Below are 72,089 nucleotides of genomic sequence, written 5' to 3' on the forward strand. Positions count from 1 at the left end.
CCTTATTGTAGCAATAATAATGGCCCCTGTTGGAGTCGGCTCCCTTGTGCACCAGCACCGAGTACAGGGAGTAGATTGCGGGCTCGCCCTGAGACGTTGAGGTGAAGGGTTGCATGTCCAGGTGCTCCGGGTAGGTGATGTTCTACAGGCAGCGCACAGAGACAAACGTTAGAAGAGGAAACGGCAGGGGTGGTGGGGTGGGCAGCAGAGATGGGCACCATCTAAGTTACACGTCAACGTGATGACGTGATGTCTCGCTCATTTGAGCGTTGAAGACGGTGCTCATCTCCTGTTTATAGCCCTGAGCAAGTGGTGGAAATTCTACAGTCATATGACGGGGGGCAAGTCTTTCCGTAGCACTTATTCCAACATGGAGAGGCATTTTGTCCAGCGTTGAACTGACAATGGCTGTAATAAAATAAATTCATTAGAGCGACGTGGAGGGGCAGAATCGTTACCCGGTTGATCTTGACGCCGTAGAGGTTGTACCGCTTGATGGAGACGGTGAGGACGTTGGGCAGGCGGTGGAGAGCCATCGTCTTCGTCGCTTCCCCCTTGCAACAGCACCTGCACGACAACAACGCCAGCCATCGCACGTGTTCCCCAACTTTTAAACAATAAGTCTACTCACTTTTTGTTGTTCGTTATTTTTTATTCATTTCTTAACGTAAAAATTGTTACTTATTTACGTTATATATTGGACGTTATTTTTTATGTATTACTTATATTTTTATTACTATCTTTTATTAGAATTTGGTTCAATCATCAGACTTTTGAAGCTACAAATGATTCCAGGGTGTCACCACACGATGCCCACTCACATTCTGCAGGTGTATTCGTCCAGCGTCTCCTTGTTAAAAAACTCCTCAAACGCCTCCACAAGATCTGATGAGTTCTGTTGGCCGACAGAGTGAAAGGCAAATGAGGACTCTAATAAGCATTCCATGAACATCTGCAGAATTATATTGTGATGGCAATTCGGAAAACCCGCATTTCGTATGAAATTGTACAACCGCAAAAAAAGAGATCACGCACGCTACTGGCAGTGTGTTTGGATGTTAAGTGGCTGATTTATGTATGTGTGTGTGTTATGTATGTTTATCACAGCAGGGGGCACAGGTGGTGCATCGGCCAGTCATCTCAGTCAACCCATGGTCTGTCCCGTGACCTGCCAGCGGGCGTTCGACACTACACGTGGCCTTAAAAGGCACTCAGGCTGGCACAAGCACCGTGGTGACGTCACCACCACTTAGTGGCGAATGGCGGTTGTTGTTCATGTATGTGATGTATGTACATTTAACGTATTCCGCACCGTACGTAGATGTATAACTGTTAAGCGATGGCTTTCTCATTGCTTACATTAATATGGAGTGCAATGTCCAGGCACGTGTCGTAGGTGTCGGAGTGGTTGCAGCACTGCATGCACTCCACTGCAACACACAAGCACACATTAGGAAGGGACGTCACATGTTACTTAGTAAACTAAATGCACGCTTCCCACTGACATAGGAAATTGGTACTTTTCACCAACTGGTAAAAGGTTATTCCGTGTGGCACGTGCGTGAGAGTGTGTAAACGCTGCAACGCGAGCGCGTCTACACTGTGATGATGCGCTTGCTGCTCGCGGTTAACAAGCTTGTAGAGGAGTGCGCACAACTCACCACGTGATCGAAGGTAACCCCCGAAGATCTGGTAAATGAGGGTGGTAGCTTCCGTGTATCTGTCCAGCCTGCCACGTCACAGAGAACGACACCACACGGTGGTTACAGCGGCAGTAGCAGTAGCACCTTTACCGGATGCACACGCGTGTGTGGCAGTTACACCATTGCCCGAGCTGTCGATTCACTCTTTCCCTTCAGCACTGCAACGCGTGCTCTGTAGCAACCAAACGTGGTAGCGTCTGCACAGGGCAGCCACATTCACGGCACAGCCACAGAGCTGGGGGCAAGCTGGCAGCCGACACGCGGTGCTGTTGCCCGGCAGTTTTGTTATGCCCAGCGTGCCACGTGCCGCCCGTCAACACGAGCAATGATGTCACGGGGCCACGGACGTCGAGACATCGACCCCCCGGTATTTATCGGCAACGTGAAATGCACAAACAAAAGACGGCCCACGTCAGGGCCAAGGTGAAAGAACCGTGGTGCCAGCAGGTCCGGTCCTCTGCATCTCCCAGGTGTTCACACAAAAGTGTGAGTAGATTCTCACAGACGTCGAAGGACAATCGTGCAGAAAACCAAGAGGGAGCCGTGAGGTACCGAACTGCAGAACGACCGCCGCAAGTTGACTGGCGCGCGGTACTCACTCGCTGTGGCCATGGAGGCATGAGGCTTGCATGCCATCTACCACGTATCGCAGAAACTCGTGGGCATATTCCTGCCTCCCAATGCGCAGGTGTTTGGCGATGCCTGCAGAGAAATGGACATGGGGACAAAGTGACAGGTACAGGATCTGATGACATCCTTCAAGAGCTCCCCAACATGTCAAAAGGAGCAGTGCAAAGGACTTGGAACACAGATGGCGAAAGATCGCGGGGATAACTTCTCCTCCGAGTGCAAGTGTGAACGTAGTTGTGGGACTCACGCGTGATGTTTTTAGTGATGGCCTTGGGTGTCAGCACTCTCTTTGAGTTGTTGAACGTGCTGACAATGTGACGCTCCATGACACACATCAGGCAAAAGTCGCTCTGTTGGCCTGCGAACGAGGGCACAATACAAAAAACGATAAGAGTACAAAGTATTGGTAAGGTAAACAAATCACTTTAAAAAAAATCGACAATTAAAACTAAACTTTTTTTTTTTACCAGATAAAGCCCACTGAGCTATTAGCTTCTTCAGAAGCGACCTGAACCACAAAGATAGCTCAACGAAGTGGCTTATCAAGTGTGAAATTCATAGCAGCCAAATTAACCGTGACAATAACCTAGCCCATGGGTAAACGAGAGTGCCAGGGGGGTACTTACAGGTGCTGCAGTGCTCTTGCAGCAGCAGGTAGTTCACGAGCGGCGGCGTGTAGGCGAGGCACTGCAGCGTGGCGTTGAGGAAGCAGGTGTTCCCCAGGTTGCGCAGGCCGGCACCCTTGCCCACGTCGTTCTCCCACCTGAGGTTCAGCCGCTCCGGCGCAAACAGCGAGAGCCGTGCCGCCGGAATGCCGTCGTCCTCCTCTGCACAAAGGGAACGGTGGTGGCGGAAGCCGGCGTCATCGCAGAGCGCTGCACTGCCGATGGGGCTGGCGTGGATATTCAGTGGCCCCAGCCAGCACCCGTGCTGCTACTCTTAACCACAAAGATTTTGCTCCACATTTCAGTGTTAGGCTCAAGTTCGCGACAAAACATGATTCGCCTGCCACGTGGGCTGCTGGGTGTTTTGAGCTCTCCGTGTTACTCGTGAAGGGCAACATCAGTGGCTCCAAAGCGGCCCTTGCGTTGGTGGCTGTCACCCTAACGAGAGGTCACGAGGTCGCGTGACCGCACACTCACCTTGGGGTGCAGGCAGCACAGACACGCCGATGTTCTTTGTGGCTGGCACCGGGGAGGGTTCCGGCCGGCCATGGGGAAGGCAGCTGGGTTGCGTGCAGAGCCACTCGTCGGCCGCCACCAGCACCTCGTCGGACGAGGTGGGGGCCAAGACCGTGAGGTCTTTACCGGACGAGGTGCCCTCTCCTCCACACGCCACAGTCGTGGTTGGTTCCTGCCACAGCAACGCAATCAACACATACACGATTACTCCTCCCATCTGGACTGGGATCTCAACACACGTGGGACTGTTTTATTACCAAAAGAAATACAATTTTAGTCCATGAACCGATGGGCAATAAAATGTCTCAGAAGTCAATATATACAGTATTTTTAAAGGAACCCCAATCTCACTTTAACTCGTAAAATACTCTATGATGAACGGCCATTGACAAAAGATGAACGAGTTCAATTTGTTGTCATGCATGCTACAGAGAAGGCATCTGTAGTTTCAAAGAATTCCTAAATGCATTTCAGAAGAGAAATCGTGCATTCAGGTTAATCGAATTCATTTTTAACATTTGTTAAAATTAAACGAAATAACCCTCCGTTATTTGTTCAAATAAACACAATAACCCGATGTGTCCTGATTTTTCGGCCACCCTCTTACAAACGACGTCATGATGTGATGTGCCCTGAAGAAAGCCCCTTGCCTGAAACGTCGATTTTATATCTTTCATCATACAGTATATATTTAATAAACATAATTATACAGGTTGGCCCAAAAGTTAAGACAGGGTTATTTCATTTATATTAACCCTCATAACGTTTTCATTATTTATTTTTAAAGTCAACTTTATATTTATAGTTTTGATGATCTGTGCCGAACGCCTGACACACACTGCGGGTAACGCTGGCTTGGCTACGTGGATTCCCATGCAATTCTTTTGATTTTCACGAAAGGCTTAGATTAAACATGTAACTAATTATTAGTTTGTTGTTACCACAACGATACATTTTCTCCAAAAATATACCAGCGCCTCTTATGATAAGATCCACGTCTGCCCTCTGTTTTTGTATTTTATCTTTGCGTTTTGTGCACCATTATTAGTAAGTAATAATAAATAACCCATTCAGTTAATTTGTGCGTGATAATATTTATTTTTTGAACGTCGAATAGAAATAAAGAAGCAGAATCCGCTTTTAATTTGAACTCAGTGCAGTTTCACTTTGATGGCTTTTGCTCGCACTTACGGTGAACATTTGTGACAATTGGTGAACACCGACATCTCCCCTTGCGATCAATAATGAACGGTCACTATTTTTTAATTCACATCAAATCAGAATCCAGTAAGTTATTGTAACTAAACAGGGGCGGACATCCGTCCATGTAGGTGAACGAGGCGGTCGCCTGGGGCGCCACCAATTCGAGGAAAAAATATACAAATAAAATAACGACGATGTCATTTTGATTCCCGTACAACGTACAGAGGATCTATGAATTATAATTCATTTCTCAACATTCCTGAGAATGTATTGGTTGGACAGACGGACGGACAGACAAACCGAATAATTTTGCCTCTGTTTAAAAAAATACGCTTAATTAAACATTAAATGTAAAATCGTGGCAAAATGTTTCCCAGTTTACCAGAAACCTCAGCCTGGATCTGCCCTTGGGGTTTGGGGGTGGCGGCGCCCATTGCGATGTTGGCCGAGGGCGCTGCCAGTTGCTGGCAGCAGCTGGTCTAGGGCCACCCCTCTCACCGAGTTCAAATTCATTTTGGTAAAAGCGACTTTCTGCTCACGTTTTGAGCGAAAATTGGTGAACACACCGACGCGTCCTTCCGGTTTATAAATAGTTATTTTTTTAGTATTCACATTAATAGGGAATCCAGTAAGTCGATACTTAGCACGAAATCATTCCTACAACATTTAGTTTACTTTCTTACCGACAGAAAGGCAACTCAAACAGCTGCTAGAACGATGAAGGTGATTTACAATTGTCATTCTTTATTTACAGATTTGTTATATATTACTCTCAGAAGAGAAAATTACATTCGGTACGTCACATTCCGTAACTTTAGTTCATTCAGATGAAGCCAGAAGAGTCGCAGACGAAAGAAGACGTCGATTAAACGGAGGAAGGCGGCAGAGATGGCGTCATCGACATGGTCACGACACACTGGATCGTTTACGACGTGAAAATACCCGTCACGAGACGGGCAATTACGCAACTTTTATACGTTATTATTAATTTCTATTTTGCTTTTTCAGGTGACATTCTTCAAAAATGGAAAGGTAATTGACCAAAGACGAACGAGTTCGATTGTCATTTGTATGTGTGGTGGGTAATTGTTGGGCGTAATACGCCGCCACCACTTTGGTTGAGCAGGTACTTCCAGTCAGGGGGCAATAGCGAGTCCGGCCTGTGCTAAGCAGGACTCGTGGGTCAGGCATCCCGGGGGGGGGGACGGTTGGGAACCGGAGGGGGACACCCCAGGTCCCCGGGTGGGGGGCTGGGGAGGATTGCGCAACAATCCATGTCCCTTGAGAAGGTTCCAGATGGTGGGCGTGACCAGGGGCGGGGTGACCCTGGGAGCCCCATAAAAGCCGGACCCCAGTGCGGCTGAGGCAGTTCGCCTCAAGCCGAAGACCCAGAAGCCCACCTGAAGATAGGACCCTGGACCCCAAGCCCCGCCGTCCTTATAAGGGCCGGGGCTCAGTGAGGCCAGTGATCAATAGGCTAGGACCCTGAGGATCCCCCGACCCGACGCCCTTCTCAGGGCCGGGTCTGTGTGGGCCAGCGGTCGAGACCCGAGGACCTTGGCTGGGTCGGGTCAGCCTCCCCTAGGTCCCGCTAGCCGGAGGGCTAAGGAGTGGTTAGCCCCAGTAGTTAGGGCACGTTAGCCCGGAGGCCGTACCTCCTTAGGTGGTGGGTAGAAGGGGCCATTACCCCTCCGTGTTAGGGACCTAAGTGTTACTGTTATTGTTGTCATAAATAAATACGTGTTGCCTCCTGCGAAGACTCAGTCTCCATACAAACCCACTACATATGCAAAAGAAGGCAGCTGTGATTGATTTTTTTAAAGGCCTAAATTAATTTGAAAAAATAATAAATTCTTCCATCGTGCATTAATGTTAATAGATGTAAGTTTTAACGTTTATTAAACAAATCAAATAAAGCTCTGTTATCTGTTGAAATAAACATGATAGCTCTATGTGGCATGACTTGTGGGCCACGCTTTATAGGCGACGTTATGAAGAGCCAACTGTGATGTGCTCTGAGGAAGGGGTATTGACTGAAACGTCGTTTTTCTATATTTAATAATACTTTATATATGTATTGCACGTTATTATCAGAGTCAGAATTTTTATACTGGAGGAATCCGATGAGCTATAAAGCTTTTTTTTCACATGTCCAATTGGCACGGGTCAGAACGTTACAACAACGAACAACACAAACATAATAGGAGTGCAATTTAACTTAATACTGAAATTACACCGTTCTCATTATTCTTAAAGTTAACAATTTAACTCTTATCATTATTAATATCGATAACAAATCCTCTGTGACTTGTTCAAACAAATACGATACCTGTGTTCTGGCTTTTGGGCAACCTTCTATAGGCGACGTTATGAAAATGGAAAAAACTGATGTACTCTGCAGAAGGGACATTGCCTGAAACGTCGCCTATCATTTTCCTGTAACAATTCCCCCACCCCCGTGCGCTCCTAGAGTTGTGATTGGCTGAGCGGCACCAGCAGGCCCCGCCCGCCACCCGGGGCTCCTCCCCCTCACCTGAGGATCCGCCGTCAGACGCGGCCCCGCTATCGCCGCCTGCGCGGCTCCCGTCAGCTCCGGCACGGCGACCCGCGCCGTGCCTCGGGCTTCATCCGGGGAGGGGGTCCCGGGCACAGCCCCGCGGGACCCCTCGGGCGGGTCGCCAACTGCAACAAGAAGCACAGCGATCACATTTTACACTGCGGATAAACACACGGCTCTACATTTCCCATTGTAGATAAACATGGCACTGGATTCAGTGGCCCCATCCAGCACCCGTGCTGCTACTCTTAACCAGACATTTTGCCCCACATTGAAGTGCAAGACTCAAGTTAGCGACAAATGTGATGTGCCTGTCACGCTGGCCGCTGGGTGTTTTGAGCTCCCCGTGTTACTCATGAAGAGCAACAGCAGTGGCTCCAACGCGGCCCTTGCGGTGGTGGCTGCCACCCTAACGAGAGGTCACGAGGTCACGTGGTCGCACGCTCACCTTGGGGTGCAGGCAGCACAGACACGCCGATGTTCTCGCGTGCTGTGGCTGTCACCGGGGAGGGTTCAGGCCGGCCATGGGGAAGGCAGCTGGGTTGGGTGCAATGCCTCTCGTCGGCCGCCACCGGCACCTCGTTGGACGAGGTGGGGGCCAAGACCGTGAGGTCGTTACCGGACGAGGTGCCCTCCGCTCCAGCTGCCACAGTCGTGGTTGGGTCCTGCCACAGCAACGCAGTCAACACATCCACAATTACTCCTCCCATCCGGACTGGGATCCCAACACACGTGGGACTGTTTTATCACCAAAAGAAATACAAATTTAGTCCATGAACCGATAATCAATCTGCATAAAATGTCTCAGAAATATATATAGACTATTGATTTTTAGAGGAACCCACAACTCACAAAATATTCTAAGAACGGGCCATTGACTAAAGACGAACGAGTTCAGAACGTTGTTATGCATGCAGAAAAAGGTAGCTGTAATTTAAAAAAGGTGCTAAATGCATTTCAAAAGAGTCACGGATATCAGTTTTAACATTTGTTAAAATTAAACTAAATAACCCTTTGTGATTACTTAAGAAACATACAATAACTTTGCGTGTCCTGACTTTTAGGCCACCCTCTGTAGTCCACGTTATAAAAGGGTCTAACAACTGTTGACGTGCTCTGCACAAGGAACATTGCCCGAAACGTCGCCGATCATGATCCAATAACAATTTCCCCACACAGGTGCATTCCCAGCGTTGTGAATTGCGCCAGCGGGCCCCGCCCCGCCCGCCACCCGGGGCTCCTCCCCCTCACCTGAGGCTCCGCCCTCAGACGCGGCCCCACCGCCTCCTGCGCGGCTCCCGTCAGCTCCGGCATGGCGACCCGCGCCGTGCCTCGGGCTTCATCCGGGGAGGGGGTCCCGGGCACAGCCCCGCGGGATCCCTCGGGGGGGTCGCCAACTGCAAAAGAAGGAGGAACACAGCGATCACATTTTACACTGCGGACAAACACACGGCTCTACATTTCCCACTGTAGACAGACATGGGCCTGTCTATCGCTTCTGAAGAACTCAATAGCTCAGTGGGCTTCATCTGGTTTAATAAAAAAAAGTGTAATTAATTTCGTTTTCGGGATTTGCTTACCTCTCTTATACTTTTCACGTGTATCGCCTGCAGCTCACTGCAGGCGGTTTTTTCTCTCCTCCGCGTGGATGTTCACCTCGAGTCCCACTTGTCTCTCCTGGTCACTCAACAACGGCAATAATCGTCAGAGGCCTTCTTTGGGGCCGTCCATAAATGACGTCACGCGATTTTGGACGATTTTTGACCCCCCCCCCTCGTCACACGGCGTCACAAAAAGTCAGACCCCCCCCTCAAATATGACGTCACAAAGCTCTGCCCCCCCCCCCCCCCAAAAAACGTGCTTCAAATCGCTTTAAACTATTGTCATTGTAGTGCGTATTTAATGTGCCGCTGCACTCTGATGTTGTAGGAGAAAACAATTATTGAAAAGTCTATTTAATTAAGTAGAACGTGTTGTCGATATTTATTTAAAGTTGCGCATTTTGATGTGACGTCACATTTCTCAACCCCCCCCCCCTCGTCACACACCGTCACAAATGTCTGACCCCCCCCCCCCCCACCAGGTGCGTGACGTCATATATGGACGGCCCCTTTAAACAGCTCCACTGCTGTTTGACTCCAGCTTCTGAACTCCTGAAGCTCCCTCTGTAGCTTGTCGCTCTCAACGTATGAGAGCTGTGTTAGACCACCTACTCCTCTTCTGCTGCTTCTCCACTCCACGTTCACTGGTGGCTCTTCATCTTGATGGCGTAAGGCCCGGCTCTCGTGGCGATGGGGCCGGCTTCCCAATGGCACGAGCTATCGTGCTCGTGCCCACGTGGACCACACAATGCCGAAGCCACTGGGGCCGTGCACTTTTACATCTACATTGAAAACTCATTCTTCTTTAGAACTTGCTATTTGTATTATGGTTGTTGCCCTTTCCACCGCACCTCCAATTAGCACGGTTGGCTACACAGGGTGCGAAAGAAGTTCAACTTACATAATGCACCGTTGGTCTGCCCACAGTTTAGCGGTGGCATGTGTGGATACACTCACATCATGAATTGACCAACGCATCCACATTTTTTTCCTGCCATTTATTATCTGGCCCTTCTCATGGGAGAGAAGCGCCACTCTCTCTTGTGAGGCAATGAAAAGCGTGCCAATGTAATTGGAACCTCTACAGCTTGGCCACCAATCTGTCCTCCTTTTGTGCAGGTAAAGGTTACTGAAGCTTGTTCTCGCGTTGTGCGCTTGATGCGGCCCAGCTGATTAGTGTCATGAGGATCTGGAGTCAGGGATGTCTCCGGCACATTGTGAGCCAACCTCAACGCCTTCCTACAGGGTTCTCATTGTTCCATTGCTCTCAATTCAAATTAGACTCATGTCTGTGGAGAACAGTTCCTTTCAATTAACACACTTATATATAACAATCAACACGTTATGTATGCTGAACTTCTTTCACACCGTCCATAGCCAACCATGTTAATCAGAGGTGCAACCATATCCAATGCATTATTATACTCGACCAACGTTCAATGGTATACCCACAACAGCGTGCAACTGTGTACAGCCAGACCTCGCTTATCGCTCGAGATTGGTTCTTGGAATAGTGAGCGCTAATCGAATCAGCGCTAAGAGGGGTCATTATACCATTGCATGAATGGGGATGTGTTCCTGACAGCGTTATTTTTTTAGTATGAGGAACATATGAGGGCTTCGAGTATAGCGCTAATAATACAGGTGGTAGATATAATGTAATAAATAAAACATTCTAATTTATTACAACTTCATCATTATGTGCTGTACTCAGCAGCGGGAGGAAGACGAGGTTGGAGCTGCTCCCAGTCCGGGTCTTCGCGATGCTGCCCTCACTCAAAATGTCCGTGGTGAGGTTTCTTCCAGGTGGAGCCTGGGACTCTCTCCCGGTCTCATGAGAACTCGCCCGGCTAAACACTGTCATCATATTTGGGGGCACGTTTTATTATTATTATTTTTTATTTGACAACGAATGGTGGTAATTGAATCGTGGGGGGTGGGGTTTGGTTAGCTCAGCATATGCCACTCTCATTGGCTGAGCAAATAATTGTGGCAGGTCCGTTTCTTCAGCCAGCACCGCCGCCTGTTCTCACCTGAAAGCACGGGACAAAGAACGCGAGAACGAGTCCGCGTTTTATGGGGTCGCGCTAAGCATTGATATTCGGTGCTTTTTCTGGAAGACTTTGCTGCTTCTTCCTGGATTTATATCTGTTGCGCGTAGTCACTTTAAGATGTTTTCTTGTTCATGTTTTTGTTTGTTGTGGTTGCACCCGATTCAAGAGCCGAATGGCTCACAGGGCTATACCAAATAAATGAAACTGAAAACTGAAACTGTCTGTGTCGTCACGTGTAACAGCATTCGCCGAATACATTGTCGGTCTACACATGGAGTTACCACGACTGTCAAAGCATTAGGTGCCATTTTTAAGTCGATGGACTCACAATTTGAATCTCATGGTTATAGTAGTGATTTTTATTTATTGTAATTGTACTTTTGTCCCATTTCGCTACATAACGAATTGGTGTATTTTCTACAACGGCGATAATTCATGCTTCGTGTTGTGTTATATGGTAAACTATTTCTACTGATTTAAAAGTTATTGTCGAACTCGCTGTTTTCCCCGTCGCCGCGTGCATAGACATACACAAAACAAAGATGCCCCGTATAGCGTGAACAAACTGTTAGGGCAAGTGCTGTTAGCGAGCATCTATGAAGGCTGGCACGGCACACAAGGGGGTGGGTGGCCAACACCACGCCCGACCGCCTTTGTTTCCCTAGTGGCAATATTTTACACACCGCACCAGGTAGTCATTTGAGGCTGAGTCGGCCTAGGAGAGGCCCAGGACCGGTTGAGATCATCGTCACTGGTGGTGGCCGTGAGCGGGAATCGAACTCGGGTCACCAAGTTCGTAGCGCAGCGCGCAAACCGCTACACTACTGCTCCCCATAGGCAAACACAGATCATAACACCACACACAAACTGATACCCATGAATGTGTTTATTTTAAAATAGTTTTGGTCAGCCTGGCACGTCAACGTTCACTAAAAAATACAGCATTGAGTGAAATGTAAAGGTGGCCCCGTACACAACCAATGGGCATTGCATAACTATGATTTAAAATGACACCTCAACAAAAGCCAAATGAAATACGATATTATGAATCAGACTACAGCTTGAATAGAGCTAGGGTTGTTTAAAGTCTTTTGTGTTGCAGGTAACCGCTTTAAAAAGCAGTAAAAAATATTTGGTAAACTGGTTCACTACACATATAGAATGTCCAGCAACACAAAAGTTTCACCTTTAGAGCAGAAAATTAAAAGAAGCTGCTGTGGTGTAACGGTTACCACAGTGAACTTGTAACCCAGAGGTCTCCAATTTCATTTCCCAGCGCGGCATTTGAAGCAACGGGGCCAGTTTCTTACATCGCACGTGGCTTATCACGTGGAAATTTATAGCGGCCAAATGACTCGAAAAGCATGTTTCTAAATTTTAAGGGAAAAAACCTGAGGACCCGGAAAAAAAATCCACGCGACCACGGGGAGAACATGCAAACTCCAAATATACAGCAGGTGTTACGGTCGGGATCAAACCCACGACCTCCTGCATACCAGGCGAGGTAGTAAACATCTCCTAGCCACCGTGGCACCCTCTCACCACAGTGGCGCCTCTACAATGGGTCCACAATGGGCAGATCACCTTTGATGGGATCAAGTTGGGGCGTGCCCACCGCTTCCAAAACTATCTGCAAGAGTTGAGCAAAAATACCCTCCAGAGCTCTCTCAGTGGAGGCCCTGTCGTCAGCAGCGGCCGAGTAAGCGAGCAAGTGCAGGGCCGCCGCACCTTTACCTGTTCACCGAAACATTTGACAAATGCACCTCGAGGTGACTTTGGTCCACCACCGTTCCGTTTTGTACGGTCACATGTACCACATGTACCACGTGTACTACACGTACGTTCACATGTACCACATGTACGTTCACATGTACCACATGTACGTTCACATGTACCACATGTACCACATGTACCACGCGTACATTCACATGCACCACATGCACCACATGTACGTTCACATGTACCACATGTACCACATGTACGTTCACATGTACCAAACGGAGCGTTCCCTGTGAATATGCCACTGGAATCAATTCATGGCTCCTGACTTTTGGAAGTGGTAATTGATTCTGACAGCATTTACCGCTTTACCGGTTACCATTCAACAACCTTATAAAGGAGTATGTATCAAACTGAGATGACTGGTATTTATACTATAACTCACACGTTTTTCACATTGCTATATTACAACCTTTATGCAATGTGTATGCAGCAAGTATGAATGGGCATCATATCATGGCAGTTAATAACAACCCTGCAGCATTTACATTAGCCCTATCAGAGTTTACCTCGTACAAGTACTGTATTAATACACAATCATTCTACAGGCACGTTGAAGCACAATAAACATACATAATACGGAACCATATTGGAGTGTTAGTACACAGTAAACCCATAGCAGTGTTAATCCTATCAGTGGTAATATGTAATGTCCTACCAAAATCAAAGTTCATCTATCTATAGCATTAGCGCACAATAATATCCATACATGACCCATGCAGTATCAGTCCATTACAGTTGCAGTAGCGTTACATAGCGTCAATGTCCTACACAATTGCTGGGGCTTAGCAACAGGAAATCATCAACAACCGTGGCCTCTTAAACCGTCCCCTAAATAATGTCAAGACAAATAATAAGACAAAGATGCCTCCTTTCCATATCTGTACCTCCACATGAGGTTTTTTTTTACATCCCATCAGTCGCACAGCCTTCTGGGATTGCATGTATTTCAGCAGGATTGGTTTCAACGCACGCAAAACTCTGCACTGATTTCCACGTTCAGTCTCTCATTACCAGTCACGCTTGCATATAAACATATGGCAGATCCTCAGCATTGCTTCGAGCAAGCCCGACTCTGCCGATGAGACGTTCAATGTAAAACCGGTCCAAAATGTGCTTACATTAAATCCAATGCTGCAATGAAATACAATCCCAGAAGGGCGTGTAGTTCATGGATTGTGTAATTACTTTGATGCTTTCACGTGGAGGGAGAGATGGAAGCTCCAGGTCTTCTCGGCCAGTTATTCCCTCCCTTCTCTAGAATTGAAAAGCATGAAGCCCTATTAAAGGAACATCTACGCCAGTTTGATATATTTAGGCTGACCTGTCTATGTTTAAACAGAGATTGGATTGTGTGAGGAGCTCCCAGATCCTTGAAATATCTGGACATTTCCACCAGTGAGCTCTTTTGGCTGGGTCATGTAGCCTGCATGCCCAGCCACCACAAGCCAAATAAACTTTTATGCGTCTGGATAGAGGGGCAGAATGGGCGAGGCAGGGGTTAGAGAAGAGATGGACTGATGCGGTACAGAAAGATCGGCCTCTTTTGGGGGCAACTCGTGAAGGACGCTCCTGAGCAATTGGAGGCAGCCACCCTCCAAGAAGAACGGAGCACAGAGCAGTGACCCTCACAACAACGAGCCAAGTGCCGGGCGACTAAAATGCAGCAAGTTGACAAGTGGGGAGCGCAGGTGTTGCATCTTCCAGTCTCCCCAGTCAGTCAACCTATGACACCTGGGTCTGACCCCTGACCTCCTGTTAGCAAGCTTTCGACAATTCACAAGGCCTCACAAGGCCTCAAATGTTACTGTCACTTATTGGCGAACGACGGTCGTTATCGATGTTAGAGTTGGTCGGTGTTGGTGCGTGTGTACCTCTTTACCGTGAGTGTGCACACGTGTGCATTAGAGGCACGGAGCTCTAGCATATAGCGCCACCCCGTGGTCACGTTGTGTAACTGAACACAACTGTCAACGAATACGCGGTGGGGTCAAAGGAAACAACTGAACCGGCTTTAGAGTGAGAAGGCGAGTGTTTGAACTCGAGCGAGGTCAAGTAGATACACAAGTGCAGCCGCCAGGGGGGGCAAGCCGAGTCCAGCGCTGGCACGTACCACCAGATGCTGTGGCACCAATAACGAACCCCCAGGGGGCTTCGAATGTATGTTGAACTTATTTCGCGGCGTACGTAGCCAACAAAGTAAACACAAAAAGGAGTTCTAAAGAAATTAGTTTTGTCATCTAGATTTAAAAGTACATAGCTCCCAGTGGCTTCCTAGAGCGTTCCAGACGGCCACAGAAGCGCATCTGAAACCGCGCGATGCGGTGACCGTCTTTGTTCGATGGCTCAGCCAAAAGCCGCTGCTGCGAGGATGGTCCGAGTTCGCGTGATTGTTTATGCTCCTTGACGAGATCAGCAAGGCATTATGGTTCATTTGTGGCAGGCCCTTTGTTGTATATATAGGTGTTATGAAAATTGTTGAAAATAATGAAAATTAAATGAAATTTGCATAATCTATCCGAAATTATGTTAATTGATGTAATTATGCACATAAATTATGCTGATTCGAGAGATAATCGTATTAATTTATGCGAGTGGGCGTGGTTATGATAATCCCGGTCGTTATGGATTATGTGGTCGAGCCTTGGCGACGAGGTTTGGTTATTAATTGGAACAACGCGATTAATCGTATGCAGTGACGCAGGCGTTGTGAGCGTAAATGAGAGAGAGTCGATTCGACTCTGCTCTTTAATTCCGTATTATTGATAAGGATACGATTACTCTCGATTGAACATTATGAATTATGTGTGTTATGGAGTATGTGTGGTGATAGGTCCCCTCAAGGTTCAGATCTCATACGCAGAACAATATTACGCAGAATTTCAGGAAAAATCACACACAAACCTTCTGCTTTAATCAATTTTATTTTCTAGCTAACTTTAATTTTTGGATAATATGAAAACTCAATCTCGAGATTTTGGAATTTCAACACAGCGTTAACATGATACCATCACTATTGCGTTGTTTCACTTTGATAACGGCACCTGTGGTTAATTCCCGACGCGTAACGCAATCGATCGGTTGTTGAGAGAGAGATTAAAAACATGCGAACTATTCTATCAAAACCTTAACCTTACAATATGCAAACTCGTATACTTGAATTGTTACACAACACGGCACTCGGTCTTTGATTCGTATCCAATCCTTAACACATTCTGATATGCGAAGTTATTACGCTTGAAATCGTCAACACAGTACCACGTCGATGTTCGTTCATTGATTCATAACGATTATGCAATTAAAGCGTTCGACTGAAATACTTCTAATTGCCTTATCAACACCACTCAATAGCAGCAATGTTTTCGTCACTTGAATTGTCACACAACACAGCATTCGGTCATTGATCATGCGCGGGCCTTAATGCAATTATTGTCACGTTGTTAATAGGATGACTGATTATTATGCAACGCTACTCGTTGAAAGGGCACTCCAACCAGTATTATTCTTGAAGGCACAAATATGCGTTTGAATTCGTTATTTCATTCATGGATACCAGCAAGATTATGCAGAAAGAAAAATATTAACGAACGACTCAAGTATTTCTAATCGACTTCCTCAACGCAACTCAATAGGTGGCGATGTTTCCCTTTGATATCCTTATCTCGGGCCAATCTTTTAATTAATTGTGGCCAGACCCCTGACAGGGAACCGGTTGAACACGCTCTTCACCCCCTACGAGCGGCGCTCCGTGGTGAGGTGCCAAGAATTAATCCTTATTAATGGGTCAGTTGGTAATTTATGCGGTTAGAAGTACAGCCCCAACACAATATTAAAGAGGAAAATTATAAACTCTCTTAAAAACGACGGATTATTCACTCGGTCGTTGCGATGTTTCCACAATCACGGATGGTTCAATGGCTTGAGGTTTTAGGCTTTGGTTAATGACCTGTGTGTGTGTTGAATGGTATGAATGGTGAAAGAGTAGGCCAATGTTCGGAATCGATTCTTTGCGTCAGGCAGACGTCTGGTTTGTCGTGTAGTGGGGGGCAGTGTATCATACGTATCAGTTGATTCTTCTTTCAGTAGTTGGTTCGGACTCGGCGGACGTTGGTGAACGAGTTGATACGTTGTTGTAGTTGCGATGACAGTCCGGTAGATGGCGGTAGAAGCACGCCCGCAGCGGCACGGTTTTACGCGGACGGTTTGGTAATGCGCGCAGTGCGTTTGCGTGCAGCTGGCACGCTTGGTGCTCCGTCGTCGGCGGTTGTAGATTGCAGGCTCACGATTCGCTCGTGGTGGCGCTGGCCGCTAACAGCGGCAGCGGGTCGCCAATCGGCGACACTCGCCAATTCGGCGAGTTTGTAGAGGCGTCTCCGGCGTCGGTGATGGCTGGTCTTCTGTTGAGACGAGTTGAGCGGGTCTTCTGCTGAGATGAGTTGAGATGAGTCTTCTTCTGTTGAGCTGGCCCCGAGGGCTGATGAGTTGAATTCAATGCTGAAACGGCTCCTTTTTATGCCAAAAATCTCTCTCCTTCTTGGCTCCTCCTCCCGAGGCGGAGCTATCTTTGATCTGACCGTGTGTCGGTGGGGGGGGGGGGGGGGGGTTTGTGTGTCAGTGGTGGGGGGGTTCGTGTGTCAGTGTGTATGTTTGTGTGTCAGTGGTGGGGGGTTGGTGTGTCAGTGTGTATGTTTGTGTGTGTGTCATTTTTGACACGGTTCTGTTCGGGTCTTTCCTCAAGCCATAAACATCAAGACAACAGACGCTGCGATTCATCCTGAAGGCGCCTGGTTGTCTACTCCATCCATCCAGAGGGGGCTTCCCCCCCTTTTGTACCGTTCCCGACGCACAAAGAGATGGTTAGTTTTTAAAGTTTAACATTCTCATCTGACAGTGTATTGTACCGTACCCATATATGATTCTGCTTGTGGTTCGGGGTATTCGATTTTGTTTCCAAGTGAAGATGCTCTTCCGAGTGTATGCATTTTATCACGTGTTGCGGGGAGAGACAAACGTGGCCGGGATCTTCCCATCTCTCTATACTTTGTGTTAACGTCGCTCAAATATCACTTCGACTCCACATTCAACCAGCCTGATCCACCCCGTTACCTTGGCTCCTACTCAGTTTATTAATTTTCGTCATTCTGTGTGTCTTATCACGTATAAATGTATGGTGGTTTATTTAACTTGAAGCTTGCTCGCTCTTTTGCTGCCCGTGTGCAGGGTGGGGTGGGGCCACTATTAAGTCCCGTGTGTGGCAGATGGTTCCTGCGATAACGATCTGTTTGCCCTGGCGTGAAATTCCTCTCTCGCGCTCTGCGGGAGAGACAAAGGTGGTCGGGAGTACCTATCTCTTTATACTTTCGACTTTATTTTTCTCAAATACCATTTGGTCCCATGTTCGCCAAGACTCGTGTTTGTAACTACGTCCTCCCGACACCCCTCTCGGTTTACCGAGGTTCGCATTGTTATGATGGCATTATTAAAGAGAAAAATAATTTGCATCCTGAGTTTAAGAGGTCCGTTTCTTGATTGTTGGAATCCATATCCCTTGGTTCTGTAAGGTTCTATAATGGAATGTCGTGTAAGGTGAACACGTTATTCTTAATTTTATGTGTGACTGATGTGTAGCCACTTCTTTAACTTAAAAACGTGCTCGCTGGCTGTTGTGTGTGTTTTCTCATTATCCGTCTGGCTAGCTCCAGATGGCCCCTTGTGATAAGGTGTGGTTCCTGCTTCTCCGCGCTGTGAGAGAGACAAAGGTGGTCGGGGTTGCTTGGGATATTGTTTAACTCTTTCGTAAGTTTGCTCGTTCGCCTCATTCCTTCTCGATAACCTTTGATGTGACTCGGTATTCCCGCTCCCAAGTTGGTGATTTAACAGTAAGAGTATTAAAAGGTGAAAATCGTTTGATGTCGAATTAATAATTGGATAAGGATTCACTGATGTGTCTAGTGGCCTGTTCTTAATTGGAGTGAGCGTTAGGACCGCTAATTTTATCTTATTCTTGTTGTTGCCTTTTAATTATTATTTTTTCGTTGTTTTACCGGCAAATAAGAAAAAAATTGTATACAATTTACCCTGTTGGCGCCTCCGTGTCTACTCTCTTGGTGTTCTGACCTCGGGGTGACCTTTCCTAAGGGGCCCATCAAACTCTTGTTCATCTGGAGATTTTCGCGGATAGCTGTTAACATCCTCACCTTGAGAATTTTATTATTTCTTTATATATATGGCCTGTTTATGATCGACATCTGGTTTTTCGTGTTTCTGGCTTACGGGTTTTATTCATTATTAAAGTAAAAATTGTCACAAAAGAAAGGAAAAAGAAATCTACGTGTATGCATCCGTAAATATTCTTTTGGATATTAATTGTGGAAAAAGGGCCGTACACAACAACAGGTTCCACAGGATTGGAAGGACACCCTGGTGGTCCCCCTCTTTAAGAAAAGGGACTGCACAGATTGTAACAATGACAGGGAAAGGCCCTGGCAAGGATTATTCAACATCGTCTTGCCAGGCACACTGAGGAGAGGTTTGCAGAGCCCAAATGTGGTTTCAGGCCAGGGAGGTCCTGCACGGATGCCATATTCTCTGTCCGCCTGCTACGGTAGAGGTGTAGGGAATACCAACAGAACCTATATCTCTGCTTTATTCACCTGATCAAGGCCTATGATAACATCAATAGGCCGGGCTCTGTGTTGTTCGTGTTTTGGGATTCTCCGACTCTGCTCACAATCATTATGGACCTTCATGATGGTGGGCAGGCCCGGGTAATACTACATGGCTGGGAGTCAGAGCCATTTCCTGTTCACCTTGGAGTGCGACAGGAATATCCTCTATCTCCTACATTATTTAACACATTTTCGACCACGTAGTTTGAGAAGCTTTCCATGGCTGTACTAGAGGAATGTCCATCTGGTACAAATACAATGGGAGGCTGATTGATGCCCAGGTGCGGTCGAGGGATGGCAAGATCGGCCTCTGTGAAGGAGGAATGTGAAGGAAGCTACTGGGCAATTGGAGGTAGTAGTCATCCTCAAACAATAGTGGAGGGCAGAGGAGCGACGCTCACAGGTGGTGCATCTGCCAGTCATCTCACTCAGTCAACCCATGGCACCTGGGTCTGTCCTATGACCTCCTGCCAGGGAGCCTTCAACATTTCGCGTGGCCTCAAAGTGCATATAGCCTGGCACAAGTCCACTGGTTATGTCACCGCCACTTCGTTGGGAATGGAGGTTGTTGTTGTGACACACAGTATTGTGGTTGAACACGATATGAATGACATGAAAGAGTTGGGCTGGTAGACCAAGACCTCTCAGCATGGGAGGAGGAATTGGAGGAATTAACAAGTGAAATTCAGGGGAATAGTAACCATGATAGGAGTGACAGAAGAGTGATATGGAGGTGACTGACCACCGGTGAGCAAGAAGCCAGAGTGAATCAGAATCTTTATTTAGACTGGAGGAATCCGATGAGCCATGAAGCTCGTTTTCACAGATGTCCATTTGGGGCAGGTGAGCAAGTTCCAACAGAAAGTCAGTGAGTGCTGGATCATCAATCACCCTGATTTATGTTGAATTCTATCAAGTGCAGTGAGGTAGAAAATAGGTACTCCACCCCAGATGTGACAACAGTTTTCCACCTTGCATGAGTGGTGACACCCTGGGTTGGAGTGAGGGCTGCAACCACTGCGTGAGATTGAACCGGGTTCTCGAGTTTAACGAGTGGATGGCTTTGGCCCAGCTAACAATGACTGCACCCATCAAATGTGTGCACACATTTTAGAGTCAGGATTTCACTTCATTCGGATAAATTCCACCGAAACATGCGATAAACGCCAATGTCATTACGAGGGCCCTTAGGCAGGATAGAGCTGTGGATGAAGGAGAGAGCTGTGGATGAAGAGGAGAGAGCGTTGTGTGTGAAGGAGGGAGCTGTGTGTGACAGTGAAGGTGGAAACAATTGACTGGAACCCTTCCCTGTCTCCGCGTGTTGGCGAGGGGAGCGTTGGCTACACCGTGCAGAAGTCTCCGATGTTGCCCCCCTGTAATGGGGGATCAGCCGTCAACATTCGTGTGTCCCCCTCTTGAAAGCCTTTCTGGGAACGTGTATTGCTCGTTTTCTTCCATGCAAGGGAGTTGCGAGGTCATATTCGTCTACGTCAGGGGTCGGGCAAACCTGCGGCTCTTTAAGCGACCGCTTCGTGACGTTATTTATTAAGGACCCACCGTCTCGTATTCACGTGGAATGGTGATTCTTGAAATTTAGAGAGATATTTTTCAATAGAATATACCAAATTGGCTGCCGACGCCTGGTCCGTGTAGAAAGCGGCGTCTTCTCCTCGCGTGTTAAAAAGAAATTGCCCGTGAATTCAGAATTGGTTCCACAACTCGTGACGGCCAAACAGCAGCGTGCTGCCACGCCTGGGAATGACCATCAAGGAGGAGTGAGCAACAGGAGCCTTGCGATGCGACCGTGTCAGCCACCACCACGACGGCAGACTCTGCGGGACGCGTGTGTACTTTCTATTCGAAAAATATTACGTACCAAACACAGATGAGAGAACACGCCGGTTTTGGAAGGGCATCTCCATAATCATCTCGATGGTCATCTCCATAATCATCTCAATGATCATATCGATGATCATCTCGATGGGCATCTCCATGGTCATCTCCATAATCATCTCGATGGTCATCTCCATAATCATCTCAATGATCATATTGATGATCATCTCGATGGGCATCTCCATGGTCATCTCCATAATCATCTCGATGGTCATCTCCATGATCATCTCCACGATCATCTCCACGATCATCTCGATGGTGATCTCGATGGTCATCTCCATGATCATCTCGATGGTCATCTCCATGGTCATCTCCATGATCATATCGATGGGCATCTCCATGGTCATCTCCATGGTCATTTCTATGATTATCTTGATGTCATCTCGGTGGTCATCTCATTGGTCATCTGCATGGTCATCTCGATGGTCAACTCGATGGTCATCTCCAATATCATCTCCATGATCATCTCCATGATCATCTCGATGGTTATCTCCATGTTCATCTCCATAATCATCTCGATGGTCATCGCCATGGTCATCTCCATAGTCATCTCCATGATCATATCGAAGATAATCTCGATGGTCATCTCCATAATCATCTCCACGATCATCTCGATGGTCATCTCAATGGTCATCTCCATGATTATCTCCATAATCATCTCAATGGTCATCTCCATAATCATCTCCATGATCATTTCCACGATCATCTCGATGGTCATCTCCATGATCATCTCGATGGTCATCTCCATTATCATCTCCATGATCATTTCCACGGTCATCTCCATGGTCATCTCCATGATCATTTCCATCGTCATTTCCATGATTATCTCGATGGTGATCTCCGTGATCATCTCGATGATGATCTCCATGATCTCAGAATGGAATCGTAGTCACGTGCATCTTCAAAATTAGCGGTCGGTGTACATCCCTTATGTTTTTCTTCCAATAACTGAAAAATAAAGAGATCGTTTAAATCATCATCATCATCATCATCATCAAAGTTACTTGTGATCTATATCTCGTGAACGCCTTTTCCAATATACAGGAGCATCGGAGCATAATTGTGTAAGAGAGTACAATATTTTAAATACACGATGCGTAGCCGAGTTGACCCCGACACTGAAGGAAAGTTGTGAACATCGATCGGAGGCCGCGCGGCCCCTTGTAAGAACATGCACGAGTTTTGTGAACTTTAAACACAACCACCCCCACCCGACCCCTTACCCCTCCTCTGCACCGTCAAACGAACACGAAAAAAACCGCGTCAAAAACACCCACGAACGAACGAACAAACGGCGAGTGTACAAGTGAGTGTACAAGTGAGTGAGTGAACAAGTGAGTGAGTGTACAAGTGAGTGAGTGAACAAGTGAGTGAGCGTGGAGGCGAGTTTTCAGGCGGGAGTGCAGGTGAGTGTACAGGTGAGTGTACAGGTGAGTGAGTGTCACAGTTGAGTATGCAGGTGAGTGTACAAGTGAGTGTACAGGTGAGTGAGTGTCACAGGTGAGTGTCACAGGTGAGTGTACAGGTGAGTGTACAGGTGAGCGTGCAGGTGAGTGTACATGTGAGTGAGTGTCACAGGTGTACAGGTGAGCGTGCAGGTGAGTGTACATGGGAGTGAGTGTCACAGGTGAGTGTACAGGTGAGTGTACAGGCGAGTGTACAGGTGAGCGTGCAGGTGAGTGTACATGTGAGTGAGTGTCACAGGTGAGTGTACAGGTCAGTGTACAGGTGAGCGTGCAGGTGAGTGTACATGTGAGTGAGTATCACAGGTGAGTGTACAGGTGAGTGTACAGGTGAGTGTACAGGTGAGTGAGTGTCACAGGTGAGTGTCACAGGTTAGTGTACAGGTGAGCGTGCGGGTGAGCACCTGGAACGCGTCGTTGGCGCACTTGCGGCACGGGTTGTGCTGGCAGGGCAGGATGACCACGGGCTTGGAGGACATCTCCAGGCAGAGGGGGCACAGCAGCTGGCGCGCTCCAGCTCCTCGTAGCGCGCCTGGGACTCGCGCAGCAGCAGCGACCCACAGGCGGACAGCCTAGTCGCTGCTACAGCTGTCACGTACAGGCGGACAGCCTCGTCGCTGCTACAGCTGTCACGCACAGGCGGACAGCCTAGTCGCTGCTACAGCTGTCACGTACAGACGGACAGCCTCGTCGCTGCTACTGCTGTCACGTACAGGCGGACAGCCTAGTCGCTGCTACTGCTGTCACACACAGGCGGACAGCCTCGTCGACACAGCTGTCACGCACAGGCGGACAGCCTCGTCGCTGCTACAGCTGTCACGTACAGGCGGATAGCCCCGTCGATGCTACAGCTGTCACGCACAGGCGGACAGCCTCGTTGCTGCTACAGATGTCACGCACAGGCGGACAGCCTCGTCGACACAGCTGTCACGCACAGGCGGACAGCCTCGTCGGTACAGCTGTCACGTACAGGGGGACAGCCTCGTCGACACAGCTGTCACGCACAGGCGGACAGCCTCGTCGACACAGCTGTCACGCACAGGCGGACAGCCTCGTCGCTGCTACAGCTGTCACGCACAGGCGGACAGCCTCGTCGCTGCTACAGCTGTCACGTACAGGCGGACAACCGCAGGGGCTGTACCATTACCTTTTATCCACTTTTTATATTCAACATTTAATTAGGCCAGCAACGTGGTCTTGACCTCTGGCCCACAAACATTTCAGAGAAATACAACAAGTGCACGTGTATACAAGTGTACTTCTGTGGCAACGCTGTCGTGGTCCGTGCTGTGAGGGAGAGGGCCAATTCCAATTGGCCCTTTCCCCTTATGGCGTCTGTGACCATCACAGCGGCTAAATGAGGGCTCTGGACGGGTGCGATTGGCTGGTAACCCCTCCACCTTCAATTAACTACCACTAAACTACGACCGAAAAATGTAATTAGACATACACACACACGCATTCACATACACAAACACGTACACACCCATCAACACACAGACATACAAAGACAAAGATCCCCCGTATAGCCAAAACAGGCTGTTGGGGCAAGTGCTGTTAGCGAGCACACGCACCTGCATACACACATACATACACACATAAACACACGTAAACAAACACAAACACACATACACACACACTGCGATGGCAAAGTAAGAAATGGAAGCGAGACCAGTTTTGTCACGACAAGTATATATTGATGTCAAGTGCAAATACAAAACGAGGTAGACAAAATCTCTGGAAAACATTAATCTCGCTTTCCCTTCCCACACTTTGAGCTGCTTTTGTACAAACGATAAAAACCCCGAGGAGACCGAAGTGTCACCGATCTACATTCACGAGTTCAGAAACCGCTGTTTCTGGAGGCATCATGGAAGATGGAAATAAAGTGCTTGGCGAAGTTCATCATTTATCGTACATTTCACGTGGTAACGGCTTGGCGCTACGGTTAGCGTGTCCATTGAAATGTGCACGCCCCGTACGTAAAAAAGTAACAGATATGTAGTTTTTAAAATGCCGACGTATTCACAGTCCGATAAATAAATAAATAAATACTTTGCAACAGCGGTGACTTTTTAAATCCCCGACACAACGCGAAATAAAAGTCCCCCATTTTTAATTAACGGAGACAAGAACCGTACGGGAATACCTTGCACGACCTCACTGAGACCGCACTCCGGCCTCGCGTTGCGGAGGACACAACCTCTGTCTTCATTTGTAATGAGACAGTTAATTTTACGGTCACCATCACAATAACGTTCCTGGTGCCAACTCTCTTGACGATTGGCCAGGGAATAAACGGCAACCCCAAGCCATAATGGGTTGGTGCCGCCTGCATGGATCTTGGCTCCTGTTTCCCAAAATGGCTGGCGTGATTTTAAGCGCTTTCGTGCTGGGTTTTTCAAGTCTTCGTGGATTAAAACTTGATTTGAAGCTTTCATGACTGCAGGAATTACTCTTTGGTTCTTTCGGTAAAGTCACGTAGAAAGAAAATAAACTAAACAATAGAGTACGACGTTTCGATTGCAACACAAGCAATGGTCATCAGGTAGAACAAAACCTGGTGAACTTGGAAATACAATGCAATCCAACACAGAGAGTCGACTAACACAACAGTCAGTACTTTACCTGGTTGATTACGTTCTTTCAAAGATTGCAAAATTTGAGAGAGAGATAAAACACAGACACGGGGACACACAGACAGACACACACAGAGAGAGACAACACAGAGCCACACAGAGAGAGACACACAACATATGTTGTGTGTCTCTCTCTGTGTCTCTCAGTGTTGGATTGCATTGTATTTCTAAGTTCACTCGGTTTGTTTTCTACCTGATGACAATTGCTTGTGTTGCAATCGAAACGTAGTATTCTATTATTAAATGTATTTTATTTTTTCGTGGATTGTGAGGTCGGAGTTGCTTGAGATGTTTTCCTTCTCATTGGACGGGTGTCAGCATTGGACGGGCGTGCGATGAGGCCTTGAGCTAGTGATTGTAGCTCTTTATTGTGTTGAATGTGGTCTTCGAGTGAGAATGTCGAGTCCAAGGTGATTCCAATGATGTTCAAGTGATTTCAGGGGCTGGTGGTGGAGCTGGCGATGAGTACATTTTGGGGAGCGGGCGACGCCATGGTGAGCCGCTGCCTGGTGCCTTCGTAAAATGTCTCTCAAAATTATTTTGAATTTGAGCGGAAGCAAGAGGTTAGACACGCGATCATAGATTTTAAGCACCGACTTCTATTGGTGGGGCGAGTGCCAGTTGTTACACCGGTGGTGGCTGCTGTGTGACCAGAGTGGCGGTGGCTGTGGTGGGACTGGTGGCGGTGGCTGCTGTTGGACTGGCTGCTGCTGGACTGGCTGCTGTGGGACTGGCTGCTGTGGGACACGCGGTGGCAGCAGCTGCTGTGGTGCTGACGGCGGCTTCTTCGAGACCGGCGGTGGTGGTGGTGGTGGCTGCTGCAGGACCGGCGGTGGTTGCTGGTGGAAGGGCAGCGGCTGCTGTGAGATCGGGGTGGTGGTGGCTGCTCTGGGACTAGCGGCAGCGGCTGTTGCTTGTCTGGCGTTGCCGGTAGCTTCTGCTGCTGTTCCTGCCGTGGCCCTTGCAGTTGCTCCGGCAGTTGTTCCCGTTGGGGCGGTTCGACGTCTTGGGTTTCTGCAGGTAAAGAAGATGATGGCGCTAAAGTCCAAACCGCTCGACTTTGGGTGAATGAAACAAAATCGGTCTGAAGTATAAACAAGAAGATCGCTGTACTTCATTCCCTTAATATAAAACGATGCGCTGTCAGGGTGTACATTCTCCCTGGGCATTTCCACGCACACGGGGCGACGTTTCAAATCCATCCTTTACCTTGCGCGCCGGTGAGGAGAGCTGCCGTACACAGACAGGGTCCGGGGTCTCCCTTCGCCGAGTGGGGCCGCTTGAGGCACAAGCGGGACGTCGCCTTGACGTGCTCCAGCGGGCAGTAGCTGTCCGCTGGCGGCGCGTTCAATTCTGGGGACCTGCATGCACGCACCAACGCGTCGCAAACCGTTAACACCTGCCTTTAAAGGAGACACTGCTGCTCGCACAAGACAATATCTTTCCAGTGAGCTGGTCTGGGGGACGGTTGTAAGTGCAGGTTAAAGTGAAGGGGAGAGAAGGCGACTTACCGAATATAGAAGAGCATGTAGGCCTGCTCGTTCATAACAGCCTTGGTGTCCACGTGCCGCACGATGGAGTCGTTCATACAGCACCATTGTCCATCGCTGATCTGCGCACAGTCACAGCACGGCTACACTTGGTTACAATGTTTACACAACTGCACCCAACCTCCTCCGTTCATTAATAACAAGACACGATACACTCTAGACAACAAGTTCGTAAAGAGCATCACCCCATCGTCAGAGCTGCAGAAGTTGCTACGGTTGCTATGATGGTGCTGAAGTTACAGAATGGTCTGCCTGACCATGTCACTGCATCGCTGGCCTTGGACCAATTTCATCGGAATCAGAATAATTATTTGTGCAGAAAGAATTTGATGATCTACGAAGCTCTTTTCAACAGATGTCCAGTAGGGGCGGGTCAGAAAATTACAACAACAACAAACAATACAACACCGATTGGAGTGCAAAGTGTAGGAATGCTAAGGAAGTCACTATATACAAATAAATAAAGTATATATACTGTAAGTAGAAATTGCATAAGTACATCAAGATGCAAGAACAGAAACAAGTCTTCTATTTATTCTTCCCTATTGGACATTTGTAACATTATGGGCGCATTGCAGATGTGCGTTGTTATTGTTTGATGGTAACAAATGTAATTACCTTATTGTAGCAATAATAATGGCCGCTGTTGGAGTCGGCTCCCTTGTGCACCAGCACCGAGTACAGGGAGTAGATTGCGGGCTCGCCCTGAGACGTTGAGGTGAAGGGTTGCATGTCCAGGTGCTCCGGGTAGGTGATGTTCTACAGGCAGCGCACAGAGACAAACGTTAGAAGAGGAAACGGCAGGGGTGGTGGGGTGGGCAGCAGAGATGGGCACCATCTAAGTTACACGTCAACGTGATGACGTGATGTCTCGCTCATTTGAGCGTTGAAGACGGTGCTCATCTCCTGTTGATAGCCCTGAGCAAGTGGTGGAAATTCTACAGTCATATGACGGGGGGCGAGTCTTTCCGTAGCACTTATTCCAACATGGAGAGGCATTTTCTCCAGCGTTGAACTGACAAGGGCTGTAATAAAATAAATTAATTAGAACCACGTGGAGGGGCAGAATCGTTACCCGGTTGATCTTGACGCCGTAGAGGTTGTACCGCTTGATGGAGACGGTGAGGACGTTGGGCAGGCGGTGGAGAGCCATCGTCTTCGTCGCTTCCCCCTTGCAACAGCACCTGCACGACAACAACGCCAGCCATCGCACGTGTTCCCCAACTTTTAAACAATGAGTCTACTCACTTTTTGTTGTTTGTTATTTTTTATTCATTTCTTAACATAAAAATTGTTACTTATTTACGTTATATATTGGACGTTATTTTTTATGTATTATTTATTTTATATTTTTATTACTATCTTTTAATAGAATTTGATTCAATCATCAGACTTTTGAAGCTACAAATGATTCCAGGGTGTCAACACACGATGCCCACTCACATTCTGCAGGTGTATTCGTCCAGCGTCTCCTTGTTAAAAAACTCCTCAAACGCCTCCACAAGATCTGATGAGTTCTGTTGGCCGACAGAGTGAAGGCAAATGAGGACTCTAAGAAGCATTCCATGAACATCTGCAGGATTATATTGTGATGGCAATTCGGAAAACCCGCATTTCGTATGAAATTGTACAACCGCTCAAAAAGAGATCACGCACGCTACTGTTAGTGGGTTTGGATGTTAAGTGGCTGGTTTATGTATGTGTGTGTGTTATGCAAGTTGGCACAGCAGGGGGCACAGGTGGTGTATCGGCCAGTCATCTCAGTCAACCCATGGTCTGTCCCGTGACCTGGCGGCGGGCATTCGACACTTCACGTGGCCTTAAAAGTCACTCAGGCTGGCACAAGCACCGTGGTGACATCACCGCCACTTAGTGGCGAATGGCGGTTGTTGTTCATGGATGTGATGTATGTACATTTAACTTATTCCGCACCGTACGTAGGTATATAACTGTTAAGCGATGGCTTTCTCATTGCTTACATTAATATGGAGTGCAATGTCCAGGCACGTGTCGTAGGTGTCGGAGTGGTTGCAGCACTGCATGCACTCCACTGCAAAAACATGCACACATTAGGAAGGGACGTCACATGTTACTTAGTCAAACTCAATGCACGCTTCCCACTGACATAGGTAATTGGTACTTTTCACCAACTGGTAAAAGGTTTTTCTGTGTGGCACGTGCGTGAGAGTGTGTAAACGCTGCAACGCGAGCGCGTCTACACTGTGATGATGCGCTTGCTGCTCGCGGTTAACAAGTTTGTAGAGGAGTGCGCACAACTCACCACGTGATCGAAGGTAACCCCCGAAGATCTGGTAAATGAGGGTGGTAGCCTCCGTGTATCTGTCCAGCCTGCCACGTCACAGAGAACGACACCACACGGTGGTTACAGCGGCAGCAGCAGTAGCACCTTTACCGGATGCACACGCGTGTGTGAGAGTTACACCATTGCCCGAGCTGTCGAGTCACTCTTTCCCTTCAGCACTGCAAAGCGTGCTCTGTAGCAACCAAACGTGGTAGCGTCTGCACAGGGCAGCCACATTCACGGCACAGCCACAGAGCTGGGGGCAAGCTGGCAGCCGACACGCGGTGCTGTGGCCCGGCAGTTTTGTTATGCCCGGCGTGCCACGTGCCGCCCGTCAACACGAGCAATGATGTCACGGGGCCACCGACGTCGAGACATCGACCCCCCGGTATTTATCGGCAATGTGAAATGCGCAAACAAAAGACGGCCCACGTCAGGGCCAAGGTGAAAGAACCGTGGTGCCAGCAGGGCCGTTCCTCTGCATCTCCCAGGTGTTCACACAAAAGTGTGAGTAGCTTCTCACAGACGTCGAAGGACAATCGTGCAGAAAACCAAGAGGGAGCCGTGAGGTACCGAACTGCAGAACGACTGCCGCAAGTTGACTGGCGCGCGGTACTCACTCGCTGTGGCCATGGAGGCATGAGGCTTGCATGGCATCTACCACGTATCGCAGAAACTCGTGGGCATCTTCCTGTCTCCCAATGCGCAGGTGTTTGGCGATTCCTGCAGAGAAATGGACATGGGGACAAAGTGACAGGTACAGGATCTGATGACATCCTTCAAGAGCTCCCCAACATGTCAAAAGGAGCAGTGCAAAGGACTTGGAACACAGATGGCGAAAGATCGCGGGGATAAATTCTCCTCCGAGTGCAAGTTTTAACGTAGTTGTGGGACTCACGCGTGATGTTTTTAGTGATGACCTTGGGTGTCAGCACTCTCTTTGAGTTGTTGAACGTGCTGACGACGTGACGCTCCATGACGCACATCAGGCAAAAGTCGCTCTGTTGGCCTGCGAACGAGGGCACAATACAAAAAAAGATAAGAGTACAAAGTATTGGTAAGGTAAACAAATCACTTAAAAAAATCTATATTTAAAACTAAACTTTTTTTATTTTACCAGATAAAGCCCACTGAGCTATTAGCTTCTTCAGAAGCGACCTGGACCACAAATGATAGCTCAACGAAGTGGCTTATCACGTGGGAAATTTATCGCAGCAAAATAACTGCCAATAACCTAGCCCATGGGTAAACGAGAGTGCCAGGGGGGTACTTACAGGTGCTGCAGTGCTCTTGCAGCAGCAGGTAGTTCACGAGCGGCGGCGTGTAGGCGAGGCACTGCAGCGTGGCGTTGAGGAAGCAGGTGTTCCCCAGGTTGCGCAGGCCGGCACCCTTGCCCACGTCGTTCTCCCACCTGAGGCTCAGCCGCTCCGGCGCAAACAGCGAGAGCCGTGCCGCCGGAATGCCGTCGTCCTCCTCTGCACAAAGGGAACGGTGGTGGCGGAAGCCGGCGTCATCGCAGAGCGCTGCACTGCCGATGGGGCTGGCGTGGATATTCAGTGGCCCCAGCCAGCACCCGTGCTGCTACTCTTAACCACAAAGATTTTGCTCCACATTTCAGTGTTAGGCTCAAGTTCGCGAAAAACATGATTCGCCTTTCACGTTGGCTACTGGGTGTTTTGAGCTCTCCGTGTTACTCGTGAAGGGCAACAGCAGTGGCTCCAAAGCGGCCCTTGCGTTGGTGGCTGCCACCCTAACGAGAGGTCACAACGTCACGTGATCGCACGCTCACCTTGGGGTGCAGGCACAGACACGCCGATGTTCTTTGTGGCTGGCACCGGGGAGGGTTCCGGCCGGCCATGGGGAAGGCAGCTGGTTGCGTGCAGAGCCACTCGTCGGCCACCACCAGCACCTCGTCGGACGAGGTGGGGGCCAAGACCGTGAGGTCGTTACCGGACGAAGTGCCCTCTCCTCCACACGCCACAGTCGTGGTTGGTTCCTGCCACAGCAACGCAATCAACACATCCACAATTACTCCTCCCATCTGGACTGGGATCTCAACACACGTGGGACTGTTTTATCACCAAAAGAAATACAATTTTAGTCCATGAACCGATGGGGAATCAAATGTCTCAGAAGTCAATATATACAGTATTTTTAAAGGAACCCCAATCTCACTTTAACTCGTAAAATACTCTATGATGAACGGCCATTGACAAAAGATGAACGAGTTCAATTTGTTGTTATGCATGCTGGAGAGAAGGCAGCTGTAGTTTCAAAGAAGTCTTAAATGCATTTCAGAAGAGAAATCGTGTATTCAGGTTAATCGAATTCATTTTTAACATTTGTTAAAATTAAACGAAATAACCCTCCGTTATTTGTTCAAATAAACACAATAACCCGATGTGTCCTGATTTTTCGGCCACCCTCTTACAAACGACGTCATGATGTGATGTGCCCTGAAGAAAGCCCCTTGCCTGAAACGTCGATTTTATATCTTTCATCATACAGTATATATTTAATAAACATAATTATACAGGTTGGCCCAAATGTTAAGACAGGGTTATTTCATTTATATTAACCCTCACATAACGTTTTCATTATTTATTTTTAAAGTAAACTTTATATTTATAGTTTTGATGATCTGTGCCGAACGCCTGACACACGCTGCGGGTAACGCTGGCTTGGCTACGTGGATTCCCATGCAATTCTTTTGATTTTCACGAAAGGCTTAGATTAAACATGTAACTAATTATTAGTTTGTTGTTACCACAACGATAAATTTTCTCCAAAAATATACCAGCGCCTCTTATGATAAGAGCCACGTCTGCCCTCTGTTTTTGTATTTTATCTTTGCGTTTTGTGCACCATTATTAGTGAGTAATAATAAATAACCCATTCAGTTAATTTGTGCGTGATAATATTTATTTTTTGAACGTCGAATAGAAATAAAGAAGCAGAATCCGCTTTTAATTTGAACTCAGTGCAGTTTCACTTTGATGGCTTTTGCTCGCACTTACGGTGAACATTTGTGACAATTGGTGAACACCGACATCTCCCCTTGCGATCAATAATGAACGGTCACTATTTTTTAATTCACATCAAATCAGAATCCAGTAAGTTATTGTAACTAAACAGGTGCGGACACCCGTCCATGTAGGCGAACGAGGCGGTCGCCTGGGGCGCCAAAAATTCGAGGAAAAAATATACAAATAAAATAACGACGATGTCATTTTGATTCCCGTACAACGTACAGAGGGTCTATGAATTATAATTCATTTCTCAACATTCCTGAGAATGTATTGGTTGGACAGACGGACGGACAGACAAACCGAATAATTTTGCCTCTGTTTAAAAAAATACGCTTAATTAAACATTAAATGTTAAATCGTGGCAAAATGTTTCCCAGTTTACCAGAAACCTCAGCCTGGATCTGCCCTTGGGGTTTGGGGGTGGCGGCGCCCATTGCGAGGTTGGCCGAGGGCGCTGCCAGTTGCTGGCAGCAGCTGCTCTAGGGCCACCCCTCTCACCGAGTTCAAATTCATTTTGGTAAAAGCGACTTTCTGCTCACGTTTTGAGCGAAAATTGGTGAACACACCGACGCGTCCTTCCGGTTTATAAAAAGTTAATTTTTTAGTATTCACATCAATAGGGAATCCAGTAAGTCAATACTTAGAACGAAATCATTCCTACAACATTTAGTTTACTTTCTTCCCGACAGAAAGGAAACTCAAACAGCTGCTAGAACGATGAAGGTGATTTACAATTGTCATTCTTTATTTACAGGTTTGTTATATATTACTCTCAGAAGAGAAAATTACATTCGGTATGTCACATTCCGTAACTTTAGTTCATTCAGATGAAGCCATAAGAGTCGCAGACGAAAGAAGACGTCGATTAAACGGAGGAAGACGGCAGAGATGGCGTCATCGACAAAGTCACGACACACTGGATCGTTTACGACGTGAAAATACCCGTCACGTGACGGGCAATTACGCAACTTTTATACGTTATTATTAATTTTTATTTTGCTTTTTCAGGTGACATTTTTCAAAAATGGAAAGGTAATTGACCAAAGACGAACGAGTTCGATTGTCATTTGTATGTGTGGTGGGTAATTGTTGGGCGTAATACGCCGCCATCACTTTGGTTGAGCAGGTACTTCCAGTCAGGGGGCAATAGCGAGTACGCCTGTGCTAAGCAGGACTCGTGGGTCAGGCATCCCGGGGGGGGGACGGTTGGGAACCGGAGGGGGACACCCCAGGTCCCCGGGTGGGGGGCTGGGGAGGATTGCGCAACAATCCAGGTCCCTCGAGAAGGTTCCAGATGGTGGGCGTGACCAGGGGCGGGGTGACCCTGGGAGCCCCATAAAAGCCGGACCCCAGTGCGGCTGAGGCAGTTCGCCTCAAGCCGAAGACCCAGAAGCCCACCTGAAGATAGGACCCTGGACCCCAAGCCCCGCCGTCCTTATAAGGGCCGGGGCTCAGTGAGGCCAGTGATCAATAGGCTAGGACCCTGAGGATCCCCTGACCCGACGCCCTTCTCAGGGCCGGGTCTGTGTGGGCCAGCGGTCGAGACCCGAGGACCTTGGCTGGCTCGGGTCAGCCTCCCCTAGGTCCCGCTAGCCGGAGGGCTAAGGAGTGGTTAGCCCCAGTAGTTAGGGCACGTTAGCCCGGAGGCCGTACCTCCTTAGGTGGTGGGTAGAAGGGGCCATTACCCCTCCGTGTTAGGGACCTAAGTGTTACTGTTATTGTTGTCATAAATAAATACGTGTTGCCTCCTACGAAGACTCAGTCTCCATACAAACCCACTACATATGCAAAAGAAGGCAGCTGTGATTTATTTTTTTAAAGGCCTAAATTAATTTGAAGAAATAATAAATTCGTCCATCGTGCATTAATGTAAATAGATGTAAGTTTTAACGTTTATTAAACAAATCAAATAAAGCTCTGTTATCTGTTGAAATAAACATGATAGCTCTATGTGGCATGACTTGTAGGCCACGCTTTATAGGCGACGTTATGAAGAGCCAACTGTGATGTGCTCTGAGGAAGGGGCATTGACTGAAACGTCGTTTTTCTATATTTAATAATAATTTATATATGTATTGCACGTTATTATCAGAGTCAGAATATTTATACTGGAGGAATCCGATGAGCTATAAAGCTATTTTTCACATGTCCAATTGGCACGGGTCAGAAGGTTACAACAACGAACAACACAAACACATAATAGGAGTGCAATTTAACTTAATACTGAAATTACACCGTTCTCATTATTCTTAAAGTAACTATTATCATTATTAATATCGATAACAAATCCTGTGACTTGTTCAAATAAATACGATACCTGTGTCCTAACTTTTGGGCAACCTTCTATAGGCGACATTATGAAAATGGAAAAAACTGATGTACTCTGCAGAAGGGACATTGCCTGAAACGTCGCCTATCATTTTCCTGTAACAATTCCCCCACCCCCGTGCACTCCTAGAGTTGTGATTGGCTGAGCGACGCCAGCAGGCCCCGCCTGCCACCCGGGGCTCCTCCCCCTCACCTGAGGCTCCGCCCTCAGACGCCGCCCCGCCGCCTCCTGCGCGGCTCCCGTCAGCTCCGGCACGGCGACCCGCGCCGTGCCTCGGGCTTCATCCGGGGAGGGGGTCCCGGGCACAGCCCCGCGGGATCCCTCGGGGGGGTCGCCAACTGCAAAAGAAGGAGGAACACAGCGATCACATTTTACACTGCGGATAAACACACGGCTCTACATTTCCCACTGTAGACAGACATGGGCCTGTCTATCGCTTCTGAAGAACTCAATAGCTCAGTGGGCTTCATCTGGTTTAATAAAAAAAAGTGTAATTAATTTCGTTTTCGGGATTTGCTTACCTCTCTTATACTTTTGACGTGTATCGTTTTTTTTTATATATTGGTGCAACTTTCTGAACCCGTCTCTACTGGACATTTGTTGAAAAGAGCTGCATAGCTCATCGGATTTATTCACGATAAATAAAGTTCATGATCTTGAATTGATGAGTGAAGGTTGGTAACTCACGGGGGGTCCATTGCCCCCCCCCCCCGTGAGTGACGGTTGGTCACACGCGGGGTCCTTTGCCCCCCCCCCCCGTGAGTGACGGTTGGTCACTCACGGGGGGTCCACTACCCCGTGAGTGATGGTGCTCAACGCGACCGCTTAACCCCGACACGAATCACGACCTAAAATTACCACTTGGCCGAACCCAACCACACACACGCAGAGCGATCTTTAGAAGTTGCTGCTAGTTGCTGACCGCTCGGCGTTTCGGGCCTTTTGAGTGACTATTTATGGCGATATTGATTATTTAAAGCGACCAATCACGCAATTAAACCATATGGGTGGTTCTGCTGCGTCGGCAGTGGTGAACAGGTTGGACCAGAACACAACCACTCGGCACTCTCCGTGTCGATAGCGACACTGCGGCCACCATAGGTGCAGGTGGACGTGGGTCATGGCCCGACTTCAACACCCCCATCTATTGTATTTGTTTCCCTTCGCAGCGGTGCTGTTGACGTGGTGTAGATTTATTATCACAGCGTCTTCTGACCAAATATGGACGAATAAACACATTCACGATCGTGTTCCCTCATCTCTCTCTATATAAAAGGGAAATTTGTGAATGTGTCTGTTCGAAATGTTTAACATACTTCCCAACATGGAACAAACTTAAAATTTGGCATGTGGGTAGTTTCCAGATTGTACACACTACAATACTTTACCGCCTGTCTCATATGTGTTGTGAGTGTGTGCGTGTGCAGGGAAAAAAATCCACATTTTTGAGGTAAAAATCTGGATAATTTCCCTTTAAAAGTCCGACGCTCACCTTGGAGAAGCTCTCCTGGCATAATCGGTCGATGGGATTCTCAGCTTGTTGAAAGTGTCACCGCTGTTCACGTTAAAGAGAGCAGGGACGACGCAGAATCACACAAACACGTCTGGTCTTCTCGCCGTGCTGGAGTTCTGTGACCGTTACGGGCCTCACGTGACCATTGTGTCACCTTGACAACGACCACGATCATCATCTTGGCGACATTCAAACTCGGCACGTGGTCCCTCGTCATCGTTACGACGTTGGAGACGCGAGAGGCACGTGGGGGGCACGAGGGGGGAGGGGCTCGTGGGGGCACGAGGGGGGAGGGGCTAGTGCCACCCCCCCCCCCCCCCCCCCGTGAGTGACGGTTGGTCACTCACGGGGGGTCCACTACCCCGTGAGTGATGGTGGTCAACGCGACCGCTTAACCCCGACACGAATCACGACCTAAAATGACCACTTGGCCGAACCCAACCACACACACGCAAAGGGATCTTGAGCAGTGCTCTGAGTTGTTGGCCGCTCGGCGTTTTGGGCCTCTCCGCTCAGCAGCTGCGACCCAAATCGACGTGGATCGGGGGCTCAGGGGACGCGTGGCGAGGTTGGAACGAGAGGCCTCGAGAGTGAAGAAGAAGAAGAAGCGAGGGGAGAGCGAGGCGAGCTTGGGGTGAGACTCTGAGCGGCAGAAGGTGAAGAAGACGTGGAGTGGGGAACACGTGCAGGGTGAGGACATCACCATCATTCACTTAATCATCATCATTCACATGATCATCATCCACATCATCATCATCTACATCATCATCATCCACATCTTCATATTCTTGGTTCATTCGGTAAAGTCACGAAGATTAAAAAATAAGATTAAAATGACAATAAGTTAAAATTAAATTTTAAAAATTTTAAAAGTAAAAATTCTCAATTGAAAATAATAAAAGCAAAAAACCCACGACGTTTCCATGACAACACAAGTGGTCTTCATCGCTTCATTGCCTGATGAAGACGGCTTGTGTTGCGATCGAAACGTCGTGGGTTTTTTGCTTTTATTATTTTCTATTTATTTTTACTTTTTATTTTAGGGGTAGGCCCTCATCCAGCAGTTGATTCATCCACGCGTGGCCGGCGTGACGAGGTATGGTCACACAGCCACACCCACACGGTGCGTGAGAGGCGTTCATCCAGCAGTGGATTGAACAAGCCGCGTAGATGGCAATGTATGGGGTGCGTCATGCAGGTGTCCGTGTGTGCATCTGTGTGTGTGTGTGTGTTGGTGTTTGATTGACGTTTCTCTCAAAGCTGATGTTGCAACAATCTTCCTGCTGAATATTTGACCATCTGGTCATACGGGATTCGGATTATCCCAATCGTACGGTGTTGTCTGTACGATACCCGTTGAATCAAAGTAGAGTACAAAGTATGTGGCCGCTGTCAATGTCCACACGATGATAAGCCACGTGGGTGAGCTCTCATTTGTGATGGCCAAAGTCGCTTCCGACAAAAGAGCTACGCAGCTCAGAGCGCCTTACCTGGCGGAATAAAAAATAGTTTAATAAGTTGAGTGTGATGACGCAGCAGCAGCCGCTGCAGGCGCAGCCCTGCAATTGCTTGCTCGCTCCACTGTGGACGCACCGGCCTCCACCTACAGCGAGCTCTCTAGAGTCTCACCTCTCGAGGGATGTCTTTGTCCGGCTCTCCCACCACGGACACACCGACTTCGAAGAGGCGGCGGTACCCACACTTTACCCCATCGCGCCTTGGCGCACTGCTGGGTGGACAGAGGCGGCCGGGGGGAGGAGGGAGAGTTAATAGACGTGGCCCCATCGTCTCAACTGTCAGCGAGTACCTCTGATTATTATTATTCTTATTACTATTCCCACGGTGGTCAATAGTATCTCTGTATCCTGTAATGCTGCTCTCTGTGTGTGTGTGTGTCAAGTGCAAGGTTGGCAGAAGTGTGTAACTCTGTGCAGTGTGCTCGAATGTGCATTCACGTGTGCATTGGAGAAGCTTCGCCCCTTGTGAATGCGTGTCGGTGTTTCTGTCTCCTGGAAGATTAGATGTTATCTGAGAATCAAGCAGCACTCGAGTATTTGTTTGTGACATTTTATAGACGATACGTTTACTTCAACGGCTTCAATATAATTTAATTATTATGATGATGATGATTAAAATATAAAAGTCTTCATACACTTTCCGGCAGTAACACAGGAGGTGTTAAGATGCGCAAACACCAAATAGGCACCCCGACTGCAAGGCATCGAGTCTGCATTGACCACACGTCGTGCTCGTGGTCAAGCATCCAAACCGACGTGCTCTGATGATGCACGCCTTGTCCCTGAAACGACATTGGCCTCCAGCAGAGACGTCCTCCGTCATGGCCTTGACCCACCCACAAGTTGTCAGGCCAGAGAACAACGACACGAGGAGGCGAACGGCAGCACAGAGGCGATGCAAACACCAATCCGTGAATGTGCGGCTAATGCAGACTCGACGCCTTGCAATCGGTGAGTCCATTTTGGGCGTCTTAACACCTCCTGCGTTATTGCCGGAAAGCGTACAACGCCTCTCTTCTGTCTACATCGCCATGTCGATATTGGCAACACAACTGGTGCCGTGGATGTGTAGCTCGTGATGTATATACAGTAGTGTGTATGCGGGGAGACAGATATGAAAGAGACAGTGCCACTTGATCTGTTTCTATTCGATAACCTCCTACCACTGTGAGACAGGCGAGGCGTTCACTTCCGTGGGGTGCCACGGGGTGGCGAGATGTTAACTTCCTCGCCTGGTATACAGGTGGTCGTGGGTTCGGTTCCGATGCTGGCGCCTGCTGCTGTATATTTGGAGTTTGCGGTGTCTCTCTCCCCGTGGTCGCGTGGATTTGTCTCCAGGTCCTCCGCGTTTTCCCTCCACATTTAAACAACACGCGTCTAGACTATTTGTGTCTGCCATACATGTCTCCGTGACGAGCCACTTCGTTGAGCTATCATTTGTGATAGCCAGGTCGCTGCTGAAAAAAATCTACATCACTCAGTGGGGCCTTTCCTGGTAATATAAAATATAAATATTTTAGTTTGGAATCTCAACCAGCACTGCTTCGTATGAGCTGCATGCGATTGCACTGGCAATGATCTCTCTACAGACACAGGATTCACGAGGTGGCTTTGCAGTCACGTCAGCTCATTTTCCCTCGAGCAAGAGACGACAGTGGTGGACTGTACGGTCCATAGCTTGAGTCGCACTGTGGCTGGTCTTTAATGTGCCTCTATCCCTGCGAGTCTCTTATGGGTCTCTACGAGTCTCCATGTATCACAACGTGTGTGTGGGATTACTATACGGTCCATAGCTTGAGTTGCATGGCCACAGTCGCCCTGCTGCTGCTGCTGCATGTTGCTGCTCGTCTCTAATTTAGCATTCGTTAAAACGTGCACATCGTTCCGTTGATGTTCTGGTGCGGTTCATGGTGACAGCGGTGTATTTGCAGAGAATTGTCCATGCCAGGAGGTGTGCGGTGGTTGATGCTTGGGTCTCGAACGAGGCGTTCATTCTGGACGTCCGTGCTGTTCCACCGTTCGCCGGCGATCTTCCAGATCTGTGCGAGAGCCACATCCCCGATGGATCCGAGGTTCATCCACGTACTCGATAGCAGCGATTTCTCAACCCCTTTCGTTCCAACGGGACACTTTCGAGCTCGCTCGATCTTCACGGAGCACCGAACCAAAGAGTCGGTCCTGCTAATGAGCACAACTTTGCGGCGGCACACCGCTCGAGATGCCACGAGGAGGTTGGGGCAGCTCAGAGGTCCTAGCGCCGAGCCGGCGCCACTGACACCCTGGGTTGGAGTGAGGGCTGCAACCACTGCGTGTGATTGAACCGGGTTCTCGAGTTTAACGAGTGGATGGCTTTGGCCCAGCTAAGAATGACTGCACCCATGAAATGTGTGTATACATAGAATCAGAATTTCACTTCATTCGGATAAATTCCACCGAAACATGCGATAAACGCCAATGTCATTACGAGGGCCGTTAGGCAGGATAGAGCTGTGGATGAAGAGGAGAGAGCTGTGGATGAAGAGGAGAGAGTTGTGTGTGAAGGAGTGAGCTGAGTGTGAAGGTGGAAACAATTGACTGGACCCCTTCCCTGTCTCCGCGTGTTGGCGAGGGGAGCGTTGGCTACACCGTGCAGAAGTCTCCGCTGTTGCCCCCCTGTAATGGGGGATCAGCCGTCAACATTCGTGTGTCCCCCTCTTGAAAGCCTTTCTAGGAGCGTGTATTGCTCGTTTTCTTCCATGCAAGGGAGGTGCGAGGTCATATTCGTCTACGTCAGGGGTCGGGCAAACCTGCGGCTCTATAAGCGACCGCTTCGTGACGTTATTTATTAAGGACCCACCGTCTCGTATTCACGTGGCATGGTGGCTCTTGAAATTTAGATAGATATTTTTCAATATAATATACCAAATTAGAAAAAAACAACAGCCCGTCGTGTTATTTTGGCTGCCGACGCCTGGTCCGTGTAGAAAGCGGCGTCCTCTCCTCGCGTGTTAAAAATAAATTGCCCGTGAATTCAGAATTGGTTCCACGACTCGTGACGGCCAAAGAGCAGCGTGCTGCCACGCCTGGGAATGACCATCAAGGAGGAGTGAGCAACAGGAGCCTTCCGATGCGACCGTGTCAGCCACCACCACGACGACAGACTCTGCGGGACGCATGTGTACTTTTTATTCGAAAAAGATGATGTACAAAACACAGATGAGAGAACACGCCGGTTTTGGAAGGGCATCTCCATAATCATCTCGATGGTCATCTCCATAATCATCTCAATGATCATATCGATGATCATCTCGAAGGTCATCTCGATGGTTATCTCCATGTTCATCTCCATAATGATCTCGATGGTCATCGCCATGGTCATCTCCATAGTCATCTCCATGATCATATCGAAGATAATCTCGATGGTCATCTCCATAATCATCTCCACGATCATCTTGATGGTCATCTCAATGGTCATCTCCATGATCATCTCGATGGTCATCTCCATTATCATCTCAATGATAATTTCCACGGTCATCTTCATGGTCATCTCCATGATCATTTCCATCGTCATTTCTATGATTATCTCGATGGTGATCTCCATGATCATCTCGATGATGATCTCCATGATCTCAGAATGGAATCGTAGTCACGTGCATCTTCAAAATTAGCGGCCGGTGTACATCCCTTATGTTTTTCTTCCAATAACTGATCGTTTAAATCATCATCATCATCAAAGTTACTTGTGATCTATGTCTCGTGAACGCCTTTTCCAATATACAGGAGCATCCGAGCGTAATTGTGTTAGAGAGTACAATATTTTAAATACACGATGGGTAGCCGAGTTGACCCCGACACTGAAGGAAAGTTGTGAACATCGATCGGAGGCCGCGCGGCCCCTTTTAAGAACATGCACGAGTTTTGTGAACTTTAAACACAACCACCCCCACCCCACCCCTTACCCCTCCCCTGTACCGTCAAACGAACACAAAATAACCGCGTCAAAAACACCCACGAACGAATGAACAAACGGCGAGTGTACAAGTGAGTGAGTGTACAAGTGAGTGAGTGAACAAGTGAGTCAGTGTACAATTGAGAGAGTGTACATGTGAGTGAGTGTACAAGTGAGTGAGTGTACAAGTGATTGAGCGTGGAGGCGAGTGTACATGTGTGTGAGTGTCACAGGTGAGTGTACAGGTGAGTGTACAGGTCAGTGTACAGGTGAGCGTGCAGGTGAGTGTACATGTGAGTGAGTGTCACAGGTGACTATACAGGTGAGTGTACATGTGAGTGAGTGTCATAGGTGAGTGTATAGGTGAGTGTACAGGCGTTTGTACAGGTGAGCGTGCAGGTGAGTGTACATGTGAGTGAGTGTCACAGGTGAGTGTACAGGTGAGTGTACAGGCGAGTGTACAGGTAAGCGTGCAGGTGAGTGTACATGTGAGTGAGTGTCACAGGTGAGTGTACAGGTGAGTGTACAGGCGAGTGTACATGTAAGCGTGCAGGTGAGTGTACATGTGAGTGAGTGTCACAGGTGAGTGTACAGGTGAGTGTACAGGCGAGTGTACAGGCGAGTGTACAGCTGAGCGTGCAGGTGAGTGTACATGTGATTGAATGCCACAGGTGAGTGTACAGGTGAGTGTACAGGTGAGTGAGTGTCACAGGTGAGTGTACATGTGAGTGAGTGTACAGGTGAGTAAACAGATGAGTGTACAGGTGAGTGTACAGGTGAGTGAGTGTACAGGTGAGTGTACAGGTGAGTGAGTGTACATGTGAGTATACAGGTGAGTGTACAGGTGAGTGTACAGGTGAGCGTGCGGGCGAGCGTGCGGGTGAGCACCTGGAACGCGTCGTTGGCGCACTTGCGGCACGGGTTGTGCTGGCAGGGCAGGATGACCACGGGCTTGGAGGACATCTCCAGGCAGAGGGGGCACAGCAGCTGGCGCGCTCCAGCTCCTCGTAGCGCGCCTGGGACTCGCGCAGCAGCAGCAGCGACCCACAGGCGGACAGCCTCGTCGCTGTTACAGCTGTCACGTACAGGCGGACAGCCTCGTCGCTGCTACAGCTGTCACGCACAGGCGGACAGCCTCGTCGGCACAGCTGTCACGTACAGGCGGACAGCCTCGTCTGCACAGCTGTCACGCACAGGCGGACAGCCTCGTCGACACAGCTGTCACGTACAGGCGGACAGCCTCGTCGCTGCTACAGCTGTCACGCACAGGCGGACAGCCTCGTCGGCATAGCTGTCACGCACAGGCGGACAGCCTCGTCCACACAGCTGTCACGTACAGGCGGACAACCTCGTCGACACAGCTGTCACGTACAGGCGGACAGCCTCGTCGCTGTTACAGCTGTCACGCACAGGCGGACAGCCTCGTTGCTGCTACAGCTGTCACGTTCCCGGGGTCCCTATCCTCCTCTTCCCCATGTCACGTGGAGACAGAGACAGAGAGAGAGAGGGCATTCACACCACGAGGTCACGTGGCCCACCCTCCAAGAAGAACGGAGCACAGAGCAGTGACCCTCACAACAACGAGCCAAGTGCCGGGCGACTAAAATGCAGCAAGTTGACAAGTGGGGAGCGCAGGTGTTGCATCTTCCAGTCTCCCCAGTCAGTCAACCTATGACACCTGGGCCTGACCCCTGACCTGTTAGGAAGCTTTCGACAATTCACAAGGTCTCAAAGTGCACCGAGTCTTGTACAAGCTCTGTGGTAATGTTACTGTCACTTATTGGCGAACGACGGTCGTTATCGATGTTAGAGTTGGTCGGTGTTGGTGCGTGTGTACGTTTCGTGTCTGTGTCAGCATTTTTGAGGTGCGTGTGTGTGCGCGCGTGTGTTAATTGGTATTCAAATCGGTCGGGTGGGGTGCGTGTGTACCTCTTTACCGTGAGTGTGCACACGTGTGCATTAGAGGTACGGGGCTCTATCATATAGCGCCACCCCGTGGTCACGTTGTGTAACTGAACACAACTGTCAACGAATTCGAATGTATGTTGAACTTATTTCGCGGCGTACGTAGCCAACAAAGTAAACACAAAAAGCAGTTCTAAAGAAATTTAGTTTGTCATCTAGATTTAAAAGTACATAGCTCCCAGTGGCTTCCTAGAGCGTTCCAGACGGCCACAGAAGCGCATCTGAAACCGCGCGATGCGGTGACCGTCTTTGTTCGATGGCTCAGCCAAAAGCCGCTGCTGCGAGGATGGTCGGAGTTCGCGTGATTGTTTATGCTCCTTGACGAGATCAGCAAGGCATTCTGGTTCATTTGTGGCAGGCCCTTTGTTGTATATATAGGTGTTATGAAAATTGATGAAAATAATGAAAATTAAATGAAATTTGCATAATTTATCCGAAATTATGTTAATTGCTGTAATTATGCGCATAAATTATGCTGATTCGAGAGATAATCGTATTAATTTATGCGATTGGGCGTGGTTATGATAATCCAGGTCGTTATGGATTATGTGGTCGAGCCTCGGTGACGAGGTTTGGTTATTAATTGGAACAACGCGATTAATCGTATGCAGTGACGCAGACGTTGTGAGCGTAAATGAGAGAGATTAAAAACATGCAAACTATTCTATCAAAACCTTAACCTTATAATATGCAAACTCGTATACTTGAATTGTTACACAACACGGCACTCGGTCTTTGATTCGTATCCAATCCTTAACACATTCTGATATGCGAAGTTATTATGCTTGAAATCGTCAGCACAGTACCACGTCGATGTTCGTTCATTGATTCATAACGATTATGCAATTAAAGCGTTCGACTGAAATACTTCTAATTGCCTTATCAACGCCACTCAATGGCCGCAATGTTTTCGTCTCTTGAATTGTCACACAACACAGCATTCGGTCATTGATCATGCGCGGCCCTTAATGCAATTATTGTCACGTTGTTAACAATAGGATGACTGATTATTATGCAACGCTACTCGTTGAAAGGGCACTCAAACCAGTATAATTCTTGAAGGCACAAATATGCGTTTGAATTCGTTATTTCATTCATGGATACCAGCAAGATTATGCAGAAAGAAAAATATTAACGAACGACTCAAGTATTTCTAATCGACTTTCTCAACGCAACTTATTAATGGGTCAGTTGGTAATTTATGCGGTTAGAAGTACAGCCACAGCACAATATTAAAGAGGAAAATTATGAACACTCTTAAAAACGACGGATTATTAACTCGGTCGTTGCGATGTTTCCACAATCACGGATGGTTCAATGGCTTGAGGTTTTAGGCTTTTGTTAATGACCCGTGTGTGTGTGTTGAATGGTATGAGTGGTAAAAGAGTAGGCCAATGTTCGGAATCGATTCCTTGCGTCAAGCAGACGTCTGGTTTGTCGTGTAGTGGGGGGGCAGTGTATCATACGTATCGGTTGATTCTTCTTTCAGTAGTTGGTTCGGACTCGGCGGACGTTGGTGAACGAGTTGATATGTTATATTCTTAGTTTTTTCGGTAAAGTCACGTTGAAGAGAAACAACAAAATAATAATATATATAAAACAATAAAAAATTCTCACGACGTTTCGACCATAACTCAAACGGTCATCTTCAGGTGTGTTGGTTTGCATAATTTTTTTTTTAAACGGCGCATTTATTTATTTATAAAAACGTTCGCGTCACGCGTAGCGATTTGGCAGTTTGCCCAGGACTAGTCCATCTATATTTTGAAAAGAGGAGGGGGGAGACGAAATTTTTATTTATTTTTATAATGTATGCTGTCTGAAAGCCACTGTAAGCGTGAACAATCAATTAAGAACTGAAATGGTTTATCAAAACTTTCCAATGATTGCTAAGATAGAATCCATCCTCTCGGTTGAAATTGTCTCTGTGCTTGTATATGTGGATAGCCTCATGAACGAATCTCTCATGGAAGCCAGATGGCTTACAAAGAATTGAGATGTTGTTGTAGTTGCGATGACCGTCCGGTAGATGGCGGTAGAAGCACGCCCGCAGCGGCGCGGTTGTTATCGGACGCTAGGTAATGCGCGCAGTGCGTTTGCGAGCAGCTGGCACGCTGGTGCTCCGTCGTCGGCGGTTGTAGATTGCAGGCTCACGATTCGCTCGTGGTGGCGCTGGCCGCTAACAGCGGCAGCGGGTCGCCAATCGGTGACACTCGCCAATTGGGCGAGTTTGTAGAGGCGTCTCCGGCGTCGGTGATGGCTGGTCTTCTGCTGAGACGAGTTGAGCGGGTCTTCTGCTGAGATGAGTTGAGATGAGTCTTCTTCTGTTGAGCTGGCCCCGAGGGCTGATGAGTTGAATTCAATGCTGAAACGGCTCCTTTTTATGCCAAAATCTCTCTCCTTCTTGGCTCCTCCTCCCAAGGCGGAGCTATCTTTGATCTGATCGTGTGTCGGTGGGGGGGGTTCGTGTGTCAGTGGGGGGGGGGGGGTTCGTGTGTCAGAGGTGGGGGGGGGGGGTTTGTGTGTCAGTGTGTATGTTTGTGTGTCAGTGGTGGGGGGGTTCGTGTGTCGGTGGTGGGGGGGTTCGTGTGTCAGTGGTGGGGGGGTTCGTGTGTCAGTGTGTATGTTCGTGTGTCAGTGTGTATGTTTGTGTGTGTGTCATTTATGAGACGGTTCTGTTCGGGTCTTTCCTCAAGCCATAAACATCAAGACAACAGACGCTGCGATTCATCTTGAAGGCGCCTGGTTGTCTACTCCATCCATCCAGAGGGGGCTTCCCCCCCTTTTGTACCGTTCCCGACGCACAAAGAGATGGTTAGTTTTTAAAGTTTAACATTCTCATCTGACAGCGTATTGTACCGTACCCATATATGATTCTGCTTGTGGTTCGGGGTATTCGATTTTGTTTCCAAGTGAAGATGCTCTTCCAAGCGTATGCATTTTATTAGGTGCTGCGGGGAGAGACAAAGGTGGCCGGGAGTACCTATCTCTTTATACTTTCGACTTTATTTTTCTCAAATACCATTTGGTCCCATGTTCGCCAAGACTCGTGTTTGTAACTACGTCCTCCCGACACCCCTCTCGGTTTACCGAGGTTCGCATTGTTATGATGGCATTATTAAAGAGAAAAATAATTTTCATCCTGAGTTTAAGAGGTCCGTTTCTTGATTGTTGGAATCCATATCCCTTGGTTCTGTAAGGTTGTATAATGGAATGTCGTGTAAGGTGAACACGTTGTTCTTAATTTTACGTGTGACTGATGTGTAGCCACTTCTTTAACTCAAAAACGTTTTCGCTGGCTGTTGTGTGTGTTTTCTCATTAATCCGTCTGGCTAGCTCCAGATGGCCCCTTGTGATAAGGTGGCCGGGGTTGCTTGGAATATTGTTTAACTATTTCGTAAGTTTGCTCGTTCGCCTCATTCCTTCTCGATAACTTTTGATGTGACTCGGTATTCCCGCTCCCAAGTTGGTGATTTAACAGTAAGAGTATTAAAGGTGAAAATCATTTGATGTCGAATTAATAATTGGATAAGGATTCACTGATGTGTCTAGTGGCCTGTTCTTAATTGGAGTGAGCGTTAGGACCGCTAATTTTATCTTATTCTTGTTGTTGCCTTTTAATTATTTTTTCCGTTGTTTTACCGGCAAATAAGAAACAAAAAAATTGTATACGATTTACCCTGTTGGCGCCTCCGTGTCTACTCTCTTGGTGTTCTGACCTCGGGGGGACCTTTCCTAAAGGGCCCATCAAACTCTTGTTCATCTGGAGATTTTCGCGGATAGCTGTTAACATCCTCGCCTTGAGAGTTTTATTATTTCTTTATATATGTCCTGTTTATGATCGACATCTGGTTTTTCGTGTTTCTGGCTTACGGGTTTTATTCATTATTAAAATAAAAATTGTTCGTCACAAAAGAAAGGAAAAAGAAATCTACGTTTATGCATCCTTAAATATTCGTATGGATATTAATTGTGGAAAAAGGGCCGTATACAACAACAGGTTCCACAGGATTGGAAGGACACCCTGGTGGTCCCCCTTTTTAAGAAAAGGGACTGCACAGATTGTAACAATGACAGGGAAAGGCCCTGGCAAGGATTATTCAACATCGTCTTGCCAGGCACACTGAGGAGAGGTTTGCAGAGCCCAAATGTGGTTTCAGGCCAGGGAGGTCCTGCACGGATGCCATATTCTCTGTCCGCCTGCTACGGTAGAGGTGTAGGGGATACCAACAGAACCTATATCTCTGCTTTATTCACCTGATCAAGGCCTATGATAACATCAATAGGCCGGGCTCTGTGTTGTTGTTCGTGTTTTCGGATTCTCCGACTCTGCTCACAATCATTATGGACCTTCATGATGGTGGGCAGGCCCGGGTAATGCTACATGGCTGGGAGTCAGAGCCATTTCCTGTTCACCTTGGAGTGCGACAGGGATATCCTCTATCTCCTACATTATTTAACACATTTTCGACCACGTAGTTTGAGAAGCTTTCCATGGCTGTACTAGAGGAATGTCCATCTGGTACAAATACAATGGGAGGCTGATTGATGCCCAGGTGCGGTCGAGGGATGGCAAGATCGGCCTCTGTGAAGGAGGCATGTGAAGGAAGCTACTGGGCAATTGGAGGTAGTAGTCATCCTCAAACAATAGTGGAGGGCAGAGGAGCGACGCTCACAGGTGGTGCATCTGCCAGTCATCTCACTCAGTCAACCCATGGCACCTGGGTCTGTCCTATGACCTCCTGCCAGCGAGCCTTCAACATTTCGCGTGGCCTCAAAGTGCATATAGCCTGGCACAAGTCCACTGGTGATGTCACCGCCACTTCGTTTGGAATGGAGGTTGTTGTTGTGACATACAGTATTGTGGTTGAACACGATATGAATGACATGAAAGAGTTGGGCTGGTAGACCAGGACCTCTCAGCATGGGAGGAGGAATTGGAGGAATTAACAAGTGAAATTCAGGGGAATAGTAACCATGATAGGAGTGACAGAAGAGTGATATGGAGGTGACTGACCACCGGTGAGCAAGAAGCCAGAGTGAATCAGAATCTTTATTTAGACTGGAGGAATTCGATGAGCCATGAAGCTCGTTTTCACAGATGTCCATTTGGGGCAGGTGAGCAAGTTCCAACAGAAAGTCAGTGAGTGCTGGATCATCAATCACCCTGCATTATGTTGAATTCTATCAAGTGCAGTGAGGTAGAAAATAGGTACTCCACCCCAGATGTGACAACAGTTTTCCACCTTGCATGAGTGGTGACACCCTGGGTTGGAGTGAGGGCTGCAACCACTGCGTGTGATTGAACCGGGTTCTCGAGTTTAACGAGTGGATGGCTTTGGCCCAGCTAACAATGACTTACACCCATCAAATGTGTGCACACATTTTAGAGTCAGGATTTCACTTCATACGGATAAATTCCACCGAAACATGCGATTAACGCTAATGTCATTACGAGGGCCGTTAGGCAGGATAGAGCTGTGGATGAAGGAGAGAGCTGTGGATGAAGAGGAGAGAGAGTTGTGTGTGAAGGAGGGAGCTGTGTGTTACAGTGAAGGTGGAAACAATTGACTGGAACCCTTCCCTGTCTCCGCGTGTTGGCGAGGGGAGCGTTGGCTACAACGTGCAGAAGTCTCCGATGTTGCCCCCCTGTAATGGGGGATCAGCCGTCAACATTCGTGTGTCCCCATCTTGAAAGTCTTTCTGGGAACGTGTATAAAAACAAGGGCCTGTCTTGTTATTTTGGCTGCCGACGCCTGGTCCGTGTAGAAAGCGGCATCCTCTCCTCGCGTGTTAAAAATAAATTGCCCGTCAATTCAGAATTGGTTCCACGACTCGTGACGGCCAAACAGCAGCGTGCTGCCATGCCTGGGAATGACCATCATGGAGGAGTGAGCAACAGGAGCCTTGCGATGCGACCTTGTCAGCCACCACCACGACGACAGACTTTGCGGAACGCGTGTGTACTTTTTATTGAAAAAAGATTACGTACAAAACACAGATGAGAGAACATGCCGGTTTTGGAAGGGCAACTGCATAATCATCTCGATGGTCATCTCCATAATCATCTCAATGATCATATCGATGATCGTCTCGATGGGCATCTCCATGGTCATCTCCATAATCAACTCCATAATCATCTCGATGATCATCTTCATAAGCATCTCAATGATCATATTGATGATCATCTCGATGGGCATCTCCATGGTCATCTCGATGGTCATCTCCATAATCATCTCCATGATCATTTCCACGATCATCTCAATGGTCATCTCCATGATCATCTCGATGGTCATCTCCATTTTCATCTCCATGATCATATCGATGGTCATCTCCATGGTCAACTCCATGATCATATCGATGATCATCTCGAGGGGCATCTCCATGGTCATCTCCATAATCATCTCGATGGTCATCTCCATGATCATCTCCACGATCATCTCTATGGTCATCTCCATGATCATTTCGATGGTCATCTCTATGGCCATCTCCATGATCATATTGATGGACATATCGATGTTCATCTCCATGGTCATTTCCATTATCATTTCCATCGTAATTTCCATGATTATCTCGATGGTGATCTCCATGATCATCTCGATGATGATCTCGATGGTTAGCTCCATGTTCATCTCCATAATCATCTCGATGGTCATCGCCATGATCATCTCAATGGTTATCTTCATGTTCATCTCCATAATCATCTCGATAATCATCGCCATCATCATCTCCATGGTCATCTCCATGATCATATCGAAGATAATCTCGATGGTCATCTTCATAATCATCTCCACGATCATCTCGATGGTTATCTCCATGATCATCTCCATAATTATCTCGATGGTCATCTCCATAATCATCTCCATGATCATTTCCACGATCATCTCGATGGTCATCTTCATGATCATCTCGATGGTCATCTCCATTTTCATCTCCATCATCATATTGATGGTCATTTCCATGGTCAACTCCATGATCATATCGATGATCATCTCGAGGGGCATCTCCGTGGTCATCTCCATAATCATCTCGATGGTCATCCCCATGATCATCTCCACGATCATCTCTATGGTCATCTCCATGATCATTTCGATGGCCATCTCTATGGTCATCTCCATCGTCATTTCTATGATTATCTTGATGTCATCTCGATGGTCATCTCATTGGTCATCTTCATGGTCATCTCGATGGTCAACTCGATGGTCATCTCCAATATCATCTCCATGATCATCTCGATGGTTATCTCCAGGTTCATCTCCATGGTCATCTCCATGATCATATCGAAGATAATCTCGATGTTCATCTCCATAGTCATCTCCACGATCAACTCGATGGTCATCTCGATGGTCATCTCGATGGTCATCTCCATAATCATCTCGATGATCATATCCATGATCATCTCTATGGTAATCTCCATGATCATATCGATGTTCATCTCCATGGTCATCTCCATAGTCATTTCTATGATTATCTTGATGTCATCTCGATGGGCATCTCATTGGTCATCTGCATGGTCATCTCGATGGTCAACTCGATGGTCATCTCCAATATCATCTCCATGATCATCTCGATGGTTATCTCCATGTTCATCTCCATAATCATCTCGATGGTCATCGCCATGATCATCTCCATGGTTATCTCCATGTTCATCTCCATATTAATCTCGATAATCATCGCCATGATCATCTCCATGGTCATCTCCATGATCATCTCCATAATCATCTCGATGATCATCGCCATGATCATCTCCATGGTTATCTCCATGTTCATCTCCATAATCATCTCGATAATCATCGCCATGATCATCTCCATGGTCATCTCCATGATCATATCGAAGATAATCTTGATGGTCATCTTCATAATCATCTCCACGATCATCTCGATGGTCATCTCGATGGTCATCTTCATGATTATCTCCATAATCATCTCGATGGTCATCTCCATAATCATCTCCATGATCATTTCCACGATCATCTCGATGGTCATCTCCATGATCATCTCGATGGTCATCTCCATTTTCATCTCCATGATCATCTCGATGGTCATCTCCATGGTCATCTCCATGATCATATCGATGGTCATCTCGATGTTCATCTCCATGGTCATCTCCATCGTCATTTTTATGATTATCTCGATGTCATCTCGATGGTCATCTCATTGGTCATCTTCATGGTCATCTCGATGGTTATGTCGATGGGCATCTCCATGATCATCTCGATGGTCATCTCCATAATCATCTCCACGATCATCTCGATGGTCATCTCGATGGTCATCTCCATGATCATCTCCACGATCATCTCGATGGTCATCTACATGGTAATCTCCATGATCATCTCCATGATCATGTCCATGATCATCTCGATGATCATCTCGATGGTCATCTCCATGATCATCTCCATGATCATCTCGATGGTCATCTCCATGATCATCTCCTTGAACATAGCCTCGCCGACACAGCTGTCATGCACAGGCGGACAGCCTCGTCGCTGCTACAGCTGTCACGCACAGGCGGACAGCCTCGTCGGCACAGCTGTCACGCACAGGCGGACAGCCTCGTCGCTGCTACAGCTGTCACGTTCAGGCGGACAGCCTCGTCGCGGCTACAGCTGTCACGTTCCCGGGCTCCCTATCCTCCTCTTCCCCATGTCACGTGGAGACAGAGAGAGAGAGAGAGAGAGCATTCACACCAAGAGGTCACGTGGCCCAGGGGAGAACAAATCGCCCCCCCCCCCCTCTAAACTAACTCCCAACATGGACTGGTCCGTCCAGGTCAAACTCCCTCTCCCCCTGTCAAACACCAACTATGGACTCGTCCATCACTGGTCCCACCTCCCGTGCCGTGTTGGCAGTCCACTGCTGGCTGAAGGCTTCGGGTCGCCACGGTGGCTAGGAGATGTTAACTACCTCACCCGGTGTGCAGGAGGTCGTGGGTTCGACCCCGACCCCGACGCCTGCTGCTGCTGCTGTATATTTGGAGTCTGCGGTGTCTCTCTTCCCGGGGTCGCGTGGATTTTTGCTCCGGGTGCTGCGGTGTTTCCATTCCACATTGAGAATCGACATGTTTCGAATATTTGGCTGCTCTAAATGTCCACACGATAAGCCACTTTGTTGACCTATCATCTGTGCCCAGGTCGCTTCTTATAAAAGCGCTATGTAGCTCAGTGGGATAAATAAAAATAGTAAAAATAACAACACCACCACTCCACGCACACAGAACATCTGTCGTGATCCTGACTGCAGTGCTCATCTCGATATGGTCGATGAAAGTGAATTACGTGACGGCCGCTACGTTCAAAGGTTTCGTCACCTTTGGGTGGCATCAGTTGCTGCTCTGGCCCATCGGGAAATACAATAATGCCTTGATGGAGGCTCCATTGAAGATGCGTGCGACCCTCTCAACTGGCCGTCTGACCCGAATGTTCGGTCCAACCCGAGCTGAATATCGAGTGGAACTGTGTGACCCTGGGGCTATTAGCTACAAAGCAACACTTTATTTTTTACAGCCCACGGTCAATCCACTGCTGGATGAAGGCCTTCCCACCATTGTGGTGCTTTGACCATATCCCACCACGGGTGCTCGATGCTGGTCGGTGAAGGTAGCGGGCAACCAGCCCTGACATCGCTCGCCAGTTGTTAGCCCTGGACAGGAATTTAACTCGGGTGGAGCCGGTTCGTAGCGTGGCGCGCTACCCATCTGTGCCACTTCTCGTCACCCTCTTTGGCTGTTTACTCAACGACCCCAACATCTGTCAATGATGACCGATTCCATTCATAAAGTGCGCTCTTGCCGCCGTGTGCGCTGAGTAGTACTCAGTATTAAACACGCGTTGACTACTCTATACAGGGTGGGATAGAGATCTCTACTCAACCCTGCAGGGTGACCCCTCTCATAGTGAAGGCGTTCACACTCGTGCCGCGGTTGCCCTGTGCCAGTAGTTGCATCATTAACTGTGCGACATCATTTTTCCAACCATTACTATGCAGAATTTGCCATTAAGTTACTTTTCTTGGATTTCGCAGAATTCCAGAATAGCTCTCTCAATAGCTGGAGCGATTACATATTTGCGTTGTTAAATCGAATGACTCATAAAACGATAATTAAATTACCACTTAGTGTAGGACGATCATTGAATGTTGAACGACAAAACTCTGCAATGTTAATTTAATGCTGAGGGTGTTGACTAGAAAAGTAACGGATGTGTGGGATTGAAATTGTCAACTCGTGTCGGCACTGCATCGTGCGGCGGGTTTCTGACAGCAGCAGCATCGCCACGACGCTCTCATTGCCGCTTGGTGAATATCTGTGGCGGGTTCCTTTTCGTTTTTTATTCATTGAATGAGGACGTCACCCTCCCTGCACCTGGCCACCCACTTGTGTTGTTTGTGTGCCTTCAGGTGTCACTGCAGAGCTATTGCAGAGGGATGCTGCGATTATACTGGCGTGGGGGCTCAGCATAGATGGCGGCCCTCTGTCAATCCACAGCGGAGGTAAGAGCCCCCTACTCTGTGTCAGTAAATGGGGGGGGGGGGAGGTGTCTGATCATACTTCACCACGCTGGTCAGTATGAGTTGGTGTGAAGGTGAGGCAGCCCAGAGATTTGTTCAGATGTCACTCAGCACCGACGTTAGCCGTGGCCGGGAATCGAACTTAGCTGGCAGTGGTCAGTGTGCGCTAACGGCCGGGCCGCCGCTTCACGGGTGAACGGGTTGATTAGGTGAGACGATGACGTTGCGTTTAATATCAGTGGCTACTCCTCCACGTGGCTGGGCGATTGAGTAACCACACCCACAGCAGTGTCCCAGTGTACCGGCACCCCCCCAGTGCTGGAGTCAACATTGTCTGGGCCCCGTTTTTCTTCACACGCCGCCCTGCATTTGAGCCCAGCAAGAAGCGTGTCCCCACATAACGCGTAACGGTCAAATGTTGTAAGCGGCAGGTGAATCTAACTTTATATTTGACGACCTCCTCTTCCAAGACATCCTGACCAGTGTGGAGGAGTAGGCCAATGACCCTCACAGGGGCTCTCTGGAGCTCCCGCTCGTGGAGGCCCCATTTGCCGGCAGTGGCGTGAACAACTGCAGGGGCTGTACCATTACCTTTTATCCACTTTTTATATTCAACATTTAATTAGGTCAGCAACGTGGTCTTGACCTCTTACCCACAAATATTTCTGAGAAATACAACAAGTCCACGTGTTTACAAGTGTACTTCTGTGGCAACGCTGTCGTGGTCGGTGCTGTGAGGGAGAGGGCCAATTCCAATTGGCCCTTTCCCCTTATGGCGTCTGTGACCATCACAGCGGCTAAATGAGGGCTCTGGACGGGTGCGAGGGGCTGGTAAACCCTCCACCTTCAATTAACTACCACTTAACTACGACCGAAAAATGGAATTAGACATACACACACACGCATTCACACACACAAACACGTACACACCCATCAACACACAGACATACAAAGCCAAAGATCCCCCGTATAGCCAAAACAAGCTGTTTGGGCAAGTGCTGTTAGCGAGCACACGCACCTGCATACACACATACACACATAAACACACGTAAACAAACACAGACACACATACACCCACACACAAAGACACATACACACACACTGCGATGGCAAAGTAAGAAATGGAAACGAGACCAGTTTTGTCACGACAAGTATATATTGATGTCAAGTGCAAATACAAAACGAGGTAGACAAAATCTCTGGAAAACATTAATCTCGCTTTCCCTTCCCACACTTTGAGCTGCTTTTGTACAAACGATAAAAACCCCGAGGAGACCGAAGTGTCACCGATCTACCTTCACGAGTTCAGAAACCGCTGTTTCTGGAGGCATCATGGAAGATGGAAATAAAGTGCTTGGCGAAGTTCATCATTTATCGTACATTTCACGTGGTAAAGGCTTGGCGCTACGGTTAGCGTGTCCATTGAAATGTGCACGCCCCGTACGTATAAAAGTAACAGATATGTAGTTTAAAAAATGCCGACGTATTCAAGTTCGATAAATAAATAAATAAATGCTTTGCAAAAGCGGTGGCTTTTTAAATCCCCGACAGAACGCGAAATAAAAGGCCCGCATTTTAAATTAACGGAGACAAGAACCGTACGGGAATACCTTGTACAACCTCACTGAGAGCGCACTCCGGCCTCGCGTTGCGGAGGACACAACCTCTGTCTTCATTTGTAATGAGACAGTTAATTTTACGGTCACCATCACAATAACGTTCCTGGTGCCATCTCTCTTCACGATTGGCCAGGGAATAAACGGCAACCCCAAGCCATAATGGGTTGGTGCTGCCTGCATGGATCTTGGCTCCTGTTTCCCAGAATGGCTGGCGTGATTTTAAGTGCTTTCGTGCTGGGTTTTTCAAGTCTTCGTGGATTAAAACTTGATTTGAAGCTTTCATGACTGCAGGAATTGCTCTTTGGTTATTTCGGTAAAGTCACGTAGAAAGAAAATAAATTAAACAATAGAGTACGACGTTTCGATTGCAACACAAGCAGGGGCTGGTGGTGAAGCCGGCGATGAGTACATTTTGGGGAGCGGGCGACGCCATGGTGAGCCGCTGCCTGGTGCCTTCGTAAAATGTCTCTCAAAATTATTTTGAATTTGAGCGGAAGCAAAAGGTTAGACACGCGATCATGGATTTTAAGCACCGACTTCTATTGGTGGGGCGAGTGCCAGTTGTTACACCGGTGGTGGCTGCTGTGCGACCAGAGTGGCGGTGGCTGTGGTGGGACTGGTGGCGGTGGCTGCTGTTGGACTGGCTGCTGTTGGACTGGCTGCTGTTGGACTGGCTGCTGTGGGACACGCGGTGGCAGCAGCTGCTGTGGTGCTGACGGTGGCTTCTTCGAGACCGGCGGTGGTGGTGGTGGCTGCTGCAGGACCGGCGGTGGTTGCTGGTGGAATGGCAGCGGCTGCTGTGAGATCGGGGTGGTGGTGGCTGCTCTGGGACTAGCGGCAGCGGCTGTTGCATGCCTGGCGTTGCCGGTAGCTTCTGCTGCTGCTGTTCCTGCCATGGCCCTTGCAGTTGCTCCGGCAGTTGTTCCCGTTGGGGCGGTTCGACGTCTTGGGTTTCTGGAGGTAAAGAAGATGATGGCGCTAAAGTCCAAACCGCTCGACATTGGGTGAATGAAACAAAACCGGTCTGAAGTATAAACAAGAAGATCGCTGTACTTCACCATTCCCTTAATATAAAACGATGCGCTGTCAGGGTGTACATTCTCCCTGGGCATTTCCACGCACACGGGGCGACGTTTCAAATCCATCCTTTACCTTGCGCGCCGGTGAGGAGAGCTGCCGTACACAGACAGGGTCCGGGGTCTCCCTTCGCCGAGGGTGGCCGCTTGAGGCACAAGCGGGACGTCGCCTTGACGTGCTCCAGCGGGCAGTAGCTCTCCACTGGCGGCGCGTTCAATTCTGGGGACCTGCATGCACGCACCAACGCGTCGCAAACCGTTAACACCCGCCTTCAAAGGAGACACTGCTGCTCGCACAAGACAATATCTTTCCAGTGAGCTGGTCTGGGGGACGGTTGTAAGTGCAGGTTAAAGTGAAGGGGAGAGAAGGCGACTTACCGAATATAGAAGAGCATGTAGGCCTGCTCGTTCATAACAGCCTTGGTGTCGACGTGCCGCACGATGGAGTCGTTCATACAGCACCATTGTCCATCGCTGATCTGCGCACAGTCACAGCACGGCTACACTTAGTTACAATGTTTACACAACTGCACCCAACCTCCTCCGTTCATTAATAACAAGACACGATACACTCTAGACAACAAGTTCGTAAAGAGCATCACCCCATCGTCAGAGCTGCAGAGGGTGCTACAGTTGCTATAATGGTGCTGAAGTTACAGAACGGTCTGCCTGACCATGTCACTGCATCGCTGGCCTTGGACCAATTTCATCGGAATCAGAATAATTATTTGTGCTGAAAGAATTTGATGATCTACGAAGCTCTTTTCAACAGATGTCCAGTAGGGGCGGGTCAGAAAGTTACAACAACAACAACAAACAATACAACACCGATTGGAGTGCAAAGTGTAGGAATGCTAAGGAAGTCACTAAATACAAATAAATAAAGTATATATACTGTAAGTAGAAGTTGCATAAGTACATCAAGACGCAAGAACAGACACAAGACTTCTATTTATTCTTCCCTATTGGACATTTGTAACATGGGTGCATTGCAGATGTGCGTTGTTATTGTTTGATGGTAACAAATAGAATTACCTTATTGTAGCAATAATAATGACCCCTGTTGGAGTCGGCTCCCTTGTGCACCAGCACCGAGTACAGGGAGTAGATTGCCGGCTCGCCCTGAGACGTTGAGGTGAAGGGTTGCATGTCCAGGTGCTCCGGGTAGGTGATGTTCTACAGGCAGCGCACAGAGACAAACGTTAGAAGAGGAAACGGCAGGGGTGGTGGGGTGGGTAGCAGAGATGGGCACCATCTAAGTTACACGTCAACGTGATGACGTGATGTCTCGCTCATTTGAGCGTTGAAGACGGTGCTCATCTCCTGTTTATAGCCCTGAGCAAGTGGTGGAAATTGTACAGTCATATGACGGGGGCGAGTCTTTCCGTAGCACTTATTCCAACATGGAGAGGCATTTTCTCCAGCGTTGAACTGACAAGGGCTTTAATAAAATAAATTAATTAGAGGGATGTGGAGGGGCAGAATCGTTACCCGGTTGATCTTGACGCCGTAGAGGTTGTACCGCTTGATGGAGACGGTGAGGACGTTGGGCAGGCGGTGGAGAGCCATCGTCTTCGTTGCTTCCCCCTTGCAACAGCACCTGCACGACAACAACGCCAGCCATCGCACGTGTTCCCCAACTTTTAAACAATAAGTCTACTCACTTTTTGTTGTTCGTTATTTTTTATTCATTTCTTAACATAAGAATTGTTGCTTGATTACGTTATATATTGGACGTTATTTTTTATGTATTATTTATATTATATTTTTATTACTATCTTTTATTAGAATTTGATTCAATCATCAGACTTTTGAAGCTACAAATGATTCCAGGGTGTCAACACACGATGCCCACTCACATTCTGCAGGTGTATTCGTCCAGCGTCTCCTTGTTAAAAAACTCCTCAAACGCCTCCACAAGATCTGATGAGTTCTGTTGGCCGACAGAGTGAAAGGCAAATGAGGACTCTAAGAAGCATTCCATGAAAATTTGCAGGATTATATTGTGATGGCAATTCGGAAAACCCGCATTTCGTATGAAATCGTACAACCGCAAAAAAAGAGATCACGCACGCTACTGTTAGTGTGTTTGGATGTTAAGTGGCTGATTTATGTATGTGTGTGTTATGCATGTTGGCACAGCAGGGGGCACAGGTGCTGCATCGACCAGTCATCTCAGTCAACCCATGGTCTGTCCCGTGACCTGCCAGCGGGCGTTCGACACTACACGTGGCCTTAAAAGGCACTCAGGCTGGCACAAGCACCGTGGTGACATCACCGCCACTTAGTGGCGAATGGCGGTTGTTGTTCATGTATGTGATGTATGTACATTTAACTTATTCCGCACCGTTAGTACGTGTATAACTGTTAAGCGATGGCTTTCTCATTGCTTACATTAATATGCAGTGCAATGTCCAGGCACGTGTCATAGGTGTCGGAGTGGTTGCAGCACTGCATGCACTCCACTGCAAAACACAAGCACACATTAGGAAGGGACGTCACATGTTACTTAGTCAAACTAAATGCACGCTTCCCACTGACATAGGTAATTGGTACTTTTCACCAACTGGTAAAAGGTTATTCCGTGTGACACGTGCGTGAGAGTGTGTAAACGCTGCAACGCGAGTGCATCTACACTGTGATGATGCGCTTGCTGTTCGCGGTTAACAAGTTTGTAGAGGAGTGCGCACAACTCACCACGTGATCGAAGGTAACCCCCGAAGATCTGGTAAATGAGGGTGGTAGCCTCCGTGTATCTGTCCAGCCTGCCACGTCACAGAGAACGACACCACACGGTGGTTACAGCGGCAGTAGCAGTAGCACCTTTACCGGATGCACACGCATGTGTGACAGTTACACCATTGCCCGAGCTGTCGATTCACTCTTTCCCTTCAGCACTGCAACGCGTGCTCTGTAGCAACCAAACGTGGTAGCGTCTGCACAGGGCAGCCACATTCACCGCACAGCCACAGAGCTGGGGGCAAGCTGGCAGCCGACACGCGGTGCTGTTGCCCGGCAGTTTTGTAATGCCCAGCGTGCCACGTGCCGCCCGTCAACACGAGGAATGATGTCACGGGGCCACCGACGTCGAGACATCGACCCCTCGATATTTATCGGCAATGTGAAATGCGCAAACAAAAGATGGCCCACGTCAGGGCCAAGGTGAAAGAACCGTGGTGCCAGCTGGGCCGGTCCTCTGCATCTCCCAGGTGTTCACACAAAAGTGTGAGTAGCTTCTCACAGACGTCGAAGGACAATCGTGCAGAAAACCAAGAGGGAGCCGTGAGGTACCGAACTGCAGAACGACTGCCGCAAGTTGACTGGCGCGCGGTACTCACTCGCTGTGGCCATGGAGGCATGAGGCTTGCATGGCATCTACCACGTATCGCAGAAACTCGTGGGCATCTTCCTGTCTCCCAATGCGCAGGTGTTTGGCGATGCCTGCAGAGAAATGGACATAGGGACAAAGTGACATGTACAGGATCTGATGACATCCTTCAAGAGCTCCCCAACATGTCAAAAGGAGCAGTGCAAAGGACTTGGAACACAGATGGCGAAAGATCGCGGGGATAACTTCTCCTCCGAGTGCAAGTTTTAACGTAGTTGTGGGACTCACGCGTGATGTTTTTAGTGATGACCTTGGGTGTCAGCACTCTCTTTGAGTTGTTGAACGTGTTGACGACGTGACGCTCCATGACGCACATCAGGCAAAAGTCGCTCTGTTGGCCTGCGAACGAGGGTACAATACAAAAAAAGATAAGAGTACAAAGTATTGGTAAGGTAAACAAATCACTTTAAAAAAATCTACATTTAAAACTAAACTTTTTTTTTATTTTACCAGATAAAGCCCACTGAGCTATTAGCTTCTTCAGAAGCGACCTGGACCACAAATGCTAGCTCAACGAAGTGGCTTATCACGTGGGAAATTTATCGCAGCAAAATAACTGCCAATAACCTAGCCCATGGGTAAACGAGAGTGCCAGGGGGGTACTTACAGGTGCTGCAGTGCTCTTGCAGCAGCAGGTAGTTCACGAGCGGCGGCGTGTAGGCGAGGCACTGCAGCGTGGCGTTGAGGAAGCAGGTGTTCCCCAGGTTGCGCAGGCCGGCACCCTTGCCCACGTCGTTCTCCCACCTGAGGCTCAGCCGCTCCGGCGCAAACAGCGAGAGCCGTGCCGCCGGAATGCCGTCGTCCTCCTCTGCACAAAGGGAACGGTGGTGGCGGAAGCCGGCGTCATCGCAGAGCGCTGCACTGCCGATGGGGCTGGCGTGGATATTCAGTGGCCCCAGCCAGCACCCGTGCTGCTACTCTTAACCACAAAGATTTTGCTCCACATTTCAGTGTTAGGCTCAAGTTCGCGAAAAATATGATTCGCCTGCCACGTGGGCTGCTGGGTGTTTTGAGCCTCCGTGTTACTCATGAAGGGCAACAGCAGTGGCTCCAAAGCGGCCCTTGCGTTGGTAGCTGCCACCCTAACAAGATGCCACAAGGCTGCGTAACCACACGCTCACCTTGGGGTGCAGGCAGCATAGACACGCCGATGTTCTCGTGTGCTGTGGCTGACACGGGGGAGGGTTCCGGCCGGCCATGGGGAAGGCAGCTGGGTTGGGTGCAATGCCTCTCGTCGGCCGCCACCAGCACCTCGTTGGACGAGGTGGGGGCCAAGACCGTGAGGTCGTTACCGGACGAGGTGCCCTCCGCTCCAGCTGCCACAGTCGTGGTTGGGTCCTGCCACAGCAACGCAGTCAACACATCCACAATTACTCCTCCCATCTGGACTGGGATCCCAACACACGTGGGACTGTTTTATCACCAAAAGAAATACAATTTGAGTCCATGAACCGATGCACGATCAAATGTCTCAGAAGTCAATATAGTATTTTTAAAGGAACCCCAATCTCACTTTAATTCGTAAAATACTCTGATGAACGGCCACTGATTAAAGATGAACGAGTTCAATTTGTTGTTATGCATGCTACAGAGAAGGCAGCTGTAGTCTCAAAGAGGTCTTAAATGAATTTCAGGAGGGAAATCGTGCATTCATGTTAATCGAATTCATTTGTAACATTTGATAAAATTAAACGAAATAACCGTCCGTTATTTCTCAAATAAATACAATAACCCAATGTATCCTGATTTTTCGGCCACCCTCTTACAAACGACGTCATGAAGGGCCAACTGTGATGTGCCCTAAAGAAAGCCCATTGCCTGAAACGTCGATTTTATATATTTAATCATACAGTATATATTCAATACACATACAGTTTGGCCCAAAAGTTAAGACATTGTTATTTCATTTTTATTTACCCTCACATAACGTTTTTATCATTTATTTTTAAAGTAAACTTTATGCGTATAGTTTTGATGATATGTGCCGAACGCCTGACACGCTGCGGGTAACGCTGGCTTGGCTTCGTGGATTCTTATGCAATTCTTTTGATTTTCACGAAAGGCTTAGATTAAAAATGTAACTAATTATTAGTTTGTTACCAGAACGATACATTTTCTCCCAAAATATACCAGCGCCTCTTATGATAAGAGCCACGTCTGCCCTCTGTTTTTGTATTTTATCTTTGCGTTTTGTGCACCATTAGTGAGTAATAATAAATAACCCATTCAGTTAATTTGTGCGTGATAATATTTATTTTTTGAACGTCGAATAGAAGTTGAAATAAAGAAGCAGAATCCGCTTTTAATTTGAACTCAGTGCAGTTTCACTTTGATTGCTTTTGCTCGCACTTACGGTGAACATTTGTGACAATTGGTGAACACCGACATCTCCCCTTGCGATCAATAATGAACGGTCACTTTATTTTAATTCGAGTCCGGCCTGTGCTAAGCAGGACTCGTGGGTCAGGCATCCCGGGGGGGGGGGGGGACGGTTGGGAACCGGAGGGGGACACCCCAGGTCCTCGGGTGGGCGGCTGGGGAGGATAGCGCAACAATCCAGGTCCCTCGAGAAGGTTCCAAATGGTGGGCGTGACCAGGGGCTGGGTGACCCTGGGAGCCCCATAAAAGCCGGACCCCAGTGCGGCTGAGGCAGTTCGCCTCAAGGCGAAGACCCAGAAGCCCACCTGAAGATAGGACCCTGGACCCCAAGCCCCGCCGTCCTTATAAGGTCCGGGGCTCAGTGAGGCCAGTGATCAATAGGCTAGGACCCTGAGGATCCCCCGACCCGACGCCCTTCTCAGGGCCGGGTCTGTGTGGGCCAGCGGTCGAGACCCGAGGACCTTGGCTGGGTCGGGTCAGCCTCCCCTAGGTCCCGCTAGCCGGAGGGCTAAGGAGTGGTTAGCCCCAGTAGTTAGGGCACGTTAGCCCGGAGGCCGTACCTCCTTAGGTGGTGGGTAGAAGGGGCCATTACCCCTCCGTGTTAGGGACCTAAGTGTTACTGTTATTGTTGTCAAATAAATACGTGTTGCCTCCTAAGAAGACTCAGTCTCCATACAAACCCACTACATATGCAAAAGAAGGCAGCTGTGATTGATTTTTTTAAAGGCCTAAATTAATTTGAAGAAATGAATTCGTGCATCGTGCATTAATGTTAATAGATGTAAGTTTTAACATTTATTAAACAAATCAAATGAAGCTCTGTTATCTGTTGAATTAAACATGATAGCTCTATGTGGCATGACTTGTGGGCCATGCTTTATAGGCGACGTTATGAAGAGCCAGCTGTGATGTGCTCTGAGGAAGGGGCATTGACTGAAACGTCGCTTTTCTATATTTAATAATACTTTATATATGTATTGTACGTTTTAATCAGAGTCAGAATATTTATACTGGAGGAAGCTGATGAGCTATAAAGCTCTATTTTACATGTCCAGTTGGCACGGGTAAGAACGTTATAACAACGAACAACACAAACACATAATAGGAGTGCAATTTATCTTAACACTGAAATTACACCGTTCTCATTATTCTTAAAGTTAACAATTTAACTATTATCATTATTAATATCGATAACAAATCCTCTGTGACTTGTTCAAATAAATACGGTACCTGTGTCCTGACTTTTGGGCAACCTTCTATAGGCGACGTTATGAAAATGGAAAAAAACTGATGTACTCTGCAGAAGGGCCATTGCCTGAAACGTCGCCTATCGTTTTCCTGTAACAATTCCCCCACCCCCGTGCATTCCTAGCGTTGTGATTGGCTGAGCAGTGCCAGCAGGCCCCGCCCACCACCCGGGGCTCCTCCCCCTCACCTGAGGCTCCGCCCTCAGATGCGGCCCCGCCGCCGCCTGCGCGGCTCCCGTCAGCTCCGGCACGGCGACCCGCGCCGTGCCTCGGGCTTCATCCGGGGAGGGGGTCCCGGGCACAGCCCCGCGGGATCCCTCGGGGGGGTCGCCCACTGCAACAAGAAGGAGGAACACAGCGATCACATTTTACACTGCGGATAAACACACGGCTCTACATTTCCCACTGTAGATAAACATGGCACTGGATTCAGTGGCCCCATCCAGCACCGGTGCTGCTACTCTTAACCAGACATTTTGCCCCACATTGAAGTGTAAGGCTCAAGTTAGCGACAAATATGATGTTCCTGTCACGTTGGCCGCTGGGTGTTTTGAGCTCCCCGTGTTACTCATGAAGGGCAACAGCAGTGGCTCCAACGCGGCCCTTGCGTTGGTGGCTGCCACCCTAATGAGAGGTCACGAGGTCACGTGGTCGCACGCTCACCTTGGAGTGCAGGCAGCACAGACACGCCGATGTTCTCGCGTGCTGTGGCTGTCACCGGGGAGGGTTCAGGCCGGCCGTGGGGAAGGCAGCTGGGTTGGGTGCAATGCCTCTCGTCGGCCGCCACCGGCACCTCGTTGGACGAGGTGGGGGCCAAGACCGTGAGGTCGTTACCGGACGAGGTGCCCTCCGCTCCAGCTGCCACAGTCGTGGTTGGGTCCTGCCACAGCCACGCAGTCAACACATCCACAATTACTCCTCCCATCCGGACTGGGATCCCAACACACGTGGGACTGTTTTATCACCAAAAGAAATACAATTTTAGTCCATGAACCGATAATCGATCTGCATAAAATGTCTCAGAAATATATATAGACTATTGATTTTTAAAGGAACCCACAACTCACAAAATATTCTAAGAAGGGGCCATTGACTAAAGACGAACGAGTTCAGTTCGTTGTTATGCATGCAGAAAAAGGTAGCTGTAATTTTAAGAAGGTGCTAAATGCATTTCAAAAGAGTCATGGATATCAGTTTTAACATTTGTTAAAATTAAACTAAATAACCCTTTGTGATTACTTAAGAAACATACAATAACTTTGCGTGTCCTGACTTTTGGGCCACCCTCTGTAGTCCACGTTATGAAAGGGTCTAACAACTGTTGACGTGCTCTGCACAAGGAACATTGCCCGAAACGTCGCCGATCATGATCCAATAACAATTTCCCCACACCCGTGGATTCCCAGCGTTGTGAATAGCGCCAGCGGGCCCCGCCCCGCCCACCACCCGGGGCTCCTCCCCCTCACCTGAGGCTCCGCCCTCAGACGCGGCCCCGCCGCCGCCTGCGCGGCTCCCGTCAGCTCCGGCACGGCGACCCGCGCCGTGCCTCGGGCTTCATCCGGGGAGGGGGTCCCGGGCACAGCCCCGCGGGATCCCTCGGGGGGGTCGCCAACTGCAAGAAGAAAGAGGAGCACTTCGATCACATTTTACACTACGGATAAACACACGGCTCTACATTTCCCACTGTAGACAGACATGGGCCTGCCTATCGCTTCTGAAGAACTAAATAGCTCAGTGGGCTTCACCTGGTTTAATAAAAAAAAGAGTAGTTTATTTAGTTTACGGGATTTTCTTACCTTTCTTATACCTTTCTCGTGTCGGTATTGGTGTAACTTTCTGAACCCGTCTCTACTGGACATTTGTTTAAAAGAGATTCATAGCTCATCGGATTTATCCACGATGAATAAAGTTCATGATCTTGAATTGATAAGTGACGGTTGGTCACTCACGGGGGGTCCATTGCCCCCCCCCCCCGTGAGTGACGGTTGGTCACTCACGGGGGGTCCACTACCCCGTGAGTGATGGTGCTCAACGCGACCGCTTAACCCCGACACGAATCACGACCTAAAATGACCACTTGGCCGAACCCAACCACACACACGCAGAGCGATCTTTAGAAGTTGCTGTTAGTTGCTGGCCGCTCGGCGTTTCGGGCCTCTTGAGTGACTATTTATCATGATATTGGTTATTTAAAGCGACCAATCACGCAATTAAACCATCGGGTGGTGCTACTGCGTCGGCAGTGGTGAACAGGTTGGACCAGAACACAACCACTCGGCACTCTCCGTGTCGATAGCGACACTGCGGCCTCCATAGGTGCAGGTGGACGTCTGTCATGGCCCGACTTCAACAGCCCCATCTATTGTATTTGTTTCCCTTCGCAGCGGTGCTGTTGACGTGGTGTAGATTTATTTGCACGGCGTCTTTTGACCAAATATGGACGAATAAACACATTCACGACCGTGTTCCCTCATCTCTCTCTATATAAAAGGGAAATGTGTGAATATGTGTCTGTTCGAAATGTTTAATATACTTCCCAACATGCAACAAACAAAAAAATTGGCATGTGGGTAGTTTCCAGATTGTACACAATACAATACTTTACCGCCTGTCTCATATGTGTTGTGAGTGTGTGCGTGTGCAGGGAAAAAATCCACATTTTTGAGGTAAAAATCTGGATAATTTCCCTTTAAAAGTCCGACGCTCACCTTGGAGAAGCTCTCCTGGCATAATCGGTCGATGGGATTCTCAGCTTGTTGAAAGTGTCGCCGCTGTTCACGTTAAAGAGAGCAGGGACGACGCAGAATCACACAAACACGTCTGGTCTTCTCGCTGTGCTGGAGTTCTGTGACCGTTACGGGCCTCACGTGACCATTGTGTCACCTTGACAACGACCACGATCATCATCTTGGCGACATTCAAACTCGGCACGTGGTCCCTCGTCATCGTTACGACGTTGGAGACGCGAGAGGCACGTGGGGGGCACGAGGGGGGAGGGGCTCGTGGGGGCACGAGGGGGGAGGGGCTAGTGCTATCCCCCCCCCCCCCCGTGAGTGACGGTTGGTCACTCACGGGGGGTCCACTACCCCGTGAGTGACGGTTGGTCACTCACGGGGGGTCCACTACCCCGTGAGTGATGGTGGTCAACGCGACCGCTTAACCCCGACACGAATCACGACCTAAAATGACCACTTGGCCGAACCCAACCACACACACGCAGAGGGATCTTGAGCAGTGCTCTGAGTTGTTGGCCGCTCGGCGTTTTGGGCCTCTCCGCTCAGCAGCTGCGACCCAAATCGACGTGGATCGGTGGCTCAGGGGACGCGTGGCGAGGTTGGAACGAGAGGCCTCGAGAGTGAAGAAGAAGAAGAAGAAGCGAGGGGAGAGCGAGGCGAGCTTGGGGTGAGACTCTGAGCGGCAGAAGGTGAAGAAGACGTGGAGTGGGGAACACGTGCAGGGTGAGGACATCAGCATCAGTCACTTAATCATCATCATTCACATGATCATCATCCACATCATCATCATCTACATCATCATCATCATCCACATCTTCATATTCTTGGTTCCTTCGGTAAAGTCACGAAGATTAAAAAAAATAAGAATAAAATGACAATAAATTAAAATTAAATTTTAAAAATTTTAAAAATAAAAATTCTCAATTGAAAATAATAAAAGCAAAAAACCCACGACGTTTCCATGACAACACAAGTGGTCTTCATCGCTTCATTGCCTGATGAAGACGGCTTGTGTTGCGATCGAAACGTCGTGGGTTTTTTGCTTTTATTATTTTCTATTTATTTTTACTTTTTATTTTAGGGGTAGGCCTTCATCCAGCAGTTGATTCATCCACGCGTGGCCGGCGTGACGAGGTATGGTCACACAGCCACACCCACACGGTGCGTGAGAGGCGTTCATCCAGCAGTGGATTGAACAAGCCGCGTAGATGGCAATGTATGGGGTGCGTCATGAGGTGTCCCTGTGTGCATTGTGTGTGTGTGTGTGTTGGTGTTTGATTGACGTGTCTCTCAAAGCTGATGTTGCAACAATCTTCCTGCTGAATATTTGACCATCTGGTCATACGGGATTCGGATTATCCCAATCGTACGGTGTTGTCTGTACGATACCCGTTGAATCAAAGTAGAGTACAAAGTATGTGGCCGCTGTCAATGTCCACACGATGATAAGCCACGTGGGTGAGCTCTCATTTGTGATGGCCAAAGTCGCTTCCGACAAAAGAGCTACGCAGCTCAGAGCGCCTTACCTGGCGGAATAAAAAATAGTTTAATAAGTTGAGTGTGATGACGCAGCAGCAGCTGCTGCAGGCGCAGCCCTGCAATTGCTTGCTCGCTCCACTGTGGACGCACCGGCCTCTACCTACAGCGAGCTCTCTAGAGTCTCACCTCTCGAGGGATGTCTTTGTCCGGCTCTCCCACCACGGACACACCGACTTCGAAGAGGCGGCGGTACCCACACTTTACCCCACCGCGCCTTGGCGCACTGCTGGGTGGACAGAGGCGGCCGGGGCGAGGAGGGAGAGTTAATAGACGTGGCCCCATCGTCTCAACTGTCAGCGAGTACCTCTGATTATTATTATTACTATTCCCACGGTGGTCAATAGTAGCTCTGTATCCTATAATGCTGCTCTCTGTGTGTGTGTGTGTCAAGTGCAAGGTTGGCAGAAGTGTGTAACTCTGTGCAGTGTGCTCCAATGTGCATTCACGTGTGCATTGGAGAAGCTTCGCCCCTTGTGAATGCGTGTCGGTGTTTCTGTCTCCTGGAAGATTAGATGTTATCTGAGAATCAAGCAGCACTCGAGTATTCGTTTGTGACATTTTATAGACGGTACCTTTTATTTCAAACCACTGTTTACTTCAACGGCTTCAATATAATTTAATTATCATCATGATGATGATTAAAATATAAAAGTCTTCATACACTTTCCGGCAGTAACACAGGAGGTGTTAAGATGCGCAAACACCAAATAGGCACCCCGACTGCAAGGCATCGAGTCTGCATTGACCACACGTCGTGCTCGTGGTCAAGCATCCAAACCGACGTGCTTTGATGATGCACGCCTTGTCCCTGAAACGACATTGGCCTCCAGCAGAGACGTCCTCCGTCATGGCCTTGACCCACCCACAAGTTGTCAGGCCAGAGAACAACGACACGAGGAGGCGAATGGCAGCACAGAGGCGATGCAAACACCAATCCGTGAATGTGCGGCTAATGCAGACTCGATGCCTTGCAATCGGTGAGTCCATTTTGGGCGTCTTAACACCTCCTGCGTTATTGCCGGAAAGGGTAAAACGCCTCTCTTCTGTCTACATCGCCATGTCGATACCGTCAACACAACTGGTGCCGTGGATGTGTAGCTCGTGATGTATGTACAGTAGTGTGTGTGCGGGGAGACAGATATGAAAGAGACAGTGCCACTTGATCTGTTTCTATTCGATAACCTCCTACCACTGTGAGACAGGCGAGGCGTTCACTTCCGTGGGGTGCCACGGGGTGGCGAGATGTTAACTTCCTCGCCTGGTATACAGGAGGTCGTGGGTTCGGTTCCGATTCTGACGCCTGCTGTTGTATATTTGGAGTTTGCGGTGTCTCTCTCCCCGTGGTCCCGTGGATTTGTCTCCAGGTCCTCCGCGTTTTCCCTCCACATTTAAACAACACGCGTCTAGAGTATTTGTGTCTGCCATGCATGTCTCCGTGACGAGTCACTTCGTTGAGTTATCATTTGCGGTAGCCAGGTCGCTGCTGAAAAAAATCTACATCACTCAGTGGGGCCTTACCTGGTAATATAAAATATAAATATTTTAGTTTGGAATGTCAACCAGCACTGCTTCGCATTGAGCTGCATGCAATTGCACTGGCAATGATATCTCTACAGACACAGGACTCACGAGGTGGCTTTGCAGTCACGTCAGCTCATTTTCCCTCGAGCAAGAGACGACAGTGGTTGACTGTACGGTCCATAGCTTGAGTCGCACTGTGGCTGGTCTTTAATGTGTTTCTATCTCTGTGAGTCTCTTATGGGTCTCTACGAGTTTCCATGTATCACAACGTGTGTGTGGGTTTGCTCTATGGTCCGAAGCTTGAGTTGCATGGCCACAGTCGCATTACTGCTGCTGCATGTTGCAGCTCGTCTCTAATTTTCCATTCGTGAAAACGTGCGCATCGTTCCGTTGATGTTCTGGTGCGGTTGATGGTGACACCGGTGTATTTGCAGAGAATTATCCATGTCAGGAGGTGTGCGGTGGTTGATGTTTGGGTCCCGAACGAGGCGTTCATTCCGGACGTCCGCGCTGTTCCACCGATCGCTGGCGATCTTCCAGATCTGTGCGAGAGCCACAGCCCCGATGGATCCGAGGTTCATCCACGTACTCGATAGCAGCGATTTCTCAACCCCTTTCGTTCCAACGGGACACTTTCGAGATCGCTCGATCTTCACGGCGCACCGAACCAAAGAGTCGGTCCTGCTAATGAGCACAACTTTGCGGCGGCACACCGCTCGAGATGCCACGAGGAGGTTGGGGCAGCTCAGAGGTCCTAGCGCCGAGCCGGCGCCACTGACACCCTGGGTTGGAGTGAGGGCTGCAACCACTGCGTGTGATTGAACCGGGTTCTCGAGTTTAACGAGTGGATGGCTTTGGCCCAGCTAACAATGACTTTACCCATGAAATGTGTGTATACATATTAGAATCAGAATTTCACTTCATTCGGATGAATTCCACCGAAACATGCGATAAACGCCAATGTCATTACGAGACCCCTTAGGCAGGATAAAGCTGTGGATGAAGAGGAGAGAGCTGTGGATGAAGAGGAGAGAGTTGTGTGTGAAGGAGGGAGCTATGTGTGACAGTGAAGGTGGAAACAATTGACTGGAACCCTTCCGTCTTCGCGTGTTGGCGACGGGAGCGTTGGCTACACCGTGCAGAAGTCTCCGATGTTGCCCCCCTGTAATGGGGGATCAGCCGTCAATATTCGTGTGTCCCCCTCTTGAAAGCCTTTTTGGGAACGTGTATTGCTCGTTTTATTCCATGCAAGGGAGTTGCGAGGTCATATTCGTCTACGTCAGGGGTCGGGCAAACCTGCGGCTCTTTAAGCGACCGCTTCGTGACGTTATTTATTAAGGACCCACCGTCTCGTATTCACGTGGCATGGTGGCTCTTGAAATTTAGATAGATATTTTTCAATATAATATACCAAATTAGAAAAAAGCAACGGCCCGTCTTGTTATTTTGGCTGCTGACGCCTGGTCCGTGTAGAAAGCGGCATCCTCTCCTCGCGTGTTAAAAATAAATTGCCCGTGAATTCAGAATTGGTTCCACGACTCGTGACGGCCAAACAGCAGCGTGCTGCCACGCCTGGGAATGACCATCAAGGAGGAGTGAGCAACAGGAGACTTGCGATGCGACCGTGTCAGCCACCACCACGACGACAGACTCTGTTGGACGCGTGTGTACTTTTTATTCGAAAAAGATTATGTACAAAACACAGATTAGAGAACACGCCGGTTTTGGAAGGGCATCTCCATAATCATCTCGATGATCATCTCCATAATCATCTCCATGATCATCTCCACGATCATCTCGACGGTGATCTCCATAGTCATCTCCATGGTCATCTCCATGGTTATCTCCATGTTCATCTCCATAATCATCTCGATAGTCATCGCCATGATCATCTCCATGGTCATCTCCATGATCATATCGAAGATAATCTCGATGGTCATCTTCATAATAATCTCCACGATCATCTCGATGGTTATCTCGATGGTCATCTCCATGATCATCCCCATGATCATTTCCACGATCATCTCGATGGTCATCTCCATGATCATCTCGATGGTCATCCCCATGGTCATCTCGATGGTCATCTCCATGATCATGTCCATGATCATCTCGATGTTCATCTCCATGGTCATCTCCATGATCATCTCCACGATCATTTCGATAGTCATCTCCATGATCATCTCGATGGTCATCTCCATGATCATCTCCATGATCATCTTGATGTACATCTACATGATAATCTCGACGATCATCTCCATGATTATCTCAATAGTTATCGCCATGATCACCTCCATGATGACCATCTCCATGGTCATCTCCATGATCATTTCTATCGTCATTTCCATGATTATCTCGATGGTGATCTCCATGATCATCTCGATGATGATCTCCATGATCTCAGAATGGAATCGTAGTCACGTGCATCTTCAAAATTAGCGGCCGGTGTACATCCCTTATGTTTTTCTTCCAATAACTGAAAAATAAAGAGATCGTTTAAATCATCATCATCATCAAAGTTACTTGTGATCTATATCTCGTGAACGCCTTTTCCAATATACAGGAGCATCCGAGCGTA

Source organism: Petromyzon marinus, chromosome 43 (assembly GCF_048934315.1).
Source record: "Petromyzon marinus isolate PM22_M1 ecotype Great Lakes invasive population chromosome 43, UKy_Petmar_22M1.pri1.0, whole genome shotgun sequence".
Classification (NCBI taxonomy): Eukaryota; Metazoa; Chordata; class Hyperoartia; order Petromyzontiformes; family Petromyzontidae; genus Petromyzon; species Petromyzon marinus.